This window comes from Anastrepha ludens, chromosome 2 (genome assembly GCF_028408465.1).
Source record: "Anastrepha ludens isolate Willacy chromosome 2, idAnaLude1.1, whole genome shotgun sequence".
Classification (NCBI taxonomy): Eukaryota; Metazoa; Arthropoda; class Insecta; order Diptera; family Tephritidae; genus Anastrepha; species Anastrepha ludens.
In genome coordinates, this window is record NC_071498.1 from 179179295 (window position 1) to 179251383 (window position 72089).

Consider the following 72089-nt stretch of genomic DNA (forward strand, 5'->3'; position numbering starts at 1 on the left):
CAGCAACAACGCGCTGTGGAGAACAACGGATGAGGAACTCATCCTATGGCAACTCAAACGCAGAAAGTAGTGATGGATAGTTCACACGATTAGAAAACCACCAGATAGCATCACGAGAATGGCACTGGACTGGATCCTGCAAGGGAGCAGAGATCGCGGTCAGATGCCGAGATCACATGGGACGGCGCAAAACCGTGAACCCAACAACAGCCCTGAACCGTGTACGATGGAAGAGTCTTGTTGGAACCCTATGGTCTCGAATGAAAGGTGAACAAGGAAAAATAATTAATAATAAAAAGTTATGGGAGTTTAATTGACAAGAACAGAAAGCCACTGCGAGTTTAATGGAATGTTAGAAAGCTGCTCGTAGAGTTTCCCTGAAAAATAAGTTGGGTGCTAAAGTAATTGGTTTTAAGTAATTATTAAAATAAGCCTCTACTTTTTTTATACAAATTGTATAATATAAAAAATTTAAATTGACTGGTTCTGACGAATTTCCTTGATGTTGGAGAGATTTGCGCAAAGTGATAGGCTATATACGATTACTGTTTTAATTACGGTACTTTGGTGACCTGCCATTGATGTGTATGGGTACAGGTATAGAATACGGGTTAGAGAAGCGTTTGCCTGATGATGCCAGGTCATTAACTTTTCAGTCAAAAAAACAGCGGAGTTTTTTAAACCTTTGAAAAATAATGAAATTAGAAGAAAAAACGCAAAGAACGTAAGAAGCACGCTGGTCTCGACAGCATCAAAATGAAGCTCCTGAATTTTTAAAAAATGTTTTGGGTGAATAACCCAGTTCCGAGTACGAAACGAGTGTGCCAATAACAGGCACTTGAAGAACTTATTAAAATACGAAATTCAAAGCTAACTGAAATACCAAATTCAAAGCTAACAGGAGCCTGTGCAACGAAAAGCGGCTCTCAGAGTTGCCTCGTGATCAGCGCGCTGATATCCCTCGACCTCATGGTCCGGGAGCGAATGGATGTGTGGGACTTCAAGAAGAAACACGTCATCACTAGCTTTTCAGAACGGAGATTCCAAACCATGCTGCGGTGGCAAAGCCGATGGGACACTGAACCGAGTGGCAGATGGACGGCGAAACTTATTCCATTAATTGACAAATGGGTCCAAAGGAACTTCGGAGAAGTGAACTACTTCTGAACTCAGTTCCTCTCGGGCCACGGATACTTCCGGAGATACCCATACCGCATGGGCAAGGTAAAGAAAGAAATGCTCTGAGGCAGCAGTTTGGCGACATCGCACCGAACAACATAATCAGCAAAATGCTCGAACGCGAGGACAGCTGGATCGCGGTAAAGAAATACATCGAGAACGTACTAAGGGAAAAAACGATTGGCCTGGACACAGTGCAACAAAACGAAGCCGCACAGATAGAGACAGAAGAAGAGGAGCCTATAGCATGAAAGCTGGCTACAAATATGGTGGACCAAGTGGGTGAATAGAATTGGTCCTTTATGGATACCGTTCTAGGTCCTTCTGAAGTAATATAAAAAGTAGTTTCGGGAAGGGTGTCTCCCCAGAATTAAAGGAGGGGTCACGACGCAGTAGGCGACGGTAAAGCTAAACCCATACTTCTTTAAAAGTATGCCTAATAAAGTTCTCGAGATTTCAAAGCCAACACATTGCTGAGAAAGTTAGTTTTTATATAATATATTGTTATATAATATATTTATATAATAATTTTAAATGTGGTTATAAGAATTTAAAAAAAAAAATTTTAATATGTCTTTGTAGTCAAATTAATAAACAGCATAGAAAAATGAGTTCAATAAAAAAACTAGCCCATTAAAAGAATATTTTACCTCACTTTTGATTGAAATCATTTGTGATGATGATATTTTTATGAAACGGAGTGTATGTAGATGTAATAAACATGTATCTGTGTGTATGTGTGTAGTTGGTAAGTAAAATCATTAAGATAAACAATTTAATTAGGACAAACGGTGGTCGGCAAGCGGTGGGTGGCAATTCAGCGATGGCGGCCGTTGGCGATGATGCTGCTGATGGCCGCCGCGTGTGGGTGGCTCGATCGCTGCGGTCAGACTCACAAGCAATTATGGAGTTTTATGGAGAAAACATCATCAAAAAGTGTATGCAATTGAGGGTAATAGAGTAATAAAGGTAATAGAGTAAATGCGATAAGTCTTGCCACAGCTACACAGATTTTAGTCGTAAAACAATGCGAATTTGTATACAGTTGCGCACAAAAGTGTTATAAAAAACTTTTAATTATTTTTAACTAACTGAAATTCATTTAATTTTTATAAAAATTTAACCAAAACAAAAAACGTCAAAAAAAATTCGAAAAACGGATTTCATTTCGACGATGAAATTAAAAACCCGGGCATGTGCTGGAAACCGAAATTACAAATCTCTCGTCTTAGTTTGTGGCGAGATGAAATTCACGCGATTTCAATGTGAATCGAAGTTCAATTGGAAACAGCTGATTGTCAGACAACAGAAATTTCTATTCAATTTGGAATTGAAGATTTGTGTTAAAATGAGAGTTTTTATTATTTTTGATTATTAAATACGTAAAAGCAACTTTAAATGGCATGAGAAGTTTGAGCAACGTTTGCAAAGAGACTAATCCAATCCTTTGGATATTCCAAATAATAAATAAGTGCGAAAAAATAAATACAAAAACAGAAAAAATTTTAAACAAAAAAAAAAAAAAAAAAGAGATAAATATTATAAAAAAATACAAAAACACCAAAGAACATAATAAATAAATACAAAACAAAACATAAAAAATAAGTCATCATTTTTTTTAATTAAAATAAAATAGAAAAAATTTACAAAATAATAAAAATAAATTAAACAAGCATTAAAAAAGAAGTACTGAAAATCTTAAAATATAAAAAAATCATCAAAATTAAAAAATAATAATAAAAAAAAGATTAAAAAAAAATAAAATGTTATAAAAAATATAAAAGATTTAAAAAACCATAAAGAAACCATCCATCACTCAAACTCTATCTGTATGTAAGTTATCAATCTCTGACACAAATAAGAACTAGCGAATACTCCCCATTTCCCTCCCTTTTGCTGACTCCCACAAGCTCCATTCTCATAATATCATTTGCAAGTTGGAGTTTAAGCTTCCACAATATCCAGACCGTAATTGAGCCAAAGTTACGCGAGGCAGCTGAAGCTCTGCAATAGGTGGTGGTTAGACACCGAGTTCAGGAAGATGATGAGAGTCTTCCGACGAATGCTCAGCAGTTGCAGTCGTGTTTGATCCTGGATCTCGTCGATGTAGTCGAAAGAATCTGTCCTGGCTCGCCTGGGTGGTGGCTCAGACTTCACCAAATGTCTGCAGAGGTGATTCCTACTATAGACCTTAGCAGAGATTGCTTGATGAGCATTTTGCAGTGTTCCTTGACCGGGAGCATGGAAGCTTCGTTGTGAAGATGATGTAGAGGAAACATCAGAAGGCATGTGCTGATAGCAGTATTTTAACAGGTCTGGAGCTTTGTCCATGGCGAATCACTAGTGCTAGGCCGCCAGAAGGGTGCAGCGTAATTTATTACTGGTCAGCCAGCCAATTGATTTAAATGTCACCAGCAACATTTCTGAATTTTTGACCGGGGTGCTACCGGCTAGCGATTTGAGGATGATGCTGGTTTTCCGGTTAAATCGAGGTTCATAGACTTTAGGTGTACTAATTAATCTTTGAAACTTCGGAGTCGTACCTGTTAAAACTGAACAATGGTTACATTTCCCAGCTGCGAATGTATTCTTCTTCCATTCAGAGTATAATTGGCCGAGTCGTAGCATTGGGAGCCAAGATAAAGTAAACCAATCACAGATGGTTCAAAGTGAGATGGAGGAGTTTTCTATGGGTACTTGTTTACAGCGGTATTGCGGGAAATTTTAGGCCGTTTGAACTCGTTGAAAATCATATGATCGAAAAAAAGTGTCGTGGTTCCACTGGTATTACAATGAAGAGCTGCCCTCGACCACTCTAATGCGTGTGCCTCTTAGAATGTAGCCACACCAACTTAACCTAATTTAGTTCAATTTTTGCCCAACGCATAGCTAGTACGATCGCTTTTGTGTACAACTGTTTATGTATGAGCGACTCTAACATTTGGCACGAGTGGCAAATTAAATATTTAAAAGACATTGAAGCTGATTTGCATCTACAAGTGCCAACATTCATATGAAAGGCACTCAACAAATTTTAGCTTTTAGCTACACAGCAGCATGCAATAATCAGGTTGTAATTAAAACTAGTACTTATGTGCATAAATACATACATACATACATCATACATACATACATACACTTGATGACTTTATAATGAACAATTACGAGTGTTTTTTCCACATATTTTAGAAAGTAAATGAGTCATTAAGTTCCTTTAATTTGTTAATAAAAAAGTAGCTAAGTTGCTTATGTGTTTTTTTACTTATTTTGGACGCCAGCTAGCATTGCCTCTACTACTAAAAAATTGGGTGTATAATTAAGTGAAAGCGTATTGTAGCTAAGGTTGTTGTTGTTGGTAAGATTATTCCATTGGTGCTGATTAACTGTGTCCGGTAAGTTGGTGTGTAGATCACCGACATCCGCCAGCCGGCAGCCGAGTCAAGTCGCGGTAATTAGTTTACCTTTTATTAGGCATCTTAAATATACTTTTTTTTTTTTCGGATCAATACAAAAGCAATTTATTTATTTTTGTTTTTTTTTTTCTTAAAATCGCCCAGAGTGGTTGTTTGTGCAAAATATAATTATGTGATATTTATTTAAGTTGGACAGATTAATTTAACCGATTAAATTTAGATTAATCGTTTAATTTGTTTGTTCGTTAACTTAATGAAATTTCCATTTACCAGCTTCCTTATGCTCTGTTCACACATACCCAATAATAAATATATAAGGCTCGAAATTTGCCTTTTTACTGTGGTTTACCGAGAATTCGGAGCTCCTGGCTGTACTTAGATTATCATAAATTTTAAATCTGGAAAGTTTTTAGCTTACGAGGGAGACTCGTAATACTATCGTACCAACGGCAGTTGGTTCTACGTTACCGTAGCGACCCGCATTTATATCCGGCCAAGGGCTCCAGCAACATTCCCCGTACATGTATGTTTACAATGCTACAACAAGAACAACAACAAACTAATAATAATACTGCGATCTAAGGGGGTGCTTAGCGATGTCTCATCACCTCACCACTGACAACACTATTTGTGTCACTAATTTTTAGTACAAATAACACCCCCGGCCCACAATTGGTGCATTCAAAATTTTCTTGGAAACAAGTAACACCACTATGTCCGCGTAATCTGAAAATTCTTGCAAATTTCTAGTACCGCACTGGGATTAAATTCTTTCTTGCTAATCGTGCACATATAAATTCAGCGTCGTAAGTGGAGATCGATCGAGCATACGTTGAGTAAACTCCAAGATGGCATCACAAGAACTGCTCTAGACTGAAAACCCCAAGGGAGTCGCAGGAGCGGAAGACCAACCAACACGTGGAGGCGACAAGTTGAAGCTGAAGCGAAAAAAAAGCCCATTTCTGGAGTCCCATTAAATACATAGCTCTAAATAAATCTAATTACAATTTGTTTATTGAGGTCCTATGTTCTAGGAACTATGGGAAAATATATACATATATATATACTGGGATTAAATACCTTGTTAAAAAAAAAGAACTGCGTCGAAATAAATTTTTAAAGAACGGTCATCGGACCTTGAGGAGTATGCACCTTCATACCTATAAAATGGTAAAAAATTGACTTGTCTATTTCCGCAATGAAAAGACATCCGCCCATAATGAACAGGTTGTGAGGGATGCATTCAAAGCTGCGGGATTCACAGAAATAGACAGCGCAGCTTACATGTCCGGACTGAGCTCCCAGTGGATTTCATCTTTTTTTTTTAAATTAATGAAACAATGAAAGCGGTTCGTCAATAAGCTTCAAATATATACATAGTTTTCTATAGACCCGCTTAAAAAAGTATCGCAGCTATAGCTAAGGCTTTAGGAATTAACATCGGGTATTTTATCACAGAAAGTGGCGAATTTGACAGCCAACTAGCAAATTTTCTTGTGGTTCTTACTTTGTTGTGGTTTTGTTTTATTTATTAAGCCAAAGAATGTAATAGATTCTTATAGGCTTAGTGGACATATTTTAAGGTTAATAAATATAATAATAAAAATTTGAAAGGGCGATCTTTTGGAAATGTTATTATTATTTTATTAAACTCAATTAAGCTTCTAGTAATAGGAGCATTTCGAGCACAAAGAGGTTTTAAGAAACCAACATAGAAAAACTCCGAACTACGAAAAGCTCTTGGCGGAATATTAAAGAAAATCCTTTCAAGAAGCACCGGACCGTCAACAGCACAACGGTTCAAATCAAAAATGAAAGACAAAGATAAGATTATTCTCCTGTTCTGCAATGATTTTAAGTTAATCTTTAATAAATCAAATATATCAAAAATAAGCGTTTTACAGTGTATGATTCCGGTTATTATTTTATCCTTTTGGTTTTGTTTTGTTTTTGTGGAAGATTATAAAAACTTATAGCCAACAAGCTTTATTTTGTCACAGCATAGTTTTTAGTATAGGAATGTAGGTAGTATCGTTCTTGTTGTAGTAGTTCACTAGGCCTTGCCAGTGCGATGTAGTCACCGTCTAACTAATCTACCCAAGTAGACCCAGCAAACGTGCTTTTTCTACAGGTTGGGTCCAGGGGGAGTGAAGTGTTAAATCAGTGGGTTTGAGAGGGCATGCGAATAAGTGGTTAGTATCGTGCGGGGTACCTTCACATGCCGGCCAAATGTTGAGTATGTTGCGGTCGATTCTGGATAAATACGAATTCCACCTGCTAAAATATCTATAGCAGGTTGGGTTACGTGGATCTCACGAGACAGCTGCAGCTCTTTGTCTGCAATGGAGGGAGGCGGGACTCCGATGACAACATTCGAGATCGGGAACTTAGAAAAGTTGTAAGCGACTCCCGATATATGTTGTTTAGTGTCTGTCTGTTTACTGCCCGATCCAGTAGTTCAGTCCTGTCTGATCTTGGATCTCGTCATTGTAGTCTCCTGACTCGCCTGAGAGGTGGCTCAGCTTCTAGCAAGTACCCGCAGGGATAACTCCTGCGGTAGTGTCCCAGCAGGAATTGCTTGCTGAGCATCTTACTATACTCTTTGACCTGAAGCATACTATAGAGGCAGCCGGAACACACGAGAATGACTCGGGTTTCTTGACGCTAATATCTAGAATTTTTGATTTTCATCATGCAAAAGCCGACAACAAGTATGTGTGACACGAAGCAAGTACGAGTGTCACCCGACACGCACACATATAAGCCTGCTGGACATGCATGCTTGAGCGTCATCAGGGGCTAAAAACCCCGCATTGTTTACAATAGTACTCTTGAGAGAATAGAGAAGGCTTGAGTATATCGCGATATCATTACTGGCTTTCAATGAATTTAACAGAATACGATTTTTGCTGATATAATTGTAGATTTTTGTTTACAAACAACTTTTTCTTTCTATTTTCTTTTCTACTATCTTCTTGTTTAGATGAATCTAATCTAAAGTTGTACTTTTGTTTACAAAAGCCGATTATTTTGACACTTTGTGCATTTTTTGTCATTCTTCTGAAGGCATTCTCCATGGCTGCTTCTACTCTATGTAGGCGATAGCTAGCGAAAACAACAATTTATCAATCACCAAAACCTAATGAATACATTTTTGTCATTGTGTTGGTAATTTCTAATGGAAAGTGGAACCGAAACTGCTACAGAACATACAAAAACAAATCGGGTAAGATTAAGACGAATAATAGGGTAAGATACAGATTTCAGATTGCAGGCAGTTTCGTCAACACAACAACCGTTCGTGTGGCTCTTTGTATGTCACATAGAATTAGGTTATCACTAAAAAATTTATCACAATTTTCATATCTATTTATTCGTGTGTATTACTGGCTATGTTGATACTTTAAGTGAATAATTCGGTGTTTATTTTTTGATGCAATTTCTTTTAGTTATATTTTGTTTTCTATTTTTCACAGTTTTTGAAATTATTATCGTTGTCATTGTCAAAGTAGTATCGTAGTCTCGCTAATAAACTTTAAAGTGCATTCAGAATTTCTTTTAAAACTTTTAAAAGAAAATTATGTCTTAGTTATTATTTTAATTGCATTAGTGACTATTAATCAGATTTTTAGTAACTACTGATTGCTGATCTGACTATTAGTAACTACGAGGGTGACTATCCGTGACTGCTAATCTGACTCTTGTTGGCTATTAATCAAACTTTAAGCTGACTACAAATATGAACATTTAAATTTCCAGGCAAAAAATGAATTTGCAATAGATTTTAATGTTCCTTCTTTTTTTGTTTTTGTTAAATCCTCTTATCGGCCCACGGAAAATTTTCACCTACCGTCATCTCAAAAACCGGAACCAATCTGACAAAAAAGGGGACGTCATTGAATTTAGAAGGCCTGAATTACGTTTAATCAACTATCGAAACCCTTGCGCAAAAACAAGTTGAAAACCTGAGCACAGTGTAATTAGTCGCGACATTCCGTATCTACAGCCACTAATAGTGACTGGTAACTAGTGGACTGCTTTCTGAAAGCCGCCACTCACTATCAATAAGTCACAGGAAGTGGCAAAACCCTAATTGATCCTATGAATTTCCGCTCTCTTAGTTTTAAATTTCAAAATTGCATTAATAGAGCAGCGAAGTGCTTTTGTAAGCGCAATAAATCTTTATGACAATTGCAGCTCTTGTGGGAAAAACTTGCACTTTCATAGGGAAACCCCCACTGGAGTAGTCAGTCATCTCATCATGCAGCAGCAAAATAATTTGCAATTATTCACACAAAACCGCAAAGCGTTGTCGTTTTAGCCGCCGCGTTCGTCACTTAATTTCAATAAGAGCTGCGTTGGCTATCTGGCAGCTTGAAGTGCAATGCAATTTCTGCACTTTACGCAACACTTTGCCCCTTAACTGATTTTTCCCATGTCTAGTTTTGGCCTTCGGACATTAAGCGAACTCGTAATTTAAACACTGCAGTGAATATCGAACACCGTTTGATTGATACAAAGATCGTCCGTCGTGTACGCAGACTCATTGAACGCATTGCGCACCATCGAGCATTCGATCTTCATATCAGCACTACAGCATCACTCTCAAACACACAAGCAATCGCAGCTGCTGTTGGCGTTGCTGCCAGTCAACACCACCAGACCCATCAGGTATGGCGGTTAGGTGTCGAAACGGAAAAAGAGAAATGCGCGCCGAAGCGAGCAAAAACATCAAAGTTGATTAGTGGCCTGCTGCATGGAGTGTACGTGGATGTTTGCAGCTTGTCCGGCTGCTCTTTGTATTGACGGTCAATAGACATCGTCGCCACATTTGTTTACTAGTTTTATGCGATAAATGATTTAGCTATTTGCTTTTTATGTCGTCTTTCTTTCAACTTTTTTTTCTTATCTTTTCCCTTTTTTTCTAATTCGACGACTTTTTCTCTACAATTGAAAATGAAACTGAATTTTTGCTTCACCTGATCGCTTCAGCGCATTTGACAGTTGCCGAGCGATTGTAAATAAAATGTTGTGTGACAGACCAACTGGTCGTTAGCCCGTACTGAAACCAAACGCCGCTGACCTTTTGTCTTGTAGTGCCTGTGGCGTATGCGACCAAACTTTGGGAAGCAGCTGAAGCGTAGTTGAGACAATGGCGACAGCATCTAATGCGACTATAAATAAAATATTGTTGGAGCTCATTTATGGTTGATCTGCTCTTTGTTGTTTAAATTTGTAAATAAATACATCTGTACTTTTGTGTTTATGGGATCCAACAATACCTATTTGCATACATACCTACATAAATATCACGTCACAAAGCACGTTTGTTTGGGCCAATAAAATAAACACATTACCGGTGGTGCCGCCAACGCTGATAATTCAGTCCTCAGCAGCGCGGCCGCTCTGCATGCATTAATTGACAGTGCAACACACAGAGGCGCCCAGTTGGGCCTTCAAGTGGTTTTTCAAACAATAACAAAAACAACAAGTAAGCAAGTGCATTGGTTAAGAAATATCGAATTGTATTCAAAAGTGATTATAAAAAATAATAATGTATCAGGTGTTTCTTTAGCTGCATGAAAACTATCGATATCGATAACTATGGTTTGACGGCTGAGAATGGCAAGCTGTGTTGACATTCCTGTTCAGTAAGGTTTGGAACGTCATCACGGATTGTTAAACAAAAAAACAAAAATCTGTTCGCGAAGTTCATAGAGCACTTTGTTCATTTTGCGTGGGGTTTATACGTTGGCGGTATCTTCGGTCCTTATTTCTTTCGATATGAGGAAGGAGCTGCCGTTAGGATGAATGGTGAGTAAAATCGAGCCTAATTGACTGAATTTTTGTTTCCAAGCATTTTTTTGTTTTCAAAAATTAGTCAGCTAAACATCGACGTTATTTAGGTCGTAGAGCGCGCTTAACAATCGATGTATTGCAATATTCAAAGCCACCATTAAACCCATATGGCCAGATTTATTGGGAAAATTCATAAAAAATTGGACTGATCGAATGGACCATGTAAACTTGTAGCCGCGGTAGACATACGCCAGATGTCATATTCGCAAAATAAATGCCATGAAATTATAATAAAAAACATTCACTCGAATAATATTTCTTTTTTGTATTATCAATTTAAATTGTCGTGCTTCTAAAAAAACACCCGATGCTGCATACATATGTACGCACACATGTAACTTAAAGGAAAATGTGACTTTCATTTAGTTGTTGTTTTCCTCTGTCTTCTCCTCATTTGCTTTGATAAGAAACCATTTTTTTTATTCGTGCCGTGGTCATACGCAAATGTGAGCGTACAGTTTATAATTTTTTTTAGTTTAATATTTATGAAAAAGTGTGAAAAATACAACATTTACAAAGAAACTTTTAATAGCTGCTTCGTAAATAGCTACATTTAATTAAAATATTTGTAAGTTTCAACGACAGCTCATATTTTTGATTAGCAGCTAATTTTACTTAAAATATTAACTGAAAGTGTGAAAATGAAAAATGAAATGTGAAAAAAATATTTTAATTAAAATATATTTACTCGTATTGATAATTCGTAATTTCAATTAGAAACTATTAAAAAAATTAGCTGACATAAAATCGGATCGCAGCCTATTCTTTCAGAACCCATCACATCACACCGCATCATATCACTTCGCACGATATCCCTCCAAATCACATATCACTTCCATCCCATCACATCACAACTCTTCATGTCAAATCGCATCATGTGCGGAGTATTTACAAGGTAGGACTCCTTGTGTGTGTTGGATGTTTGTATGTTGTAAACTTTAAACGGCCAAAAATATATTTAAGGGGTTCGCAACGTACCATACAAGTCATATTATGAATTTTCACACAGTCAAAAAATAGCTGGTTGTGGTTTCATGTCCTTTAAACATTTACTTAACCGTTGAAAACTTTACGACATAAGAAATAAGAGAAACTTGTAAGAGACTTACGACACCTTGTGAACCACTTAATTGTTTCACATATCACATCACTTTCAATAGCATCACATCGCTTCGCATCACATCACACTGCAACCCTCACGTCACATCACACTGTATTCACCACACCACATTACTTCACATCACATCATATCAATGCACAACACATTACATCAGTCATCACTCTTCTCACCATGTATGATACATCACTCTTTATCACATCACATCACTTTATATTACACAATATCCCTCACATCACATGGTACTCTAACATTAAACGTCACATCAAATCAAATCAAATGAGATCAAAGAGGGACTAATAGAATGCGTATACTGAACACTTTTAGCTTCATTTAGTGAACTCTAAGGTGTAAGAAAAACAGACTTTCAGAAGCGAATTAGGTGACTGCCAGAGAGAAATATAAAATCAATGTTAATTTTTGTAATTACTAACTCCGTATGGCCGTTGGTCACATAAGATCAGTTCTTAAGATTCTATCAGAATAATTATACTGTACAACCGCATATTTGGGGGCGCAATAATTCCAACGCAGGGACAAGGATCGTGGTGATCATGAAGAATTTGAAAATGGAGCATTAGGGTCAGCATTGGAACCACAAGTGGACATCATGTGTGACTCAAATTCTGATAACAGAGATGATTCCGATGCTGATTTTACACTCCCCGAAACGAGAGACTCCTAGTGAAATCTTATGGCAAATAATTTACTAGAACATTTTAACCCTCTAGCGACCTTCAAATTGGCATTTTAATCTTAATTCCTAACAAAGGGTCCTAAATGCCTCTTTCGTGGGAGAGCTAATGGATTAAATGTACTGCAGAATTATTCCACGTATAATTTTGCTATATGAACCTTAACAACATATTTCTCTCCGATGTGAATTTTAACTCTTTTTTTCATTTATTCTAAAAACACTTAGGCAAAATATTGAAAATTTAAAATTGCCATTGCCATGAAATTTGACCAAATAACACAAGATGATTGCAAGGTTTTGTTATGTGGGTCTAGGTCTTTCAACCAGAGTTGGAATAATGGCGCCCCCAGACAATGACCCTCAAAGAGTTATAAGCAAAACCTACTGAAACTGAAACAAAATTAAAAATTATATTTCAATATTGTTACATAAATTGAAGTATTATTGCGGACGTTAATTCCGAACCAGGCATCGGTTTGAATTAATGCCTTACACTGTTATCTATAGTATCTATAGTATCTTCTATAGTATTATTTTAAAACATGGCGCTTATTCTGACTAAACTACAATATGTACAGATATGAAATATATATCAAAAGAAAGGTTTTGATGAGCATATTTCCGGAAAATTGTAAAAATTAAAATTGGTTAATTTGTTCATGAAATATTTGCGTGTAAAGTTATCAAAATTTTTATATTGATAACAGCGATGTCTATGCAAAGCGGGTTGACACACAAATATACGCATATATATGAGTACGTTTGCTTTGTTTAGCTCTCTTTCTAATGAGCACAGCATTGTATGGGTAAAGAACTCTTTAATTGTTTTGTTTTGTTCTCTTTACTAATAAATATGTATTCATGAACATAGTCCCAACGGGTGCTGCGAATTTTTTTCAAAATTTTGTTGTGATGGCAATACATAATTGATATGAATTGACAATTGACTTGAAATTTGTCAATTCTCTTAAAACAACGGTAACAGTGCAAATTAGAAAGAGTTTTGGACAGACGCAAAATATAATTTATTTTAAGAAAAAAGTACATTCATATTTAATTTTAAAATATGCCTAGAGGACGACCAAGAAGAGTTCGTAGAAGAGTTCCTACTTTAAGTGATAAATGTTTGAAACGTCACATATTGGATATGATTGGTAGAAGCATCCATTTTTGTTTTCGTTCATATATGGTACAATTGAACTACAATATACAAATAAACGTACCTATGTATGTATTTAAAAATTGTGTGTGCGTTTGATCCTTTTTGCAAAACTCAAAATTTTAAATAGTTTTAAAAAATAAGGAGAGAGACAAATTAGTTAGTTATTTGATACTATTTCAAAGGTAAACTGTATTTGGGCTATTCTCAGACAAATTTTATAGTAATAGACGATGCTCAACGCCATTTAAAAGAACACTATTACACATCAAATCAACGAACTTTTTGACACAGATATACATTTTAAAGTGTTTGTTTTATTTGTATTGTATTCTATGTGTGTACATGTATATTTTTATGTATGCAGCCATTATCAAATCATATATGAATATGAACTATGAACATTTTTTTCCCCATTCTTCTTAAAATTTTTTAAAACGTCAAGATCTGTGAAAAAAAAGTGTCACATATGCTGTTTACTTTCCGTGGGGAAAAAGCCCACCCGATTTTTGGGGGTTACATACTAGTTTTATTTATAATTTAAGAAGTTTTGCGGTCGTCGCAACTACTTTTTTACTTCGAAAACATTCATATCATCGCTTCGTTTTTAATCTGACTAGAAAGTTTTGCAACAAAAACCTCTTGACAGAGCCTCTTGTCATCATGCTCCAGGAAGTAATTTTGCTCCTTCACTCTCCACAAGACACTCACGAAATTGATAGTGTAAAACTAGGATTTTTATAAGTCAGTCTGTCCTATTTTTCACTACATTGCTCACGTATAAAGAGAAAGAACGGCGTTGCCTCTACATGTACACCCGCATAGTATACATTCATACATACATACATGCATATGTATGTACACATAATTCCGTACTTGGAAAACCCACACATTGCACTTCACTAACATGCGCTAAATACTCTCAGGATGCTTTGCATTGGATTCCTGCAGGCGCTAGGAAGCCTCATCGACACAATGGAGTCACTGCTTGGCCACACATACATAGATATTTGTGTGCTGAAAAGCATATCCTGTAAGTGGTGATGATGTGCGGCATCAGCGTCATCGCCAACGACAACTAACATACTAAACTATGCACATACAAATTGTTGGTGGTGTGGCACAAGTGTTGCGCACATTTGCGATTTGACCTTAATTCCTGATATTGAATTGATTTTTCTTTTTCACCTAAGCGATATTTCGACGAGCAACTGCGCTACAATACTAAGTGCTTCCTCGTAAAATGGCTATGAGTGTTAGTAAAAAGCAGCAGTTTAGCAGGTGGAGGCAGGTGGATCGCGCAGAAAGAAACAAGAGTAAGAGGCATGTGGAAAAGATAGCGGTAAGGTTGGGTATCAGAGAATGCGCTTCACTTTACTGTCTGTTTTCCGACATTCCAGCTTATCCACATTGCAACTGCAGGTTATTTCTCTTTTTTTGTACTATTTTTAAGCGACTGCTGCACAAGTATCATTCTTTCTTATTGTTGTTGTGGTGTTTGTTTTTTGCCAACTTCCTGTAATGCAAGTGCAACCCTCAACGAATGTGTGTACACTCGTTTCAATTCTTATTGTAACTATGCACTTCTAAAAAAGCACGTCCTTTCTTTCGGCACTCTTCAATTTCGTGTCGTCCGCTTCCCTCCCATACGAGGGGGGCATTGTGCGCCAAAAGGCAGCAAACTTGTTTCCGTTCTGAGTCTGTTTACTTGCGTGTGGCTTTGTGGTTGCTCTGCTCGCTGGTTGCACTCGACTCGACAGACACGCGTGTGAAGGATGGCTTGTTGCAACAACAACAGCAGCAAAAAACGCACGCTTCCGAGGCGCCGAACAGCTAAAGAACGCAACCGAGTGAACGTGACTGGTGTGAAGTGTGATTTGTCCCGACGTCTCTTCTTTTGTGTAACTGCTCGTTGTTGGCAGGTCATTGATCTCCCAGCGAGCAGCGAGAGCTTCTTCTCCTTTCACCATTTCCTGGGTTCGTTGTTTTTATTGTTTTACTTTGCTTTGTTGATCCTAAAATTTAGCCTAATTTTTCTTTCCGTCCGAAATGATTAATGATCTGATACAAACTTGACAGCAGCATTTCCCTCGACTGTTCACGCTAAATTTTCTATATTTTTTAAACGCGTTTTCTTCAATGGCTTTGGTTATGTTGCATTTGGTATAAATTGGAGAAGTTTTGTTTCTGACACCACATCACTAAGGTGCCTCTGTAAGGTACATAGCTGAAGTAATATTTTGATTGATTATTCAAAAACAAAACCTACGTTATTGCTTTGTAAATAAGGACGTAATTGTATAGGAATTAGGTGTATAGAGGCAGGTATCGGGAAATTTGCAATTATTGTTTTCCGTGCCTATATGTGGATTAGTATTTAATTAGTGAAGACGTTCATTAGAGGTAAAAGGTTTTTTTTTGTTTTTGGTTTTCGTGGTTTCGGTTTACTTCTTGCGAACGCCGAGCTCTCTAAATCGTCTGCGGCTCCAAATCTTTTTCAATCCAACTCGCAACCTCTTCCTCTAGGTCTAACCACTTTGACATGCCCGAGTAGTTTCATATCTCGTCAGATTATCACAATAGCAGTGCTCGGTCTTAACTCAATCCTAAATCTCGGCCTAAGTCTAAACATTGTGCAAGTTTTACTTACGGTACCAATATGCAGGGTAAATATACAAATATACATATTTTCAAGCCGACTTTTAGTCACCTATAGATGTACCCTCAAACTTTCTAAGTATCTGATTTCTTGTGGCATTGCTCACTTATAATTGTTCACTGTTCAGACACTTGAAAAATTGAATCGCCTTAAAATGTGTAGTTCTATTTTCAAGTCATGTTATGTTGTCTTATGTTATGTTTTGTTATATTAAGTTTTCCTTTGGTATGGGACGTTTTGCTATGTTACATTATGTTCTGTTTATTAATTTTTTTTTTTTTAATTCAATTTTATCTACTTTAATTTATTTCATCTATTTAAATTTATTCTATTTTATTAATTTTTTTTTTTCTTTCGTTTCCGTTTTCGTTTTGGCTTTTTCATTCTTAAATCATGTTATGTTGTCTTATGCTATGTTGTGTTATGTTATGTAAAAAAAAATGTTTGATAAGTGTCATTATGTTGTATTTTTGTATTTGGATGTGCTATATTATGGTACGTTGTGTTATGTTATGCAATTTTATTTCATTTTTAATTTAATTTGATCTCTAATTTAATTTATAGAATTTATCTATTATTTTTATGTTTTACTTTTAATTTTTTTCCGTTTTCATTTTCGTTTTGGTTTTATTTTATTTTAATTTTGTTGCATTATGTTATGTTTTGTTATGTTATATCATGTTATATTTTCTTATGCGTTGTGTTACGTTATTTTATTTCATTTTCAATTTTAGCTAGTTTAATTTATCTCATCTATTTAGATCTATTCCACTTGAGTCTATTATTTTATTCTCTTATTTTTTTATTATTTTGTTTTCCTTCTTTTTTTCTTTTTTTCCTTTTTCTTTTTTTCCTTTTTTCTTTTTTCCTTTTTTCTTTTTTCCTTTTTTCTTTTTTTCCTTTTTTCTTTTTTCCTTTTTTCTTTTTTTTCCTTTTTTCTTTTTTTTCCTTTTTTCTTTTTTTTCTTTTTTTCTTTTTTTCTTTTTTTTTCTTTTTTTTTCTTTTTTTTCTTTTTTTTTCTTTTTTTTCTTTTTTTTCTTTTTTTTCTTTTTTTTCTTTTTTTTCTTTTTTTTCTTTTTTTTCTTTTTTTTCTTTTTTTTCCTTTTTTCTTTTTTTTCCTTTTTTCCATGTTTTCTCCCCTGTTTTTATTTTTTCTTTCATTTTCGTTTTGGCTTTATTCTATTCTGCTATGTTTTATTAAGTTGTCTTATGTAATGTTCAGTTGTGTTCTGTTGCTTTACTTCATTTTATTTCCATATTCCATTTTTACATGTTTATCAATTCAATTTACTTCCTCAATTTTATATAACTCAGCTATGTGTAATTTAATTTGGTTCAGCCCAGTTTGATTTTAATTTCAACTATAATTTGCTTTATTTCATTTTATTCTCCTAAATTGATATCATTTTTTCGCTCCTCATTGTTAGTCGCTGTTCTGAACCCCTGCAGCTGGCAGCCCTCATCGTCATTCTGGCATCAGAGTGCTCTATCAGATGACACAAAACCAGAAACAGGATATACCGCCGTGAGTATGAAAACAAAAGACTAACGCCTGCCTAACGCCTACCATCTATCACTACCATTGCTATTGTCAACGAATTACCCAAACCCCTTACTTTTCATTCAAACCACTTTTTCAAATCACTTTTTCTTTTGCTACTTTGCTTGTTTTCGATCATCGCACACTTTTCCATGTACTTAAACTCTTAAATTCCCTTTGCTTATTTCAGGAAAAAGCAGAAGTGTGAACATCCTTTTTTGAATAACTTACATATGCATGGATACTTATTCATATGTATGTACATATCTACGTCCACATACAAATATGTAAAAAAAAATCGCAAGCAGAGAAAAGTGTTTTTTGGCGCACAAAGAACTGGTTGGTCTGAGTCTTCGTGAGTTTCTTTGTCTTCACGATTTTTTGCCGACAAGTTGATACGTCGCGTGGGACAGGTTGAATGAATTGTAGTGAGTTCGGTTATTTCTTTGTTGTTCTCCTGTCGTTGAGCAAAAAATCGAGTACGAGTGTTTGTATTTAGAAAGTGTGTATGTTAACGCAGACCCTTATCAAGATTAAATTATAAATTTCCAGTTGCCCAGAAACCTGGGATTATTGAAATCGATTCCCAGACAGAGAATCAATTCTAAACTAAGTCTACATTTGCTAATAATGGTTTCAGACTTTTTAAAGCTTCATGGGAAAGTATTCATAAAAAGTTTGAATACCGGAATGCAATACGATGTATTGCAATAAGCTGGAAGAGTCATCAACACATAAGTCAGAAGCTGTATCCAGCTTTTATTGATCAAGAGAAGTCTGGGAAAAAGAAGGATCACTCAGTTTCAATGGACAATAACCTGTCAATATGTACCATATTGACCCCGCCACGTTTGTATTGGTATTATACCATACCAAGGGTACAAAAGCAAAAGCAACAGTAGACTCAAAGGGTATTCTGTGGTTGTTGATGTTGTAGCAGCATAAATAATCCCCATATATATACTGGGATTGCTGCTGAAGTGACAGTCTTTGGCCGGATATAAATCCGGGTCGTTCCGGTTACGTAGAACCGACTGTCGTGGGAACGACTTGAATATTTGCAATCTGCTTTTTACGACAATGACCCAAAGAGAGGAATGTGATGAACTAGTATATTAAATTGTTTAATTAAATTTTTTCCCCCAAATTTTCTTTTATGGAAAAAACCACATTGAGTAGAATATGTTTCTTCAGATAAATTTCTTATAAAGCATAGTACTAAGTTCGCGTTACACGTGCAATGGCTGTCAAAATCTATACAAATTGTATTGCCGTATGTACCTCACGGCAATGTAGTATGCAATTTAAGCAGTAGAAACACCGCGCACAGTCACCAGGAACATGATGCTAGCAACATTTTTTCACCAAATTTAAATACTCATGTCATATGAGCGAAAACTGACAGATCGTTTACGAGTGAAGCGCCTTTGAATACTCCGAAGACATAGCCTTTTTAAGAAACCCGTCTTCGCAAAGAGTGTAAGTAAATTTTCTTTATATTTTTTGTGTAAATATATATATGTGCATGTGTGTGATAGCTCGTGTAAAACCACTTTATTACAAAAATTGGGCAATTTCTTCTGGGGCGACACTCATAAATTTAGCGTGTCCTCTCCTTTGCCAATCAATGTTGCTAGCAACATTTCACCCCAAATGAAGTGCGTGTTGCTGGCGAAATTTCACAGCTGTGAAGTTAAGGACTAAATATAAATGAGGCCTTGAGGATTAAATATACTTATTTCAAGTGATTGCATTTTTTTCTCAAAAATTTAATACTGCTTGTGTGTTACTATTGGAGAGGCTGCAGTGTAGTTCCAGATTATTTTGGATTGAAACTCAGCACAACATGCGAATCATAAATTTATTCCACTTTCTGCAAACTTGTTAACTTATAAAAACTTATAAGAACTTATAAAAAGCAATCAAGAAATATTTATGAAACATTCAACTAACTTTCACGCTGTACTCAATTCCATTCTATAAATTTTATTGTATTCAAATGTTTGACACTTTCTCTTCTCTAATCAGCCTTGACATATTGGCATTCTCCCAACTATAAAATCAACTGTAACTCACCACTTGTTTCTTCTTCGAAATGGATTAATAATTATTACCATGAAACTTTAAACCTTTAATTTCAATATTTTATAATCACTTTGTTTGTGACAACAGCAACATTTACAGAACTCAATTATTGTCTTAATGATTTAAAATTTCAAAAACAATTTCGATTTACCAAAGTGTCAACTTGCACCAGATATGTCTGACAAACACATACGAGTAACATACAAACTATAAACAGCATAAGCAATTCACAACAAAACTATGTGGAAACAAAAACGGAAAACTAAATCAAAAAAAGGTAGCGTTGAGCATAAATACAGGGTTATTCAATAAGAGAGTTATGTAAACTTTTTAGATATGTAACGCCTTTATGTTGCTGACACTCTAAAGCTATAAAGAGCGGCCAAATTTTGTGGTTGTTAGTACTAACTTCACATGAAATTTCGCCAGCAACATGCATTTTAATAGCCGTGAAAAGTTACTAGCAACACTGATTGTCAACTGAGAAGAAAATAATTGAATTGTCCAAATTAAAAATTGAATAAATGTAAACAAAGAAATGTATGAAAAATTTTGGCAAAAAACGTATTTTTAAACAAATTAACACACATTCATATATATTGACAAAAGAAAAAATATGTAGTATAAAGTAGATTTATGATACCTACACTCTTTGTAAAGACGTTTCGCTTTAAAATGCCAGGTCTGCGGAGTATTCAAACTCAGGCACTTCACTTGCAAACGAACTGACACTTCTTGCTCAAGTTTAAGTGATGCGCATTTGAAATAGGGTGAAAAAATGTTGCTGGCATGTTGCGTGGTGTTTTCACGGTGTGAACTGAGTACTACTCTACCGTGAGGTGCATATGAAATTTCATGCATATTTCACGGCAATGCAATTTGTATGGATTTACACTTATTGATATTCGTTTTCGATATCTGATAATATGAAAATTGCCCTAAGAAATTATTTAGAATACAAGGCAATCACGTTAGATATCATTCAGGAACGAATAATTGCTGCAAATAAAACATGCTCTGGACTAGGAATTGCAAGCTGAGTATATATAACAATAATATTGGGACCCATTGCTACATATGGCTCGGAAATGTGGTTTATGACAACACCCGAAGAAGAACCCGTCCGAGTCTTTGAGAGAAAGATACTCTGGAGGATATATAGCCCCAGACTAAACAAAAGAAGTGATTATATAATACGAACCAACAAAGAGTTACTCTAATTTATGCATGGCGAGGACGGGCATTGTCAAATTCATCATCGAAGAGCAAAAGCTAAGGTTAATTGGACATTTTCTAAGAATGGAAGAAAACTAATAATGCAGCACAAACCTATGACAAAGAGAAATAAAATTCGCCCGCGTAAACGACTAATAAACTACATAGAAGAAGACCTACGAACGCACGAAGCAACCAACTGGAAATATCTAGCAAGAGACAGAGAGACCTGGAGGAATATCGTAGAGAAAGCTAACAAGCCCCCCTCGGCTTGTAACGCCAAATGATGAAGATGATGCTAACTTATGTGAAAAGCTTCATAAATATTCTTCTAAACTAAACTAAAGATCACACGAAGCCCATATTCGACGGACCCGACGGATATCGATGACGCTTTGGGCCCATTCCAATCGACGAGGCTTGTCCGCAGGCAACAATCTTTGCGTCAATTGAATCTTATACGGGAATAAATGCAAATCAATGCGCATAATTTGTTATAAAGTGGTCCGAGCAATGCCCATCTGCTGAGAACGGCGATTTTGGGATGTCCTTGGCGACACCTTGGTCGGTTTTGATTTGGCCTCTTTGGATTAGAAAGAGCATCACCAGTCGAAAACCTTTCGTACAAACGTTTAATGGTGTTCTTAGAAGGCGCACTTTTAACATTATTTAATTTTTTTACGCTGAGTTGACGTTGAGTTTTCACAATTGACTTCTTTTGTTGAATGTAAATTTCAACAATTTAGGAGAGCTCGCGTGGCGTGTACTGTTCCATGGTAAAAATCTGCTTAGATTGACGCTTCCAACGCGGTATGTCATTAAGCGATGTGACATCTCTGTCAAAAGATACAGGGTTGCCAGATGGGTCCGTCGAATATTGGCAACCCTGTACATATAAGCCACTGCATTTATCAGTTATATCGAACCCATTTGGTAAGCAGTCACATCGTTGAAAATTATGTCTCTACGATAGCGGTTCTAGATCAGATCTGGATATACTCTATGGGTAAGGTAATGTAATGGAATACTATTTAGTTTTCATTTAATGGCTAGCGCCTCTGAGAAAACCCTTTATCGCACATAGAAACTGACGTAATATATCTAAGTAAGTAAGTTTCTATGTGTGTATGCATTTGTAGGTATTTAGCAGCACTGACTCCTTTTTTTTTGTCGTTGACTCATATTTAGGTCAGCAGCATCGATTTATTTCAGCAGCAACAGAGCAATAAAACCATGAAAGGCAATAACCACACAAATGGTGCTAACGAAAACAACCACAGTTAGATGAAAACCGACAACAGCAGCGCTACAATTTCAATACTATACTTGTAAGTACCAAAATGCATGCCACTGAGTGCTGCTGGGGTCTGCTTGCTGCTGATTTTTTAGAGACACAACTGATTACAAAAAATAAAAATAAAAATAAAAATAGAAATAAAAATGGAAAAAAGATAAAATTAAAGTTTTTAAGGCGCCTTAATTTTATAGAGCAACTGTGAAGCTTAAAGTTTTCATTGCATTTGGGGGTATAGAAAAAGGAATGTATTACTTTTTTATGAAAAAGGACTTATCATAACTTCTTGGGTCAATGTGCACATTCTTGAACATCGTAAATAAAACGAATAAAAGTAAAACAATAAGCGACAAAGAGCAACAGTAAAGCGCTGGGATTACACACCGAAAACTCAATTCAAAGCAGCCAGACTAGAAATCACCGCATTGGCTTAGCGTAAATTGTCTTGGATTTGGTTGAGTGCAACTGCTGTCTCATCTCGCACAATCCGAAACCAATTTCAACAAAATTTTCCAACAAACCAACGACACCATTAACTGTCAAACAGATCCTAGACAAACACAGACGCAAATACAAACGCATACACAAAATGGCAGTGAATTGTGAATAAAGTAAATTTATGTTTCAATAGTTGTTTTTGTGTTGATTAGATTTGTTCGACTGCGAAGGTTTGTGGCCTTTGTTGTCGTCCTTACGCTGATTGTCAGGCAACAGGAGGTCCATCCTCCCTTCGGATCAAAGAGAGACGATATTTGTTGAATATGTACGTGACTGCCTAGTAATTTTGTTGTTATACACAAAATTTTATACACATATACATACGTACGAGTACAATAGATGATAGCTAAACCACCGCATTGACACACAGACAACTTTTAGAGATTAAGCCAGAGCAGAGAAGCAGCAGCAAGCGCAGAGTGGCACGAAAATATCGAGATTTGCAACAAGTTTGATAAGATTTTGGGGGAAGGACAAAAATCTCCAAGATAAGAAATCAAAAACAATATTTGCTAGCTTATTTGTGTAAACAAACACAAAAACATTTTATGTGGGTTTTGGGTGAAAATTCGAGGAATTTTTGGAAACAAAAAAAAATATTTTCACATGCGCTTTCGTGTTTGATAAAAGGCTTTCAATGCGCTTAAGGGGGTCTTCTGGTCTCGAGGCCCTGAAATGAAGGGTTTTTTTGGGGATTGATTGTGACAAATCCTGTGAATATTTTAAAAAAAAATTTTTTTTATTTTAAAGGTACATGTCTTGGCTTTTAAAAAATGGTTTTGACTTTGAAAAAAATTAACACCCGCGACCTTGAAATGGCGCTGAAGGCGTCCACCTCCAAACGAAACAGGTCTCCATTTTGGTCACGGTTTTTCCACCTGGGTAATCAGAAAGCAAAAATTAGATATGCGTTGTCTTCAGAGTTACCCTGGTTAAGTTTTCCCGTGACAGATTTTTTTTTTTTAAATTTTTTTCAAAAGTTATGCAACAATTTGCAAAAAAAATTTTTTTTTGCTCATTTTTTGAACTTAAAAGGTTATAAAAATGGAATGAAAAAAAATTTCAAAAATCGTACACGGGGAAACTTAGCGGTAAGTTTTCCGAACTTTTAAGACCAAAACCATTGAAATCGGAGTATAACTACTATGAAAAGTGTGACCAAAATGCTTAAAAAACACGATTTTCGGGGAAACGCGTTTAAAGATAAAGTTTATGATAAAACGGCCGGAGGAGGGTACACTTCGGTGCCCAGAAAAATGTGAAAAAATGCGATTTTCAAAAAATCCTTTCTGTGGCGTATTCTCGCATACACATACAACAAAATTATGCAAAAAAAAAAATCGATTTTTTTTTCGCTGGAGACCAGAAGACCCCCTTAACACTTTTCTAAAGCTACGGCGACACGCTCATGCATTTGCTGTCCAGCAGCTCTTACATATGTATGTGTGCGTGTCGGGTGCATGACGCTTGCCCGCGAAAAAATCTAAAATTTTTGATTTTCATCATGCAAAAGCCGACAACAAGTATGTGTGACACGAAACAAGTACGGGTGGCACCCGACACGCACACATATAAGCCGCTGGAGCTGCTGGACAGCAAATGCATGAGCGTGTCGCGATAGCTTAAAGCAGATTATAACTACCGAAAGATAAGAGTATTTTGAAAGCAAACCGCATCTTGCATTTGTTGTAATTGATAAATCTCGGCTGCATGGGACCGCAGTTGTAATCTAGGAAAATATGGTCGGTTGATAAGAAAAAAACAGTTTCAAATTCGGTTTGTCACATTGGAAATATGTATGTAACGACCCTTGTAGTTTGAAAAGTCGGTGCAAAAATAAAAACTAATTAATTGTTTGCGGCAAAGCTTTTTTATTTTTCACCAGTCTCCTTTTAGGCTTATACAGGGTTGCCCATATTCCCCGGACCAATCTGGAAACCCTGTATCTTTTGATAGAGACGTCAGATCGCCTAATGACGTGCCGCGTCGGAAGCGTCAGCCCAGGCAGATTTTTACCATGGAACAGTACACGCCACACAAGCGCTCTCAAATTGTTGAAATTTACATTCAACAAAAGAAGTCAATTGAGAAAACTCAACGTGCGTATAAAAAATTAAATATTGTGAAAAGTGGGCCTTCTAAGAACACCATTAAACCTTTGTACGAAAGGTTTTCGACTGGCCAGTGTTGAGACGTTGCCAAGGACATCCCAAAATCGCCGTTCTTAGCAGTTGGGCATTGCTCGGACCACTTTACAACGAATTATCCGCATTGATTTGCATTTATTCCCGTATAAGATTCAATTGACGCAAAGATTGGTGCCTGCGGACAAGCCTCGTCGATTGGAATGGGCCAAAAGAGTCATCGAAATCCGTCGGGTCCGTCGAATATGGGCAACCCTGTACACTTCGTCCAACGCTATTCCATTTTGTTCATTCCTCCCGAATATTTGGATTTGTCCAAATCTGAAAAATAGCCATTCGTTTCTGCAATCGCTTCCCCGTTTGAACAAAATTCTATTCCCGCCAGCCAATTCTTCAAATTCTTCAAAGGTTTTTTAACATATTTCAAAACGAATTTCATAGATTTGTTGAAAACTAGAAGGTTAAAACTAGCTCGTTTTGTAATGGGACATTTTTGATACTGGTGCAATAATGAGGTCGAAGGCACCCACTTTGAGAGGTAATCGTGAACTGCAGCAACAACAACAAAAAGAAGAAAGACAACTGACATAATACCAACATAAACGCAATACCAACAACAAGAGACACTACCACCATTACCAACAACAACAACCACAGACAAAAAATAGCAACAGGGATAACACCTCCACCAACAAGAACAAATAACGACCAAAACAACAACAACAATCATGACTTCGTTCCCACGGCAGTCGGTTCCACGTTGCCGGAGCGACCCGGATTTATATGCGGTCAAGGACTGTCACTCTAGCAGCACTCCACGTACATATGTAGGTACATGGGCAATGTTTATGCTACTAAAACAACAACAATTATAAGCTCAAATGTCCAACGAGCTCCTCTTGCTATTTATGATGTGCCTCTTATTGTTGTTCCACGAATGAAAAGACCTACACTTTTATACTGCCTCCATACAGCAGATAGTTTTTATGGGGGACCTTTTTCGTGGCAGATATACACCCAGAGGTTTGCCACTGCCCGCAGAGGTGCGACCGCTATTAATTTTTTAACATCTTGTGTTACATGCCCGGAGATTCGAACCTTGGCACTACCGAATAGTAGACACGCACCAATCTATTCGACTAAAGCGATCGCTCTATGTAGACATAAGCCCTTAAAAAATCCCTAAGCACTTCTAAAAACAACGGAGCCAGACTTAGTGGCAGGATACGTCAACAATTCGTTGGATAGATGGCGACAGACGAGGCCATTAATGAATTTCTTTTCGAAAAATAATAGAAATTTGATCTTTCTAACAAAGCAAAGCAAAGGAAAAGCTCAATCCTTTTATTTTGATTTTAAAAATGAATGTTGCATTTCGTCCACTCTCTAACCATTTGCTAGTTTTCTGCGGTTTCTTATGCGCTTCTCTTCGTTATTATTTTGTTCTCGTTTATAAGTTTATACCATTGTGCCATTTTTTGGCGTTGTAACCATTTATTTTAAGAAAAATGTTTATTATTTTTATCTTAAAGACCCACTTGGGTTTAAATTATTTTATTTACGCAGCAAATATCCCTCGCCAAGTGTTCCAAAGGCAAACGAAAATTGTATATTCCGTTTTAGATTTACGATTTTCAGCCATAAGCGAAAAATTAACCCATTATAAACTCGCTGCCCCACCAACCGCAAGCAATCAGAAAACTGTGAGTGAAGCGTGTGTGCAAAAATGAGTGCTTGGTTGTGTATGTGTGTGTGTACGTAATACAAATCTAATTGCCAAGTAAACAAAAACAACGAGAGTGGAGAGCATGTGATTATAGCAAACAATTTAATCAGCAAATCATCTTGAAAATTTGTAAAGATTAAACTGCTTCAGAAAAATGAGTGAAAATCATGCCACGCACACTTATTCACAATAATTGGACTGACAACAGCAACAGCTATGTATGGGGAGATGAAAATGATTGCAGTGCAGCAACAGCACTGAGGAAAGCAGACAGACAACTCCCCAAAAGCTCCCCGAATCGGGCTGACGGTCCACTGCGACTAGGTGTGTTGCTGCTTCGCACCGGTCGCGTCTCTTCCATCTAAGTTTCGTGCTAGACTCAATTATCAATCAACATGCCACAAATGAGACGCAACCAACGAGCGCTTGTGCAGCAGAGCTGAGATTAAATGCGCGACCGCTTGAATATTCGTTCAAAATTAATGCCGACCATGCCCGAGATTTGATTAACCGCAGGTCATTGCCGCCACAACAATTGCCTTCGTTTTAACTGTTGCTGTGGTGCTTCTTTTTGTTGCCTTTGCGCCGCCAATAGCGGTGGCGGCGATGGCGACTGCATCACCACCTAAGCAGGCAGTGAGCGCGCAGGTCAATGGTCGGCCAGAGCAAATAACATTTGGTCGGTTACTCGGGCAATAAATGATGCGAGTTAACCACTTTGCAGCGAAGTGTGAAGTAAAAAAAATGTCGAAATGAAAAAAGACACCAAAGAGGACACCAAACAGACGGAGTAGTTTGTTATTTTCACAGGCAGATGTCAAGAGCTGTTATGTACTACATGGCTTAGTGAAAAAAACATTAGACTTTTGACGCAATGTTGACTTTTGATGCAACAAGGAAATGCGAGAGCGAGAAATTTTCGAAGGAATTATGTAAAAAGAGGTGGGATTCCCAAAGGTAGTATTACACAAGAGTTTACTGTACACACCAAGGTTGTAAGGCTTTTAGAAAGTAGTGGTTTTTGCGGAAGTTTTACTTAAACATTTTTTATATAATCCGTGTAGATATTTTGCGACAAGTTTTCCTGTAGATTAAAGTGTATAGTAGTGAGTGTAAAATCTATAAAAATGCTGAAAGTAGGTGCGATATTGTTTTTTGAGATTGAGAAGACATTTTGTTGTTGTTGTTGTAGCAGCATAAACATTCGCCATACATGTACGGGGAATGCTGCTCGACTAACAGTCCTTAGCCGGATATAAATCCGGGTCGCTCCTATAACGTGCAATCGACTCCTGTGGGAACATTAATATAAAAACAACATAAAAACAAAAAAAAACATATGGCAATAATGCGAGAGAATCCATCGCTGCACTTTTGAAAATAATGCTCGATATATATTTTTTTTTATGTGGAAGAAAGTACCCAACACCATCGGCAAAAAACTTGCCAAAAATAAACGAGATTTTTGAGCCACTTCAAGGTGACATTTTTATTGACTAAGATTCAATGGGCTATAATCTTGCATACTCGAAATTTTCCGACAAATTCTAATAAAAAAAAATGAAATTTTAATTTTTCAATTTTCGAGATATTCGGTTTTTTCGATTATTTAAGAAATAGTTTCTTTTGCGTATGCCCACTTTTGGTCAGGCCAGTCTATTATTGTGACAAACTCGGTACACCTTGTGAAGAACTGATTACATCGTCCCAACGGTGACTTTCCAAAGGAATTTCGTCACTCTCTTTCTGTCTATGGAAATTTGATATTCGAGTTCAGCGTAATCTATCCCACTATCTATCCTTTTACCCTGTATAGGAGCGAAGCCATCGTTGGTGACCTTTATAACTCGACACGATGATTTGCCTAACCTCTTATTTTCATACTTCTTACTTTATAAAAAAGAGATAAACGACATATTTGAGTTGAAATTGGGTGTCAGTATTGGCAAAATCATATTTTTCGAGATTGTGGTCCTATGTTATTAATATTTATTAATATCTTATTGACAAGTTCCGACAATTTATTTTTATCTTAGTTCACTTCAATATTATTTTTTACAAAAATATAGTTCATTCTGCTACAAAAACCATGTACAGGTAGAGTTGGGTTTCGGGAATTTCCCGACGGGAATTCTCGAGAAATTCTCGATATTTTTCCATCCCGAATCTCGAGAATTGAAATTTTTAGCATTTCGGGAAATCCCGAATCTCGAGAATGTTTCAAGATTTCTCGAGAAATCCATTTTTTTTTTAATTTTTGTTGTCAAATATTAAGAGAAAAAACAGTTCTTTCAAAAGTAAAAGAATACACATACATATGATTAATACCTGGAAACACCAAACTGTAACGGCCATTATGTTACAAGGAACATACTGTTTCGCAGAATCACATACAATTCACACCATAGTTTCAATTGCTATGCGAAAAGCCACAACAGTATAACTGTTCCATTTGTTTGTTTTTTTTTTGTTTTAGGGTGACTACAGAGTAAATGCTAGATGCGTTGCTATGCTATGTCGAGGGAAAGCACTGTAACATCAAGCTAATGAAGTTTAGTTGTATGTGTTTCTTATATGTAGCAGCAGTTAAGCAATTAGGAATGCTTTGAAAATAGTTAAGCACTTTCAATTTGTTCGCAGACTGCACAGACGACGTTTGTAAATTTATTTTTTGTAGTGAGCGGGTGCATTTCATTTTGTGGTACCTGATTAAGTATAAATTATACACCGTATAATAAAATATTTTGTGGTCCAAATATTACTTATTTTTAAGTTTTGAATCGACGTATCGTTGACTGTGAGTACCGGTTAGTTACTTCCTTTAAAAAACAAAATTTAAAACAAATTTTGAATTTTTAGCATTAAAAATCATGAGTTCAGAATACGAATACGACCAAGTGTGGCAGCTTTTCAAGCGATTTGACGACGAAGCAACATGTTTGAAATGCAATAAAATCATTAAATGCAAGTCATCGTCAACATCTGGACTTCACCGTCACATGGAGAGGATACACAACATGAAGCGAAGGGAACATGAGGCTCCAAAAGAACAGCCACCAGCCAAGAAGACCCGAACTCTTCACAACTTTTTCAATACTTCTTCCTCGCCTGAATCGCTTGAACAAATTGTTGCAAAATTGGCAGCAAAAAATGGAGTTCCAATAAACGCGATAACAAAAACTGAGTTCATTCGTAATAGTATCAGCCGCTTAGGATTTCATCTTCCAAAGTGTCACAAAGCTGTTCTGGGTTTGGTTATGAAGTACTGCACAAAAATAAAAAGCGATTTGAAGATCAAAATTGAAAATTTTAAATCTGTACAGCGTAAGTTCAGCTTGAGCATCGACGAGTGGACAAGCGTGCGAAACCGACGTTACATGAACATCCATATATATTATGACGATGGACAATCTGACAACCTTGGCCTGGTTCGCATTCAGGAATCATGTCCCGCTGAAAAAGTATATGAGCTCGTAAATGCAAAGCTTTCAGCTGGCAACCAACAACGTCGATGAAGAAGATATGGCGAAACAGCTTGAAAAATACGTTCAGCAATGCTCAAAACCGAAAGCAGACATTGCGCAACATGCGGCGAACCAGATGTTTTCGTCGCTTAGAAACGAGCTAAAACTATATGAAAAAACTGGAGAGAAAACACAAAATGTTGAAAGACTGATCGGGGCTTTTAACACTGTTAAGCCAACATCGACTCAAAATGAGAGGAATTTTTCTACAGCGGGTCCAAAAAGCGTACGCGATTGTCAGACGAAGCCATTAACAGTCTGTGTTTTTTAAAACACCATTTGGGAAATAATGTTTACAATCACTTTTTCCCCCTATTTTAATAAGTATTATCTTGAATTATTTTTGTTTTGAATTTTTTTGTAATTATTTTTGTTTCACTTTTTTGTTTGCAATAATTGAAATAGTAATATTTTCAAATATTTTTTTATGTAGTTTATACTTTAATAAAAATAAATAAAAATAATATTTTATGAAATTCATTGCTCTTACACTGGTTTTAGATTTTTTTTTTAATTTTTTGGAATTTTTCCCGAATTTTCGAGAATTCTCGAGAAATCTCAAAAATTATTTTCGGGAAATCCCGCATCTCGAGAATTGAAATTTTCGTTATTTCGGGAAATCCCGATTCTCGAGATTGGGATTTTCTCGGGAAATACCCAACTCTATGTACAGGTATATCCAGGTTTCAAACTTTATGCAAATATTTATTTATTTTATTTTAAGCATAATTTTTAGAACCATTCCGAGTAAGCATTTTTATAGCCCGTTAAATTCTGGTACAATAAATTACAAGTTTGAAGTGGCTCAAAAACCGCATTGATTTTTAACATTTTTTTTATTTGTCCATTTTCATTTTTTTGTCCATCCAACACCAAAGAAGTTATCTGTGCATAAATTACTTTAATTGTTATTGTTATGATTATTATCGGTATTAGTTTCTTTTATGATCTCGCCTAGACTTTTATAAAATAAATTAAAGGAAACCGTTGGCGATTAAAATGGTAAATGCTGCGTATCGAATTATCGTTTAAGGCAATATGAAATCTCAGTATGAACGCAAAGAAAAATATTAATGCAACAACAACTGCAATAAAATAACATGCCTCGGACGAGGTAGTCGTTAAATTCATTATTTCATTGCTTTTACGCAGGCAGTCAGCAGTGGCAGAGGTCAGATTTATATACAGTCTGTGGCCACTGTATTATGATCGATGCATTTTTAACGTGTTTGCAAAATATAAGAAAAAAAACATTATTTTGAACTTTCGGTAATAATGCAAGGTAAAAATTGATTCATTTTTTTTTTTGAGATTTTTCAGAAATTCGAAAACAACAAGTGAGACATGCAGAAGTGAGGCGTATCATGTGAAATAATTCTGAAGGAAATGAAGGATTCTGGGCACAAAATATTGCAGGTTTTATGGTAGTCCAACAAGAGTCAAAATAAACTGGAAAAATGCCCAGGGCAAACAACAGAAACTAACAGTTCCCACAAGGACTGTCACCTCAGCAGTATTCCCCGTATATGTATGGGGCATTTTTATACTGCTACAACAATAACAACAATCAGACATATCGTTCCCACGACAGTCAGTTCTGCATTACTGGAACGACCCGGATTTATATTCGGACCGCCACAGCAGCAACGTTCTTATAAAAATCTATGGATATAAGTATAAGTTGCAACAACAATAGGTTGGGAAAATCTCGTTATGAGGCTTTATTTGCATGATCTTGCTCGTGCAACTTCTATCTGGTTCTTATGGTAATAACTGGATTAAAACGGGAAAGATTTGAATCCGTTCGAACAATGAAATATTGGCATGGAGTGTTCGAAAGGTTAAAAGAGGGATGTATATCAAACCGCACCGAAAAAAGGGTTCGTCATACTGATTCTGACGTATTTTTGAAAAGTAATTTCGAAAAAAAATTTTTTGGTTAAACGTAGAGGTCGCTTTTTCACATTTTTCGTTATATCCGAAGCCTATAAACGGATCATAGTGTACGATATATTGAGGTGATCGAATATATAGAGGTGATGATGATATTGGAGTGGTACGTTACGGTGGTAGGAACTGGGACTTAATGGGAACGGAGTTATGAATGCCAATGCATTTTCGAACAAACAAAAAATTGGCTCTCGAGGTGACCGATATATCATACGAAGCATCGACAATCATACGAAGCATGTACAATTTTGTTTCTGAATAACTGTTTTACTACATAAAAACCGAGTTTGAGTGATGGAAATCTTTATTTTAACCTTTACGCGCTCCATTGCCTGTCGTTAATTTACTGCAGCAGTGTAGTTGAAATATGGTTTACGTATGTACGAAATTTATAAATATTTTTGTAGGGTGATTAATTTTGCGTTATAGTCTGTACCATACAAACAAGTCAATGTTCCTTTTTCAAGTTTTAGCACAACTTCTAGTTTAATTTTTATCAAAAGCTGAAATTCGAGTTCTTCAGTTTATAGCATCGTTCATAATTCAATAGCCAGCGACTGTAAGCATTGCCTTACCTGATTTTCTACCCATGCCACTGAATGAATGAATGAATGAATAGCGCGCGGCGAAAGATGCGTTGCTCACAGCCAACAAGAAGTGCAGACAGGCAACCACAGTTGTTGCACTGAGAACCTGGTAGTTAGAAGCAACAATTCCCGAATGAAATGAAAGCAAACTGACGGCCAGGCAGCATATGTGGATATGTGTGCATAAGTGTGTGCTTGTGCACGAAGAAGCAACAAAAACGAAATTAGTGTTTTGGGATAACAAAAACAAAAAAGAAAAAACAAAAAAGAAAAAACAAAAAACAAAAAATGAGATACATTTTCGAGGAAAATAAACTGAAACTCAACACAACTCAGGAATTAGCTTTTGAGGCAGGTTGAGGTTGAGGAGGAATAAAGCAAAACACAACAACACCAACCGCAGTAAGAACTCCGAAAATTGTACAGCAACAGCAGCTGCAACAAAGCAAAACAAGAACAACCGCATATATGCAATATAAATCTCAAGGATTGTACAAAAACAGAAACAAAGCAAGAGAAATATAAACAACAACACCAACGCCGACATCAGCTATTTATATTCCACCTTTTGGGGCATCACTTGGACACTCATTTTATCGTCACTTTAGCGTTCACAGCTGCAACTCGCTTGGATTGCCGCCGAAGCAATCGCATCCAAAAATGTATAAAATTTTATCTAAAAACAAAGCGTACGCGTTGATGTACAAAAATATGTTAGCACACGCATACAAATGTGCGCACTTACATACATATGAACACACTCGCATACTAGACATTTTCGAGTTCTCGCACAGAATTGCATTTTAGATTGAGTTGGATTGGATTGCAATTGTGGCAGAGCAGCGCATGCGTTAATTTTTCCGCAGACGCATCGCATGAAAAGCAGATTTATTTTGGATGTTGGAAGAGATGCGGTGGTGTTAGCGTTCTAATGGCGGCGCGATGCTGCTGCCTTCACTTGTGCCAATGCACGGGAATCGTATTTTTAAGGGGTTGGGTGGGTGAGTTGGTGTACGAAAAGTAGAAAGTAGGAGCAAGGAAATTGGCGGTGGGCATTTTTGTAATACAATATCAAAGAAAAAAAAGCTCTGTTGAAGTAAAATTGCCGAGTAAGAGCACTCAAATTAGAAACACATAATTTATGATATCAATTTCGTGATATTTTTTCTACGACGAATGAAAACGAACGGGAAATATTTGTGGGGAAAATATTAAAGCTTATGTCGAGGAAAATTATCTAGTTTTTAGCACCTTGACGCTCGGGTTTTTCACAAATATGCATGTTACCAAAAAACAGCAGGTTTTTTTATTTTGTTTTTATAAGTTTATGTATATTGTTTAAAAATATTAAGAACAAATGACAAGTTGCGATTGGCAAGCACGATTCGTTCATGTGTCATATGTAAGACAAACATGTCGAAACATGTTAGCAGCACTCGGCCTGGTGGGTAAGAGTATGTTCACCGCAAGCGCGAGCGCGATTCGTTTAAAACGGTTATCGGTTAAGCGATTAAGAAAATTATCAAAATATGTGAACGTAAATTTATGAATTTACAATGGTTATTGTTTAAAAAATTTTTTTTAAATTTTGTATAGCTTTTCAGAACACAAAAAATATAATATACATAGGTACATTAAATTAAAATTAATACATTTCTTTTTTCAGGAGTTTCATTCAAAACACAGGTAGGTATTTGTTTAAAAAACAAAGATTTCATATCAAAGGCGTCAAACAAAGTTTGTAGTAGCTTAAACTGAACAAAAAATGGATAAAACCGAAGCTTATCAGTTAGTATTCCCTAATTCGGACTGAATTTGCCAATTTCTTGGCGAGATATCAACGTACTGATGATCTCCGAACAGATCCCGAAGTTTTTTTTTTGAAGCGCCCTATCGGCTTTAAATTCGAGGACTGTGATGGCCAATTGAGCTATTCGATGTAGTTGGTTTTCTGCAAAAAATTGAGTTGCATGGTGAGATGAGCGCTTGGGATCTTTATCTTGATCGAATATAAACGGCGCGAAATTCTTTTTTTTCCACGTGAGAAAGTGCACTCATGCAACCAATGCTTTTCACCACGTTCCCACAAAAGTCGTTTCTACATTACCGCAATGACCGAGATCTATATATCAGTTCAAAGGCTGTCACTCCAGTAGCATTCCCCGTACACGTATTGAGAACGAATATGCTGATGCAACAACAACAACCAAGGATTGTTTTCGCGCAAATAAAATTGAAGTTATGGAATGGCAAGCTCATTGCCCCGACCTAAAACCTATAGAAAATCTGTGGGGGGACTTAAAAAGAGCTGTACACAAAGCCAAACCGAGTAAAAATCAACAACAAAAAAAATTAGGAAAATTGTTAAAGATGCGTGACTGAAGATTCCGAAGCAGCGATTTGAGCAATTGGTAGATTCAATGAATTGCTATTTTTTTGTTATACAAATTTTTGTTTTTCGTTATAGAATTTATTTAAACATGTGTTTAGTTAAACAATGGAATAATTATTCAAAACAATTATGAAAGTTTTCTAATCGCATCGTAGATTACAAATTTTGTAAGAAAAACCTAATCTTTTTTGGTACTGCTATTTTCGTGTTCGCAACTGTATGTTTGTGCATACATATATGAACGCATTTTGGAATACATATTTCTCTTTAACAACCATAGCACTACAAACAACCACTTGAATTACATTGAATAGTAACTAAGAAAATATAAGCGAAAGTTTAATATTTACTTTTTAGTGAGATCATCAAAAACACTACCAGGTGTTGAAAGAATATTAGTAGCTGAGTTGTCTTAAACAAAAAAGCCCGTGTTCTGAACACGTGCCGCACTGCGCTCATGTCAGGTAGCCCCTATGCCTGTTGGACTTACTCGTATTCGTAAAGAAACAAAAAACATTTTTTTTTAATGTATTTCGCTGACAAATAAGCAGTCGCAATTCACAGATATATTTATAGTAAGAATTCAAATTCGTACGCTTTTTTGTTCAGTAAATAAAAATTGAAAGACGCAGTTTCTCAAATCGCTCATAGACCTCAGCTGTTACACAATCGGACAATGGCACGAATGACAAGAAGCAGAATCAGACACTCGAATTGCTTTATTGCACACAGTACTCCATCACAAGGCTGATAAGGGACAGGATTGCTTTATAAATTTGTGCGCAATGGCAATCCAATTGGTTTTTGCATCTATGATAATTTACTATGTGCATGCATACATATTTACATATGTACACATTTATGATGTGACTGAACCGAACTGCAATTTGTTTAATCGCATTGACACGTAATTCGATAAAAATCAATTTGGCGCACTTAGCAAGTGGTTATCCACACACATCCACACATCTTTATAAGCGCCGAGAATAGACTGAGGTTTATGGCGTGCTTTAAACATGGTTTTGTTTTTGTCGTATTTCAAATAATGACTTGTGACAATTTGCTTTAATATGATTGATTGGGGCACCACTTTTAGCTCGGTATTAACTCTACAATTTGCATTGGAAATTAATTAGATATTAAAAAATATTCTTTCAAAGTAAGACTTACCGTTTCACCATTTTGTTGGTCACTCCAGAATTGTTTTCCTGTAGAGATCCAATATCGTCGGATTTATTATAATCCAGCTTTGAAAAAATTTTTATGCGCCGGAAATTAATTTTGAATTATTTTTCGTTTTTTGTATATGCACGGAATTGCTTCAATAAATTCTGTAAGCAGTGAACGGACGGGAATGTGCAACAAAGACTATAAAAATTTGCAATAAAAATATACAAAAGAAATCATCAATCTGAGTAAAAAAAATTGATAAATTTAAGTTTGAAAAATTTGAATTAAAATTAAAGAATTGTCAACCGTCTAATTGAGCTTGAATTTTCGTTTATTGGATAGACAAGTATAGATACTATAAAGGCGAAATAAACCGATTTGTACGATTTAAGGCAAAGAGCTGGCATTCCAGCAGCATCACTCAATTTTATATGGATTATATTTTATATTTTTTACTTTATAAAAAAAAACGACAAAACAGTGCATTAACACGGTGCAATAAGCACATAAGTGGAGGGAAAAATTTGAATTCAGTTGTTTTTTTTTTGTTTTTAATTTTATTTTATTTAATTATTTATTTTTGTTTTTCCTTTTTTTGGAATTAAATTTAATTGTTTTTTTTTTTTATTCTTTTTTAGCTTTCCTGATTTTTATTAATGGATTGGTGGTAGGTTGGTGATGGTTGAAGAACTCAATGATGATAGAAATCTTTTCACCATGTTCAAGAACTAGTTGTTGTTGTTTTTTTTTTTGTTGTGGCAGCGTAAACATTTCCCAAGCATGTTTTGAGAATTCTACTGGACTGACAGTCTTTTATCGGACATAAATGCGGGTCGTGCCAGCAACGTAGAACCCAAAAATAGTAGACAACCAACTCTCGTGGGAACGTTGAAGAATTTATCACCCAATTCGCTTTAAGTACATGCAAGTCAATATATTTTACTAGGTAGCCAATATAGTTCACGCATTTTACATACTTCAATTTGTATATTTTTGTACAATTTTTAAAAGAAAATCTCACATTAGCTTATTTGTTCATGTCACTCTCAGATATTTTGCTGCCGCCTAAACTACCACTTTATTGCCGCTACCTCCACCGCTACCAGCAACAATACAAATACAAACATCAATGCCCTCTTTCCATTCTGTTCTTCCAATCCACCACCACACCACACCTTCGCCGACGCCAACAATTGCGGGAGGCAGCCCCCATAGCAGACGAAAATGTTCCAATGGCGCTTGTGTTTTTCTTCTCCTTTGGCTGTTCTTCAATACAACCCCCCACTCCAAAACAGTTTTATTATGCTTATATACAATTTTCTGCTGATATGTTTGTTTGCATTGCATTGCCTTGTTCTATGCTTCGGTTTCGTTGTGCTTTCTTAGTGCTACGCCTGCATTTTTCTTTTACATTAAATTTAATTAGCACTTTTAAACCTTAATACACCGAATCTTTCTTCTACTTAATACGATCGAGTCTCCGGTGTAGATTCTTTGATTATCTTAAAATTTCCAAACAATTTAATTTCCATAAAAGTTTTATAATTTCAATGCCAACCGGAAGAAAATCGTTATTAAATTGCACCAAACCTTTCATTTCTCAACTCAACAATAAAATATCATGAATAACTCACAAAAAATGCAATAAGAATGCAAATGCACTTTTTTCTTTCAGCTTCTAATTTGCTGCTTCACACTTTTTATTTGATTCGCTTTTTTTTATTTTATTTTCACTTCATCTCCAATTGGTTTGCACTACGTTTTAAACCCTCTTTCTTGCAGTTAGCTTCGATTTTTTCTGCGTCTTTAATTCTTTCGTCAGGAACACTTTGAATTCGAATTGCAATCCTTATGCCTGCTCCACCCATGCAGCGCGTAATCCACATGCGTCGTTTGTTTGAATTTATAATAAACTTTACAAAAAATTGGCTTTTTAATTGAAAATATCTTCAACTATTTGTTTATTTTTTATTATTTCTCGACAAGCGTAATTTATAGAAATACACGTTAATTTCTCTCCGAAGAAAATTAATGACTGAACGCTAACTTCACCACATAACTTTATTGTTGTTGCAATAAACTGTCAAATTCCAAATTCGATTTGTTTTACCACACGTCTTGTATATTTTTCGTTGACAGTTCAGAGCAATGGCAGTGTTCATTGGGACTGGCGCGCAGGGTTGCATTAAAAATGAAATATTTTAATAATTCTTTTTCTTTGAGAGAAAGGTTGCTGCGGAGATATTTAGAGGAAAGAAAGTGAATTTATCTGTACTGTTTTCATTAAAAAAAAAAGTCGAGGTATTTTAACCATTCCGCTAACACAATCTGGTTGAAAAATTATTAATATATCCAATATTAACTCACACTATAATTCTAATAAGTTCCAATTGGTTTTTGATTGGTTAAATATTCTTGGCTTATCAGGCCCCGATTTCCATGTATTCTCTTTATACATTCCTTTTATATAATTAAATGAATCATTGCAAGAAATCCAGCTATGCTATGTCTTTTTTCGACTTTCATAATAGGTTAACTGTGTTACATTTCTCTCTATCACTTAATTTGGCCTACTTGAAGAATATGTGTAATCAATTTATATTTCAGGCGCACGCTTACAATTACACATATTGCGTGGACATACTTAATATCTCGGCACTCATTTATTCTTTTTATAACAACAGTTAAACTTGATTGAATGCGATGGTAATATTTTAAGGGTGAGCATTGCCATGTTATGTTATAGTTATTTTGAAAATATCGTCAAGTAAGCTAGTACGTTGTGCCCGCAGACTTTATTGGTTGAAGGCATTGTTTGATTTATACGACGAAGAGGAAAAAAGGACGCTGAGATTCTCAAAGAAAGCAAAAGCAAATGCAAATGTCAAACCTGTAAAATAGCAGCTTATTACTTCAGAGATTTTGGCAATATATGACTTAGATTAAATTACATGTATTAGACGTTTGCACTTCGTCTTTATAGTATTTTGTTCCCTCCATTCAACACAGTAACTAATTCATACCCAGTTGCTTTAATAAACTTTAGATGGGAGCTGTGATGTACTGAGCGTATGTGCCTTTCTTCTGGCCGCAAATGGTCGAGATGTATTTTAAAATATTGCATTATATGAATTGCCAACTTCATTCCATTTCCTACCTCGATTGGCAATTTCACTGAAATTGACCAATGAAAGTCACTAAAATATTGTGTCGAGGCGCTAAGTTAAGAATGATAGAGTAGAAGATTCTCCCATGTGGCGTAACGCCAATGCAGAAAATAAACAAACAAACAGAAAAAGGGGTTAGCGAAAGTGAGTTAAAAACCAAGAATATCTGCACGTGCATACTGACGTCACTTAATAGTCAAATGGGCTCAAAATAAAGTACTGGTTTTTTACATCGTGTACGTGACGTTCAGGTGAAAACTTATCCATTACATTTCATTAAAAATTTACCTCTAGAAGATGCATTTGTCGGAACGTTGTTTTCACTCATTATTCTTTTTATTAGTTTCATGCAAGCATGTTCTCATAGGTTCTAGTCTAGTGCTAGGTGCAATCTCAACTGCCCGACCGCCTGACGGACTTAAGAAACGGAGCCTGTATAATTTCATCATCTCATTATTCTATTGCCCTCTTCGTTTCACTTATGTGTTCCGCGCCTTACGACCAGACCTTACTCGACATCAGAGTCCATCTCTTTTCGTATGTCGTCGTGCACAAAGTTATACATGCAGATATATGGCGCCACCGAAAAATATACACAGACGTACAATGGACGTACTTAGCTCTTATTTAGCTGGAATTGGTACAATGGGTAAATAAGCCTATTCTGCGACATATTTATCTCCATTAGTCTGTATAGCAACTCTGTATCGGTAGGGTTGCTCACAATTTTATTAACATTTTTTGTTTTTTACATGTGTCAAAAGTTTCAATGATTAAACGTTAGATGGCGCGTTCATTTTCCCCCCACCTATGTTTAATTTCCGTTCGTTCAATTTCGGCTGTTTGTTTACATGAGGAAATGAAAATCAAAGGTAGGAGATGTTCGATAAATGAATATTATTGCAGTTCAGTTTGTTTATAAAAGCAAATGATTTATTATAAACACTTGAATTCATATACACACAAACGTGCACACATATGCACATCCATCCATACACACATATTTGGTATTTATTCACTTTTGTATGCACATACAAATTTCTCATCACGCTTAATTCGAGGAAGCTTTGCTTACTCAATTCTGTAAACATTTCTAGCATAAATACAATTTTACATTTTTAAGGTAGTGCAAAAAGTGCAATTGAATCAAGCATATGGACATGCATGACATGCAGATGTACATACAATCATATTTTCTTTGGAAAAATTATTTAACAATAAATAAGTACGTATAAACACATGCAGTGAACGAATTGCGGTTCAGGTACAAAGGGATTTATATAAAATTCTTTCAGCGCTAAAAAATATTAATAAACAAACAAAATCAATGAAAACAAAATAAATTCAGATCACAATGGAAAGAAACTGAACACATTTGGTTACATGGAAATAAAAAAAGAAAAACTATACATGATTTGATTTTTACTTGTCAATTATTTTCAGCAAATTATTCTAAAGCTCTTTTGTGCTGCCCCATTAAACCGCTCTTTCGTACTCTTAAATACATTCCGTCTCACCTAATTGAGTTCAAATATTCTTCTGTGGTTTTTGTGTCAAATTTCTCTTCAGAGTCGTCAATTGTCAATAGTTTAATTATGTTTTAAGTCTTATTGTGATAGAATATTCTAAGTTTTTTATAGTATCGAGCGGTATATTTTCCCATACTTGGACGAAAATTCGACTTATAACAATTCTCACTGTAGGATTTGTGCAATTTCAATTGAATTATACAATGTAACTATAGACCTCTTCTATTCGCTATTTCCCCGCTCTCTATCTCTATGCTCGATTAACTTAACAAAAAATTTGCATGCGAAAGCAACAACAAAGTTATCGAGTAAGATTCGCCGCTAGCGAGTATGGCTTTAGCTCATTAGGCCGCACTGCCTTACCAACACTTGTAATTTAAGGCAGCTCTCTTCCCGCGTTGCCGACATATGTTGATTTGTACCAGTTGCTTTATCTATTCACCACTTGCTAACTCTTGTCGAAAAGAAGAGGGCTCATACATATCTATCTATCTTTTCCAATACCTACCACTTTTCACCATAACTACGGTATTTCTAATTTATGCATTTATGCTAAGTTTCAGTTGCCCACATTGATTGATTTTAGAGATATAGTGGTTTTCACATTTTGGTCTATATGACCCTACATATTATAAGGGGTTACTGCACTAAAGAAAGTATTTTCTTCAAATCGGTGCATGTTTTATTGAAATCGTTCGAACGGTTTGCTTAAAAAAGGGGTTTATATGTATGTAAAAATGAACAATAAGTAATTGTCAAATTTGTAGTTTATAGTATTTGTATTTAGGTAAAAATGAAGAATCAGTAATTATAAAATTTATAGTTTACAGTATTTGTATTTATGTCAAAATGAACGCCTTCGCTTTACGGCTGCTTCACAACTACTGCCTACTCGCTTGTTCACTCCTGTGACTTCTGCTCCTTGTCGCAGGGTTGCCATTTGTCACATGTATGTATATTTTAGTATAGCATTGATATCCAGAAGAGTCACGAAATTTTTACTATTTACCTGACGCTCACGTAACTTGGTCTATTCTGCAGAAATATTAAGCAAATTGCAAGGAGTAAGTGAGAAATGTGATCAAAAATGTTCATAACTCTTTCTCGGTTAGCTAACGAATAATTACTGATAATGGCAATTAATGCCTTCGGCTCTAGACGCATTTTATGGTTCTTTTACGAATCTGTAATATCAGGTCAGTCCATAAGTTGGTGAGTTTTTAAAGGTGGCTTTAAAATTAATAAGAAAGATGTTTAAAGTATTTATTAATCAATAATATATTTTCCTTCATTATTTAAAATGTCTTCCCAACATTTAGACAAATTTTTTATTCCCTGCTCAAAAAATTGCTTGTCCTTGGAGCCAGAATAGGCTTCGATATCCCTTTTTCTAGCTTCTTTTAAGGAGTAGTTCTTGTTACTCATATGGGATTGAAGTCCACGGAAAAGGTGATAATCACAAGGTGCAATATCCGGAGAACATGGTGAATGCGGCATTAGCTCCCATCCGAGCTTGTTCTGCTTACCTAATGTTTGCCTTGCGGTATGAGCTCTTGCGTTGTCGTGGTGAAACAAAACTTTGCGGCTCTTCACTAAAGACTGTCGATTTTTTCGATTTTTCGGGTTTGATAGCTGATGGAAATAATAATCAGCAGTTATCGTCTGGTTTGGTTCCAGAAGTTCATAATAAACAATACCGGCCATATCCCACCAAATAGACAGGAAAATCTTCTTGGGGTGAAGGCCATCTCTAGGGGTCGGTACTGGTGTTTCATCTTTATCTAACCATTGGCGTTTGCGAACAGGATTATTGTAAAGTACCCATTTTGTCCAGCAGCTTATATGTGTGCATGCTTATATGTATTGAGCGTCATATATCAGGAGCTATTATAGCGAATCTAATCCGAATATGGTATACGAGTTTTTAAAAGGCTATTGAATTTTTATAAAACTTAGTGTCTGGGGTGATCTGTCGCTGATTACGAATTTGGATTTGTACATGTCTATTACTTGGCATGGTTTCAAAGCCCTTTATGAGCATGCAACACCAAATGATATAGTTGTAGTTCTCTGGTTGTAGCCCCTCACCAGGTGATTATATTTTTAGCATGAAAAAGCTCCTCATAAAAATCCGCTCGGAGACGACACAAAACTGAGTCCTTTTATTTATAGGGCAACATTAGATTCGAGGGATTAGCAGCTCGGCCAAACACCTTACACGATAATCTTATTAATATATGAAGATAGAATAAAAACTTATTTGCCGTATAATTCAGAATATTTAGACTACACAAATGGAAGGGCCTACAGTTTTAAGCCGACACCGAACAGCAGATGGTTTTTTTCGCAGATGGAGATTCGCATTTCCGAGTGGTAGTTAAGCACCAACCCAATTGGCTGCATATACGAAAAAACAATAATAATACGGTTTCGACAATGGATTCTGGATTCCTATCTAAGAAACAAAAACAAAACATTTTTTGTGTGGAAAAGTTTAACCCTCTAACTGCTCAATAGATGAGTATTTTTTGTCTCTCTTCTTTATACCAGAGAAATATGGGGGTGGAAATGTGTGACAGAAGGATTGGTCACAAAATTCTATTGATTCAAAGCGGAAAATTTAACTTAAACCCGAGATATAAATATGGAGAAAATTTGCAACACCCTTAGGGAATATTCTTCTTCTTAATTGGCGCATTAACCGCTTACGCGATTTTGCCCGAGTTTAACAAAGCGCGCCAGTCGTTCCTTTCTCGTGCTAACTGGCGCCAATTGGACACACCAAGTGAAGCCAAGTCCTTCTCCACCTGATCTTTCCAACGCAGATGAGGTCTTCCACTTCCTTTGCTACCACCAGCTGGTACCGCATCGAAAACTTTCAGAGCCGGAGCGTTGTATCCATTCGGACGATATGACCCAGCCAATGTAGCCGCTGGATCTTTATTCGCTGCGCTATGTCTATGTCGTCGTAAAGCTCATACGGCTCTATGTTCCATCGTCTGCGATATTCGCCGTTGCCAATGTCAAAGGTCCAAAAATCTTGCGCAGAATCTTTCTCTCTCAAACACTCCAAGAGTCGCTTCATCAGATGTTGTCATCGTCCACGCTTCTGCGCCATACGTTAGGACGGGCATGATGAGAGCCTTGTAGAGTGTTAATTTTGTTCGTCGAGAGAGGACTTTACAACACAATTGGCTACTTAGTCCTAATAGCATTTGTTGGCAAGAGAGATTCTACGTTGGATTTCAAGGCTGACATTGTTATCGGTGTTAATGCTGGTTCCTAAATATACGAAGTCTTTTACAACCTCGAAATCATAGCTGTCAACCGTGACGTGGAGCCGATACGCGAGTGCGGCGACTGTTTCTTTGACGACAGGAGGTACTTCGTTTTATCCTCGATCACCACCAGACCCATTCGCTTTGCCTCTTTATCCAGTTTAGTGAAGGCAGCACTAACAGCGCGGTTGTTAAGGCCGATGATGTTAATATCAACAATTGTACGCTCTTATAAAAAATTGTGCCTGAGCGATTGAATTCTGCGGCTCGTACGATCCTCTCCAACATCAGGTTAAAGAAGTCACACGGCAGCGAGACACCCTGTCTGAAACCTCGTTTGGTATCAAACGGCTCGGAGAGGTCCTTCCCAATTCTGACGGCGCTGCTGGTGTTGAGCAACGTCACCAACGTATTAGTTTTGCGGGGATACCAAATCCAGACATCGCGGCATACAAATAACTCTTTTTCGTACTGTCGAATGCTGCTTTGAAGTCGACAAAAAGATGGTGTGTGTCGATTCTGCTTTCTTGGGTCTTTTCCAAGATTTGGCGTATTGTGAATATTTGGTCGAGGGTAGACTTTCCAGTTCTTAAGACACACTGATAAGGTCCAATCACTTGGTTGACGGTGGACTTCACCCTTTTACACAATACGCTGGCTAGAACCTTATAGGCGATATTTAGAAGACTAATCCCGCGGTAATTGGCACAGATTGCAGGATCGCCCTTCTTGTGGATTGGGCAGAGCACACTTAAGTTCCAATCGGCAGGCATGCTTTCATCCGACCATATTTTGCATAGGAGCTGATGCATGCACCTTACCAGCTCCTCGACGCCATGATTGAATAGCTCAGCCGGCAGTCCGTCGGCGTCCGCAGCTTTGTTGTTCTTTAGCCACGTTATCGCTATTCTCGCCTCGTCATGGTCGGGTAGCGGAGCGACAATTCCGTCGTCAACGATTGGGGTATCGGGATCTTCACATTCTCTCTGACATGCGCAGCTATCTCTATTTAACAGGTTCGAGAAGTGTTCCCTCCATAATTTAAGTATGCTCTGGATGTCAGTCACCAGATTGCCGTCTTTGTTCTTACAGGAATAAAATGATCAAAAATCAACGAGAATTTTGAGTCACGTTAACTTTGCATTTAAGTGCACTAAAATTGAATGAAACCTTTGTGGAACAACATCAAAACGCGAGCCACAAATAGGAGGATGAACTCGCCCAAACACCTAACAGAAGTGTACGCGCCAATTGTTAATTATTTATTTATTTTATTTAAAATTGAATGGGGTAAAAAATTGTGCATCCAAATTTTTCGAATTTTTATAAATCTTGTGCAAAGAATTTTATATTGACATGAGAGAAGTCATTTTAGAACGATTTCGAAACGTTTAAATATTTTGAAAATTGCATTTTATTTGGTATTAAATAATTAAAGTATCTTAAATATTTTTTTTAGCTGGAATGATTTACTAATGAACAAAATTAAAACAAATTGAACGCCCGCTTTACACGGAGTATTGACTGATACAACTGAATGTCTCAAAAACAATAGTTTTTAGTCGAAACCGGATCCTAGGAAAAGTTTTCCTGATAAACATCACAAATTTTCTTTCACCTTGAAAAGTCTATAAGGAAAAGAACTGTTGCATATCCATAGCCAGTGGCTGGACTTCACGATCATATATGTAGGTAATAAAAACTTCAACATCTCAAAGGCATCGTCAAATGGAATTGTTTAAAAAGTACGTCTCATGGACACATTGACTTAGATAAAATTTATTCAGCGTTGAAGCAAATATAAATATAGTATGGGAAGGTAGGAAGTGCATACGCCGACAAAATTGAGCAGCATTCGATTCTAAGTTTGTCTCACCAACAGTAAAACACGGAACGGTGCTGGGCCAAAGTATCTTGAAATACTTCAAAATGTATTACTTCCATGTGTTGGACAAATCGTATACGTAATATAGAAGCCTTAAGAGTATAATATCCAAAGACAACTTCTCATTTCCCAACAAAATTTTTTGAGGACGTTCGAGCGCCTGTGGAATGGCGTGAAAAATACTCTTAGTAGTGATAAAGCAAAAAAGCTACGCTTGTGAATTTTTACTATTTTTGCAAGTGCTAATTCTAAAGTATTGCCTCATGTTTCAAATTTGTTTCCAAAAAGTCGTGGTCAATGAGATTCCGGCATTGTTGTTAAGAATTTTTCTAAGGCTTAGCAGTTCGAAATTCTTGTATTAGAGCGCTATGAAAAAAGATGTAAATGCATGCATTTCGACTCTGTTGGTTTAAAGGATGTTTTCGAAAATAGGCAAACGGAAAATATATCCTCTAAATTATATTTATTCCAATAAAATGTTTAAAAGGAACAAGTTTTGAGTTCTATGAAGCAGTGAAGCAGCTGCCAAAAAAAGACTTCCAGCGCTAATTCCTGCTTTGGATTATTCAGATGGAGCTTTGAAGAGTAATAATGTCAGTCGTGAAATCCAAAGTAAAATCTCTCTTGCCAACAACTGCTACTTTGAGTTAAGTAGGCGATTGAGTAGTAAAGTGTTCTCCCGACGAACAAACTTTATAAGGCTCTCATCATGCGCATCTTATCGTATGGCGCAGAAGCTTGCACGATGACAATATCCGATGAGGCTTCCCTTGGAGTGTCTGAGAAAAAGATTCTGCGGAAGATTTTTGGACCTTTGCACTTTGGCAGTGGAAAGTATCGTAGACGATGGAAGGATGAGCTGTTTGAGCTTTACGCCGACATAGACAGCGCAGCGACATAAAGATCCAACGGCTACGTTGAATGGGTCAAGTCATCCGAATGGATACAAACGCTCCGGCGCTGAAAGTATTCGATTGGGTACCAGCTGGTGGTGGCAGAAGAAGAGGAAGCCCTCCTATGCGTTGTAAAATTGAGTTAGAGAAGGATTTGGCCTAACTTGGTGCCGTTTAGTACAAGAAAGAAACGACTGGCGCCCTTTGTTGAACTCAGCCAAAATCGCGGAAATCAAGAAGAAGGGAAATAAGCTTGGAAGGGTTAGATGAGAAATATAATTGAAGATGTTAATAAATAAATACTTTTAAGGTGCCACAAAATTAATCACCCCATCGGAAGATTTATTATTTTGGCAAAAGGCGTCGTACGTCAGTCATATTTGATACTTGTGAACTGGACATCTGCGGTACACAAATAGACAAGCAATAAAAAGGGCGAAAAACTCAAAATAAAGATTTCCATCAGACAAAATCATTTATTTGATTTAATTAAAAAGTTATTTAGAAGCAAAATTGTTGTTTAATTCGAAATTAAGTGTTTCAACAGCCACTGCTACTATGTGATTCTGAATTTTTCAACATTAAAAATCTCGAAAATATTAAAGTGGAACAAACCCTTAAAAAAATTATTCGATTGTGCGCCAAACTAAACCAAATAATTTATGATCATTTTATGTGGCATTTTATGTTTCACTTTTTTTTCTTTTCAATATTAATTTATCAATTTTCCAATGGTATGAAACGCGCGACAAAAACAAGTTTAAAAAACATGCGAATGATTATGAAAAATTAAGAAATGAAATCAATAAAAACGCGAAAACAGAACCAATTAAACAATGAGTGGGTCATAAACAAGCTAAAACACCAGCGATCCCCAAGGAAGAGGAAGAGCATGAGACACAGGGAGAAAACAAGTCCATTACCACATTTTTGGTGTGTCAAACACCGGCGTAACCGAACTTCAACAGCACTTTCCATCAATCAGAGCGTAGCAAAACAAATACGAGGCATTTTCATTTTCATTTTCCTTTTCATTGATTTAATCTCATGCGTGCAGATGGACGCACACGTATCTATGTATGTATGTATGTTTGTATGAATGCATGAATGTGAGTAAGTGTGTATGCACGTAGTCTATGCAATAGTTTTTAAATGAGGAAACATTATTTATTTTTATCTCCCACCGAGTGTCTATAATTTAGCGAAACGCTTTGAGCGAATTGGAAATGCCAAGAAATGGACAAGAGATGCTTACCAAATTCACCGTACCCCAAACACTTCAGCAGGCGGCACCACATCTCTTGACATACACACACACACACCCATACATGTGTGTTTCTAAAGGTATGTGAAATAGCGCTGCTTGAGGGATCGCCACTGAGCGCAGCACTTCGGCTCCTAACCGTTACTGAGAGCTTTTTCTGTAGCCAAATTATTCTGTTACAGTTTCAGAGTGTGAAAACATTCGTTTCGATCTGCAAAAATCAGAAAAGTTTTGGACGACGAGAAGAACACACGACGTTGTTCTATAGGACGGCATTTATCGGTTGTTGGTGTTTTTGAAACGGTAAAGCGGGTCTATACTTAAACGGTGAATATGTAGCGACGGGTGTTGGAACGGATATTGACTGGCTACAGTGAGCAACGCAAGGCGAGGCGGTGTAATTAAAGAAAAAAAAAGTGAAGAAGAGTGAAAGAAGTCAAGAAAAAGTGAAATTAAAAAGTGAATAAATGAAAATTTGCTTAACAGTAAAAAACGTTTACACAACACTTTTGCAGTGCAATTTGGGGGAAATTCAATGAAAACGATTTTGAAGAGGTTATTTTTAAAAACCCATTACATTTTTAAGGACTTGCAGTGTTCGAAAAAAAACAGATATAGTTCAAAACTGGAAAATTGTATAGTAGAAGTCGGTTATAGTACATACATATATACATACATGCACACACATATCTATTCATGGATTTAAGTATACCTACAAATAGATATGTGTGCGTGCGTGTGTTTGTGCGCTGAAAGTGCACACAATTTTGAAATTATTCAGCTATTTCTGCTGCTTCTTTGTATTTTTTGTATTTTCGTTTTTATTTTTTTGATTTGATTTTAGATTTTTTTTCGGGTTTTTGTTGTATTAAAAGGAGAGAATTTATGGTTTGTTCTAAAAGTGGAAACAAAAAGTGTGCGTTTATGGTAGACATACATACATACATACAAACATGCCTGCTTACATACACACTTAAGCACATACACACATACACACAAACACACGTCTGTACGCTGGTGTATACACGAATGTGGCAAGCAGTTGGAAAACGTTTTCAAAAATTCGCGAATAAACCAGCCGAGCAAAAAAACAAAATGCGTGCGAATAGACTCAAAAAAGATTTATCACATAGTTAAATGAAGAAAAAACCGGAAAATAAAAGTAAAAATAAAAAAAATTAAAAACAGAGGTGAAAATTTGGCTTCAAGCAGTGCTGTAACAGCGCATAAGTTTTTCGTTTTTTCGTATTGGAAAACTAAACATTTTCGCAAATTATTTAACTACACAACTACACCCATCCATGCATGCGCACATACATACACACGAGTATGTGATACGGCTAAGTGGGCTCTAACGATTAGCCTTAACGATTTAACCTCACCGCTCGCCCCCTCCCTTGGCCGCATGCGGAATGGCTGGCGCATGTTTTCAAAATCGCCAATAAGTGAACGTAAAAAGTTCATTGTGCTCGAAATGGGCGTGTGTGCCCCCGTCATGGTCCATTTTAGCAACACACACATACATACATGCATACAGTATGTACTATGTGAGTATGTTGATGCTCATGCACACGCATTAAATTGATTAAACCGTTATACGATACACGTTTTCGAAAACACGAAATGCACGCGCGCCGCCCTTTTCCGGTGAGAATCTACACCGTTTGCGTGCAGATTTTCGTGTTTAGAAACGTTTCGTTCATAATGCATTTCAAAACATTTCAAAATACTCACGATCGGTAGCGTGACAGCTTGATTTGGAAATCGCATTGCCCAACAGGCTAACGCGCAGTGAAAAATTTCTAATTCTTTCTTTCATATTTTTTTCGTCGCTCTCTTCTTCTTGTTGCTGCTGGCTGTGTGATTCAATCGGAAAATTCATAGCCCAAATACTTATGTGTGTGTATGTATGTATGTATGCAGCTACGTTTTCTGCATATTGTTTCGCATATTTTGATCTGGACGGAACGTGTTTATTTTTGTTTTTTCTTTCTGCGCTATAATTTGTTAGCGCATTAAATAACGGCAATTCGCGCCGTCGATGTTTAATATAAACAGGCACACATTACATACATACATACGTACGTACTTGCACAACGCATTTTCCGCAACACTTCTCCAGCTCTGAACGCGCCTTTTCCACTTCACTTCATTTTCCTAAGAATACACGAATGTGCGTATGTGTGTGAATGTGCATAAGATTCCCTGCAGGAAAAGTTTTTTGTAAATTGTGTAGTTGATTGATAGTTTTCTCTGGATTTTTGGGCTTGGGCAAATGAAGCGCGAAACCGACGTATATCTAAGGTTTAAATTGCACGTAGATTATCGCTTGAGAAAAAAGTAAGTATGTATCTCTCTTAGCCTCCTAACGGGCTTACCAAATTTAACTCGCAAAATTCCAATTGCTTAATAGGCTCTGTAGCATGGCAATGGTTGTATGGATTAATCAGAGGCTTTTACACACTGCGACTAGATTTATCTATTCTGCCACAGAGTAATCTAAGGGCCTTTTTTTCTAAGCTTAGGGCAGATTTTGCTGATTAAGGCCATTTGTGTTGTTCCAGTATTCAATGGTTTTTGGATCCATTTTTTGGGTCCCTGTTTTAGGTCGTTTTCGTTAGAGCCGAATAATAGAATTGGACCAATAAATGGCCCTTCCGCCCCTTTTTTGGCATAGAAGTCTGCCTAAAACTAGTTTGGATGAAATGGAGTTGGAGTCTAAGGCCTTGATAGCTACTCTTGCACCAACTTCCTTGCAGAGTTTTAATGATTTGCATGCTTCTCTGATAGTTCTGCCTAGAACACGTTGGCATAGTCAGGAAGTCGAATTGACTGAGATAGGTTGAGCGGCTCAGAATGGAAGCCAGCTCCCACACCACAGTTCATCATAGAACCTTCCCTTTGCCCCATTCGGTGCTCGGTGGAAAACGTACCGTGAAGTCTTTCTGTTTTTGAGCAGCGATGGTCCCTGTAGGAGGATCTTGCTGTGACCGTACGACCTTGTTGTCCAGCTTCCTATCTCTGAGTCTCACCGCGCTGCAAGTAGCGATTGCTTTTATGTGTAAGTCTAACTGTAATAGATGAGTTAGTACATTGAGCGCTTCAATAGGACTGGTGCTAAGCGCTCTTCTAGTTAAGATACACGCTGTTCTTTGTATCTTGTTCAGCTTGGTTTGGTTGTATTTCTTTTCTATTGCAGGCCTCCAGACTAGTGCCGCATATGTTAGTATTGGTATCTGTACTCAGTGTCTCATGATTTGTGTGCTCCAGACTCCACTATTCTTGCTCCTACTCCCTTTTTTGCGATTCATCATGTAGCCATGTTGGGCTCTTCCCTAGATGGAAAAATAGCCTTGTATCTCTTAGTAAAATTAAGTACAAGTTCCGTGTGATCATTCACCTAGGTCACGCATGCTACATGTTCAACCCTGTTTAGGATATAGAGCTGTCCAGTAAGATCTCCAGGTTTAAATGATAGGAGGGTACTTGCATAGCAGCTTTCTCTTGTATTGCTAAGAGTAGCGGTGGTAGATTTAAAAGCTCTTCCCCGCAAGGACTTGGGGAAATTCTCATAGCCCCGGTTATGCTTACGCATGCCAGTCTTTGTAGTTTACACAGTCTGGATCTAGCTGTAACCTGATTCGCTTTTGTCCACCATACCAATGCCCCATATAGTAGGATGGGTCTTACCATTTGGATGTACATCCAGAAGGTCATTTTAGAGCTCAGACCCCAAGATTTACACAATCCCCTGTACCATAATTTTCCCTACACCATTCCCAAGTTGTATTTAAGGCGTCTTGCAACAAGTTTTTTATGGGCCTTTCGTGGTATCCTTAAATATTACAGAAATGTCATGACTCTGAGTTCCCACTTCCAATAGAATTTTTGGAATAAATGAGTCAATGATGCCTCTTACTGCAAAATCCGCCACTAAATATCACTCCCTGCCGATGCATTGGCTTCTCGACAATCATGTGCTGGTTTTGCGATATCAAAATGCAGTAATTTGTTTTCTAACATAGCCGCCATAGTGAAAATCCGCCACGTCAATAAAGATGATTTTTCGACCAAAATAGTCACCGTTGGTTGATTCGATCTTGATGAAGTCTCAACTGGTGCCAAACATTCTGATCATACAATTGGTCGCTCTCGAGACCAATTTTGTACCATCAAGCAAACTTTGTCAAAGGTGATAATTTCTGACAGGTTTGTGATATACGCCAGATTGGAAGTTCTCGGAACTTCTGACGCATCATTAAAGATATGTTTGCTTTCTGTGTGATGGAACATCACACAACTTTTTTATCAATCTGGGCAGTCAATTCCAACTAACGGGCGCAAATTGGGTATTTTTCCCAACGAGAGCAGCTCAAAGTGAATTGTGCCGACTTGAACCTCTATCAGCTGTAGCACTTATTCTCTTAAGTGACCCACTTTTCATAGCTATTTACCATACATTGTAAAGCCCTATTCCCCACAAGAGTGCCTTGCCTAGCCTCCACATCAACATATAAGTACAAAACTGAAACTTTCAGTGAGATTCTAAACAACAGTGAAGAATCATCACCTTATCTAGTATCATACTTACAAGAAACATTGCGCTGCAATGGCTAGAATTTCCTACAAGGTATGTTCCTGCATATGCACAGATACAACGTGAATTTGTATAGCGAACTTTGTATACTGCACGTAAATATTCTGATTTAAAAGTTTCTCTTGAAGTATCGCACCCATTCTGATTCCTTTCGTCTGGTGGTGTTTTGTATATTAAATATTTTCGCATTGTGGCACTAAAATGACGACGGACGTTATAGACATCGTTGTTCCACTTTACAAAGTGTGAAAATAATTTGTGATCCAATGGTCATAAATGCAAGTGTATACTTTTTTGTATATATGTAATATACGTCACTTAATTATGGTGCCAAATAGGTACTCTCGGCGCAGGCTGCAGCTATAAGAGTCCAGAGGAATTAATAAGCAATTATTGCCGAAATTTGGAGCAGGAAATTTTTAAATGAATGAACGGAAAATTCGATTGTGAATAAAAATGCTGGTGATTCCATCGAAATATGTATGTAAATATGACTACACCCCGTTGCATAATTATAAACGCACAATCATCTCACTTATAATTTTTATTGTGTTTTAGAGAAAATATTTTAGCATGCACTGTTTGGACAAGTGTGTTAAAAGAAACAAGCTCCCATAAGAAGCAACAAAAACAACATAATTTCTAAAGGGTTTTCCAATAAGAGGTGTTATTTTGATAAAAGATCAATGGTTTCGTTGTTTGTGTGGCACGCAGCGCCGTGTTGTTGAAAATAAACGTGGTCCAGATTAATATCATCCAATTCCGGCTATAAAAAAAAGTTAATCATCTCTTGATAGCGCAATCCATTCACCGTAGCTGTTGCTCCAGCTTCATTTTCGAAAAAGTAAAGTCCAATCACTTCACCGTACCATAAGCCGCACCAAACAGTTAGCCGTTTTCGAGTAATGTTGGTCACCGACTTTGAAAACACCATTTTGAGAAAAACACGTTTAAAGTTTGCAAAGCACTTTACATAGGACAAAAGCACTCTGAAACACCTTTTCAAGTTTACGTGTAACTTCGAAAATATTCACCGGAATGATATTACACTTTCTGTGTGCGCTCTTAAATATATGTACATACATTAAGAAAATAAAATTTAAAAAATCGATTTTTTGTAATACATAACTGTATAGAACCCCTAAAAAAAATTCGGAAAATTTGGAAAACTTATACATTTTTGAAAAGTTGTTTTAAAAATAAAATAAATAAATAATTGGAGCAAACACTTCCGTTTGCCCGAGTTCTTCTTCTTATTTTGTGGTGAGCATCTTGATGTTGTTCTAAAGGGTGGTTAGGTTTCAAGGGCCGGTGTTGATTTTGAACAAAATACAATTAGGTTTCATTTTAGAGAACTTAATACTCCCCGAACGCTTTAAAACTGGGCTTAACGTAGCCCGAGAAAATAGAGAGAACCACATAATTTAATCACTGTATCCAGTACTAATCTATGGTACAATCCTCATAGACTCGTTTTTTTTTTAGACACCTCGCGAGAATGTTTAGCGAGGTGTCATCAACAGTCGTGTGATTTCAGGTGCGGTGATATTAGGAAACCAGGTTCATGCCACGGAAGAGCAGTCTTGTAAGAGATTCACAGTAACAGACTATGGGCTGTGCTATCCTGCTTTTCGTCACACAATCTCCACTGAACGAAACCGTCTATCACTGAATTTGGCATGTCCTTCAGTACCCTCCAGTGACTTGTAAGGACAGCCTATGGCTATTGTAAAATCGTACATCGTAGGATACTACTGCTCTGATATTACCAGAATGAAGACTGCCATATCTGTCACCTTACTTATCTTTTAATATAAGGAAGACATCTTAATTCAGCCAAAACTTGTATCTATTGTATTTCACGAAATGGAGCTTCAAGGCAGTATAAACTCTTCAACTTTTCTAAGCAATTTATTGCCCAGTTACCTACAAGCTACCTACCTACCATATCTGAGGTATAAACTGTTAATAGGTGTAATGTTCATCAACAGTTCGAGGGATTATTAAAGCAGCTTGGGGGCTACTTCAGGTACTTTTAACGACAGGGCCTGTCTACAATTTTAAATTATATCGATGTATTTGCTGGTTTCCTCCCCTATCGCGGACATACTAGGTTGTTCAGTAAGTTTTGCGGTTCGATAAGAAAAACACAATTTTATGGTTTGAAATAAACTTGTTCCAATTTATGACTTCCATCCCTGAAGTGAGTGTCTGGAAGGGCTGCAAAATACGCTGCCACAGTTGTTATGACCTCATCATTTGATGAAAAACGCTTTCAACGCATGAATTTTTGAGGTCTGGAAACAGATGGAAGTCGCCAGATGCCAGATCTTGTGAATACGGTGGATGTTTCAACAATTCGAACTTTAATTCATTGATTCTTGCCATTGTCAAAATGCCCTTGTGTCCTCATGAAAAAGAATTTTTTCATTTTGCAAGATTGGTCTTTCTCACGAATTTTCACCTTCAGCTGGTCGGAAAGGTTAGAATAATACTCAGAACTCATTGCTTTACCAGTTTGCAACTAATCCACAAACAAAATTCCTTTCGCATCCCAAAAGTCTGATGCTAACACCTTCTTGGCCGATTTCTGGACACGAACTCGTTTCGGAGCCGACGAACCAGGTTTACACCACTCTTTAGCTTCTTGTTTTCATTTAGGATCACCGAAGTATGGTATCACCCAAGTCTCATCTAAAGAGATGAAACGACGCATAAATTTCCCTTTTTCCTTTCGAAAACCCTTTAAATGTTGCTGAGAAAGTTGCATTCTTACGTGGTTTTGTTCTATTGTTAGCGAATGCGGCCCCAATTGTGCACGGCACAGCTTTGTAAAATCCAATACTGTGGTCGAAATATTGCTTACAATGAGTCACTCCAGTATTTTTCTACTTTTTCTGGTATTGTTGCTGGACGTTCTTGACGTGAGTCGTCTTCAAGGCTTCTACGACCACGTTTAAATTCAGCAACCCATCTTCCTACTGAACTAATGGATGCCGAAAAGTCCTGATACACTTTCAAGATTCGTTCATAGATTTTCTTTGCTTTTAAACCTTCCAAAAGTAAAAACTCAATCACTGCATGATACTTGATTTTTTCCTTGTAGAAAATACTGTGGCACGATAATGAATGAATTGACAGATTGAACTGAAACTTCACATACGTTCATACAGAGAGTGTACCAACTTAAAAAAAAAATAGATTAGTATCAACGCCTTCTCTTATCGAACCGCAAAACTTATTGAACAACTTAGTACTTTGAGGGCGATAATATCACTTTTGAGAAACAAACTTTTATTTTGAATTTTTTAAATATATTCCGGGAACTTTTTGATCGAGGTGGTGTTCTGTTCAAAAAGTAGCTTTAACAAATATCATTGAAGAATATCGGCTGAAGTTTTTTCTTTTTCCAAAATTCAAGGGGCGGCCGTTTCGTGTCGATAGAAAACAAAAACAATTGTGACGAGAATTAAAGTCGATTTCAGAAAACGCGTTTGAAGAATACTTCATTATCAAAAAAATCATAAAACAAATTCAATAATAGACTCCTGTCGTTATTATATCATTTGAATTGATTCAAACGATCCAGCCGTGAAAACATGCGATAATTCATAAAAACGTTTCACAGTGGGGTTGACTATCACAAAGAAGAAGAAGACTTTGTTGTAAGAGTCAAAATCGCGCTGATGCATATAACAGAAGAAGCATGGCCCAATATAGGGAATAAAGTAAAATTTAAGAAAAAATAGAAAGATAACTAAACAACTTAGGTCAAGCACACCGGGGCGTATGCGTGATTTTATTAGCAGTTTGCTCACCTTTTGTGGTTGAAGCTACATAAACGAATTGAAAATTTCTATGATTCATAACACAAACAAATCACTCCAGTTATTACGGAGATGAAAGAAATACGCGCAAACGTAAATATATATAAAAATTCGCATTCGCATTTGTACAGTTAGCGCTTCCATAGACTTGCCGCTACTTATTACAATGACTGCGTATGCCAATTAAGTAAACAACACTCGTACACATCTCTCGAAATACGCGCCACGGCATACAAATATATAAACTGGTGCGGCAATGTTTATACTTTTAATGAATATTAGAAAAAATATTGCGAAAATTTACTTGGCATAATTTTGTGCGATTAATATTGAAGGATGCCGAATGAAGTATTGAACAGATGCTTAGCGTATTAGAGAAAATTATGAAACGCATAATGGCGTATAAGATCCGAAAATAAAAAAGTTTGCTTAGCCAATGCTATGACGTAGAATGTCTGATTATATTTCCCAACTCATTGGAAAAAACAAACAACTGCGGCGAAGTGAATTTGATTATTTTCATAAAAATTCAAACATAACATTTTTGTGTTTTTTTTCTGAATTCCAGTGAACATTGCACACATTAACTTACATGTGTATATACATAGATACATACATGCCAGCATATCTAAAAATCCCTAGTTATGGAAAAATTGCCTGAACGTCCACTATCTGCGCGTTCACTGCCGCTCACGCCCGGCAGCGCGCACAACGCACCAACACAATCACAAACAACTTCATCGAAATCCTCATCGCGCCGCACTTCAGGCACATACGCATACGAAACGTTGCCATCACCACCACCAGATCCGCGTCACACCGATAACATTTTTCAATTTCCACCTAAACCAAAAGAAGAGCTGCCAGTTGGCTACCACACACTCTTCAATTATGTCGAAAACGAAGAGGAATTTTATAAAACACTCTACAAAATTATAGCGAGCGATTGCAAGGTGGCGCAAGAAGTAAACAAGCAACAACAACAGCAAACGCAACAACATCAACATCAATATCAACCACAATTGCAACACGAGCGCCATGAAGTGGAGCAGCCGCGTTGCGCCTACTGTCATCACATGCAGCAGGAATGCATGCAATTCATCGATCCGCTGCAGAGTCGCTTGGGCAGCAGTTTGTCTGCGTTGTTGGCAGCACACGGCGCTGTGGAGCAATTATCGCGCCTCTACGCATTGTGGGATAAGTACCTCGACGAGGCGGCGAAGTGGCGACGCCAACGGGAATGCCTGAATTACGTGAATCTACTTAACGAAAAGGTGAGATCGAGTGAAACAAAAATCATAAAAAATGGGAAACCATCAACAAAATTAAACAAAATTGGGTGAAATTAAATAAACACACAAAATAAAGAACATAAATAAATAGACATTCTACTTATGCGCTCGCTTTTCTTACTCTTTCACCCCTTTTCCCATTTGTCATGTATGTATGTGTATGTGACTTTCCCATACATATGTGTGTATGTGTGCAGATGGAAAGCACAAAAGAGGCGCGCAGTGAGCGACTACAACAAGTGCGCCAACAACAACATCAACAACAACATCATCATCAGCCCCAGCACGAGCACGAGCAAGATCTCTATTCAGACACTGAGGCGGACGTGGAAGAATCGATTGCGCTCATCGAGTCAATATTGGGCGAGTCGGCAACGACGCCCGCCGCCGCAGCCGCAGCACCAGCCACTACGTCGCTTAGTTTCAGCAGTTTTGGCGGTTTCGGCGGCGGTGGCAGCAATCCCGCATCAATTAAACGTGGCGCTCTCAAACAGTGAGTATCAGTGAGTAGCAAACACCTGTTGTGAGCTGATCGAGCGACACCGCATCAACGTGAGTGTCACTGAGAAGAGCGCGCTCACGCTTGTCACCGGCTGTCGACAGGTGTTCGTAAGAAAACAAACTGTTGCTCATTTGTTCGGTTTCCATTGTAGGCAACGCGAGCGCAGCAAATCGATGATGATGGACGATGTGGCAGCTACATCTGCATCGACGTTATACGCGCGAGCAGATAATGAGCGCGAATCGAAAAGTTCCAGTGCATTACCGCATATGCTGCGGCGTCAAAGTACGTACAGTGAGGGCAAATCGAAGGTATCCAAGTGGACGAAGGTCAAGGCTGCATTCAAGTGGGAGCGCGCCAATGTGCCAGCGTTGGCTGAAGGCGTTGGCACAAGTAGCGTTGTTGTATACAATGCTGTGCCCAAGGAGCAGGCGTCCAATAGTGTGGGTCTGACGCCCGTGAATAATGAAGTCGCAAGGTGAGTGTAGTTGCAAGGCGAAGGCACTTTATTTGTTTTAGCATTGCAAGCAAATTAACTGTATTTTTTTTCTTAGATATTTGCGTGTGCCGTCAATGCCTTGCGGAGGCGCAGGCAGTTCGGCTGATAGCATTTTGAGCTCATCATCGGGGCATCTGCTAAGCGAAGCTGGCACGCCGGGCACTATCAGCTCGGCGAGTTCAATGGACGATATTGATAGCAACTGTCGCAGCACACTGAGTAATTTGTTTACCATAAATACAATCAAATATTGATTTATTTCACTTATTTTTATTTTTATTATGCACAAAGCAGTGAAAGAATTAAATTTAATAATAATAATATTTTAAATTCATTCATGCTCCTACAGGAAGAGACTCCACAAAAAGTGATAGCCGCGTCGTTGATGACATTGACTCGTCATTTTTGGAACGCTCAAAAACCGATGATGCCGAAGCACTGTACCGTTCATCGAAGAGCGACAGCAGCATGAGAGCTCTTGCAGCCAAAAAATCCTCCTCAATTAAATCTTTGCGTAAAAGTAAGAATCATAGCGATTTTGAGGTACTGCCAGAGGAGGTTGTGGCTGATTTGAAAACCACAGCTACACGACGCACGAAGCCACCACCAAGCCCACTAAATCTTAACCTCAAACAGGTACTTGGTTTGTCTTACCACCGAAGAGCTTGCTATCATGCTGATTTTTGATTTCAATTTCAGGACCTTACCGACTCCGATTTCTCTTACTCACCCTACTCTCTCAAAAGTCCCAAAGATGGCACGCAGTCGTTAAATCGCTCGAAGAAAATAGGCTCACCGGGTAATTCGTCGGTACCGAGTAGTCCTTCTCGTCACTCGGATTACTTTTGTGAGTTCGGTGAGTAAGGAAAAATATTCACCACATTTCACACAAATAGATGTATTCTCTATTCTCTTGCAGAAAGTGAAGATTTATCAAGTGGTGATTTTTCGGAACCCACCACACCTAATCACCTGACATCAACCAAGTCATTTCTGAACGAGAAAAATGAAATCAATCAACGCTATCAGATGCTGCGCGCCAAATTTGATATGGAATTCGAGGCGAAACGGCGCGAATGGGAAAAAATGAAAGCAAACACAAATGCCTGTAGAGGTGAGCTGTAGTTGTATTCATAAAGAAATAAATAATTGGCGGGAGCTCCTCCTCATATTTGTGATGTACGTTCTGATGTTGTACCACAAATGGAGTGACCTATAATTTTAAGTTGTCTCCGAAGGGCAAAGGGTTTTTATGAGGTGCTTTTTCATGGCAGAAATATACTCGGAGGTTTGCCATTGCTTTGCGAGGGGCGACCGCTATTAGAAAAACACTTTTTCTATTATTTGATGTTCATGCACGGAGATTCGAACCTACGTACTCCCGAATTGTAGTCACGCACACAACCATTCGGCTACGGAGACCGTTATACTCATAAACTGATGTTGGAGGAGGTCTTGTTACCTAAAAATTTTACCTGACCTCATCTTCATTCTTCCTCAGCCTATTTATATTCGCTGTAAGGATTTATGTAACAGATTTATGTGTAGCTGCTACTCATGTTATATATCTCAAAGTCTTTCGATCACATGACAAAATTCACTGACTACACGGTCCAGCAAGTTAGCATTTTCAAGCTGCTCGTTCAGTGTTCGATCACTTATTTAAACTTGTACCGAATGCGTTGTGGTGTGCCCATGCACTTAATCAGCTGACGACCCTGGTTTGTTTTCTTTTGACCCATGCCAACATAAGTTAGGTTAGGTTGATTTAAGAAAGGTTTATTAGATGCCACATAAGTCTTATTTGATGACAAAAAAATAATTTTCTCAGTCTTATCTCAATAACTCCTTAATTCATTGCGATTTCTTGGTAAATTCAATCAGCCTTTTCAAACAGGCTGCGCCTAAGCTGTTCAGATACTCGGTGAAAGGGTTCTCCAGAAATTTTAAACGCACTATTCGCAGTGAGGGGCATGCGCACAAAGACTGCTGAATGAACTCCACCTCTTCCTCGGCTTCAGAGCTCTTACGGAAATCGTGATGCGATGATCCGAGCCTGGCGGTCATATGGCCAATAGCTAAACCTGTAGACTCTTAAAGTCAGCAGAATTCCATTCGCTGATCGTGGATTTCATCGATTTTATATCTGCCAATTAGGCTGGTACGATCGCCCCAAATAGAGAAAAGCAGTAGTGGATAGTTCCAATTAACGGCAAACGGCAAAGGATCTCCGTAGTGCTTTTCAAGACTTAGCTTGAGTTACGTCATGGGGTTTTCGATCAAAAAACAGTCAGATATTAGACTGCATTCGTTCAAAAGACGCTTCTTGTAACTTACATTTAATGAATACTTTTCCAACTTTGGGTAGCTAACACTGCACACTAACCTTTTGTTCTTTGGGAAAAAACAGCAATAGCCTTAATCACACCACCCAAACCCGAAGAGCATCCGCAACATCCGGTCTTCAATAAGAATCTCTCAGCTAAACTTTTGGAGGAAAATCTCACACCGGACTTCAAAAAGAAACTACGCAAATGGCGCGTAAAGAAACAAATATCAATTGGCGGTGCGCATCTATCACAAATCTCACCTACATCACCGGGTCGTGAGAGTTCTGCAGATTCAAAACCGAAAATTGATTGGAATCTATGGAAAACTGGTCAATTGAAATTGGAGGGTCAAGGATTGACGCCATTGCCCGACCAGAAAGACTTACCAGAAGATTTTCAAAAGAAGTTGGGTATGAAGGGAATGTTAAGACATAAAAGAAACCACTTAAAACACATTACTTTACAGAGCAATGGAATAAACTGAAACAGAGCGGCGGCACCAGCAATATTCCAAGCGGTCAGGATTCCATAAAGCGCTCCAGCAAATTCACTGACAGCATCAGGAAAAATATTGATAACAAGCCACACGATAAGGACAAACTAGAAAAGTAAGTGCGTTTAGTGTATTCTTCTTCTCATTTGCATAATCTATTTCCACCCACATAGGCTAGCCAAACTCAAAGCGATCGTAACTGATCATCCCGCCAAGGAGATCGAAGTGAAGACCTCTGAAGGCGTTATGAAGTTTGAAGGCATATCGCGTAAATTCACACGCAAACTGTATGAATGGGAGAAAGCACGCGGCATAGGACCCGAATCGTCAACATTTGCGCTATTGCATCCCGGCTATCGACCCATTGTGGTGGATCGCATCACAAAGGAAAATAACACAAGTAAGAAAAATTATGTAATTGCCTTAACATTTTTTAATATCTGTGATTTTCTATGCAGCTGACACCTCACCCACGCTCAGTCGTTCATTTTCATTGGATAGCATTGCACAAAATAACGTCACACTACCCGCCATCTCACAACAAGCTTCCAGCTTGTCGCTGAACGATGTGAATGAACTCAAAGAGATAGATAACCATGGCAGTTCCGATGTGATTGATGAGCATGATTACAAGAAATATGAAGAACCCGAAGCGGTTATGGTGGAAGTAGAGGATCACATTGAGGAGACTGCATCACCGTTGATTACCGCGCACACACTGGTGGAGCAGCAGACGCCAATCTACAAGTATGAAGAAGGCGCTTGCAGTGATTATTGGTGATTGAAGAATTGCGCGAGAAAATGTCTACACTCAAATACTAATATTATTTTTCATCGTCTCTTTCCTTACAGCAATACACGAAGAGTACAAAGTTTTGAGTCGCACACCAATTTGGCACCTCTGCTCTCTGTGCTGCAACGTACCGAAGACATTTTCACGAAACTTAAACGTTCCTCCACGGATTTGTGTCAAAATGCGGAGTTGCACCAATGTGAGACGATGCTCACATACATACGCAATATATATCCCTACTATTCGGACAATCTGATGAAGCCGAACGTTTTGAACGCCATATCGGATGTACAAAGCGAATTGAGCAGAATGAGCGATCTGGTGAGTTCAAAAGTAGTTTAAAGCAGTCTTCAGTCTTTATAAAGAATGTTTGATAAACTTAGAGCATTGGATGTTTCAAAAGTGCTGGTGAGGTATATAGGGGAAAGCTAGACACTAACACAAAGCTGGAAGACTGTAATATTCCTCTGTAACTGTTGTGGATTGCAATAAGATGTCGATTAACTGAGGAAAGATATAGGTGTAGTCTGTGCGGGGATAAGAAGACTACTAAAGTCAGATTGTTCTTGTTGTAGCAGCATAAGCAGTCGCCATTCATATACGGGCAATGCTGCTGAAGTGGCAGTCCTTGGCCGAATATAAATTCGGGTCGTTTCGGTTACTTAGAACCGACAGTTGTGGGAACGACTTTTTTTCTCCTTGTTCACTCCTCTCGAGAGCACAGGGCCTCGACAAGATTCTTCCATCGTACACGGTTCTGTGCTGTTGCTTTTGCACCGTTCCGTGAGATGTCGGCATCTGCTGGTTCGCGCAGCATCGACCTTCTCCAACTGTTTTTTGGTTGACCGCGACCTCTGCTCCCTTGCGGGTTCCAGTCCAATGCCATCCTCGTGATGCTATCTGGTGGTTTTGTCAGTGTGTGACCTATCCACCGCCACTTTCTGCGTTTGATTTGCCTAAGAATGGGTTCCTCGTTCGTTAATCTCCACAGTGCGTCGTTACTGATGGTGTTTGGCCAGAATATTTTGCAGATGATGCGAAGGCATTTGTTAACGAAGGATTGTAGCCTCTGTGTGATGGCGTTAGAGAGCAGCCATGTTTCGCTTCTGTACAACAAGACAGACTTCACGCATGAACCGAGTATTCGTAGTTTAGCGTGGCTGGAGATTTGCGAACTCCCCCATACTGTATGCATTCGCCCGAATGCTGCCCTTGCTTGGTTAAGACTGCATATGCCGTGATGATGCAGCCGAGGTAGTAGAAGCGACGAATTCCACCGGGCATCCCTCAACCAATATCTGCCTTATTGTGGTTAACTCTCATGGCCTTGGTCTTGGCGATGTTAATCTTCAGTCCGACAGTACGTGCCAGCGCGGCTAGTTTGTCTGCCTTCGCTTGCATGTCAGAGAGTTTGTGAGAGAGGAGGCAGATGTCATCGGCGAAGTCCAGCTCTTCAAGGTGTCTAGTAAAACTCCATACGAAGCTTTTTTTGTATCGCTGATAACGGCTTTGTGAAGCACTGTCAGTTCTGAGTTCTCGTAGAGGGCTTTGATTAGGCGGATTATCTTGGCGGGAACTCCCTTTCTACTCAGTGGGAACGACTAAAAGCAGATTAATTTTATCCGCTTAACTTTGATAAGGCAAAGGTAGTTAGGATTAAGGAGCGTGAGACCTTCCGATCTTAGAAGAGTTTCAGTTTCCGATAAAGAGGGATGAAAGCCCGAAAAAAATGGGCTGTGGGTAGGTGTTTTTCTGAAGATTTCATTGGTGCTCAATCACTATGGTTAAGAAAGTAAGCTAACTTTCTGTCTACAATCTCGGTTCCGATGCAGACAACATTGCTGGGCCGGATATTTTGATTTTTTGTTTTGCAGAGTTAGTTGACAATCAATCTCTGCGGGGAGAAGCTATATTTGAATGTAACGAATTTATGTACAAGCAGAGAAGGTAAATAATCCCATTCGGCTGGCTTGGTTGTAGCTCGCCTGAATCTTTCCTTTTCTGGTTTGCATATTAAATTGGTCACCTCGGAGTGGCGGTTTGACACTGTTAACCTTTTTTGGTGGATTGCCGTGAAGAAGCGATGTTATACGAATAATCCATTAACCCTTCAGCTCCTTAAGGCGAATATCGAGCAAGCTATTCGTGAGATATCGCCAAACTCTTACCAAGGAATTGGAACTGGGTTAACAAATGTGATACTGCGAAACCAGCTAATGGGAATGTTTTTTTTTTCGAAAAAACTTATTGTTATTGGTTTGTTATAATACTGAAAAAATAGATTTTGGTTTAAAAAAAAAAGTTTCGCAAAAAATCTTCTCTTTTCTGGGTTCCATAGAAAAGGTGAAAAAACACGATTATCGATCCTATGTGGCCAGGCGGGCTATCCTGCTGTAAGGAAAGATCGTTTAAATAAACTTCTTCAATTCCATATTTTTGGCAGATGAAACTTTTCCAGCAGAATTTGTGAAAGCTATGAACCAATGATACTCATCATCATCATCAAGTAGCGATTACAGCTCAGGGTGAGCTTTACCTGCCAGCTCCTAACTCGTAGCTTTTGAGGTCAGCTATTACTTGGTCAAGCCAGGTTAACCTCGGACGTCCTCGGGTCCGGGTGGTGAGAGAGATTGTTGTTAAAAACGATTTTTGAGCACGGCTGTCCCCCATGCACACAGTCCGTCCTAACTATCGATACTACCATTCCACTACTATCATGCCATGGTTTCCTGAAGCTCAGATTCAGTAAGCACCGAAATTCAAATACGACTTGTCAGATTATATTTCAAAAAAGGTGATTTTTAATACGATTATTCCATCAATTGCATAATTTAACCGAAAAATCTGAGATCTCTGTATACCATTTTCAGATATTTGAGTGAAATTAGAAGTTTTTGATCGAATCTCAGGATAGAATTGTACACTTTCGGCAACTTCCCTCTCATCTCTACACCTACGGCAATAATCGTTTGATGGGAAGCCTATCCTCATTAGACAGTGTCCGGTTATTATTCCAAAGATATATGATCAAGATAACCCATGTTTGAATCTCTTTTCCAATGATAGAGGGCCTAAGCTAGTATTCGTACGATGAATGTGAGATAGGCGCAGTTTGAGCAGGCTGTACGGAGATGCCTATAGTCCAGTGATGCCTTCAAATACTAGATTTTGAAGACTCTCTAACGCCTAAAAAAGTTAAATGAGACTGCTTTAAAGTGAAAGAATATTTGAACTAAATAGGCCCCTTTCACACACCATAGAATTTCGTCACGGCAAAGCTACGCTCATTTTCCCAGTTTCAATCTCATATTCAATTGCTCGGTACTAAGGTCTTCTGTATTTCTGTCACACTAAAAAATTGAGGCTAGAGATTTTATTCAATTGCATTTATTGCATTTCCATACTTTGCCTTAATCTTAAATTTATTATTGTATTTTTATAAATTCTTTCCTAATTTCAATATTTCCCCGCGCTCAGTGCGAAAAATGCCCGCTCGATGAAGCTTGCTGTCAGGAAACCATCGAGGAGCGTAGTAATGAATACAATGAAGAGTTGAGCGGCCTACACGAATCTCTGACATTACTAAGGCGAAGTATACGTAAGCATACTAAAGTTGTTGGGAATCCCTTGTTAGATAAAATCTAATTTCATATGCTTCCTTTCAGATGGTGGATCAACTCCATATCCCCGCGACATGGTACCGGACATCAATATCACCACAGCTGATGTACAAAATAGTGCTGCCGATACATCGAAAGATCAGACTTTAACCACACTCGAGGCAACGGATGAATGGAGCGCTTCGCACCCAGAATACGATGAAGGCGAGACGCCGAAAATATCACAACGCACCCAATATGCGAACAATAATGGCGCGAATGGTGCTGCTGCTGGCAAAAAGAAACTACGCCTACGTAAAACTGGCTCACGACAGAACAGCAAAACCGAAAGCGATAGCAGCGATGTAGACAACCACAGCGTTTTAGAAACCCCGCGACGCATAAAGCGTAAGAATTTTCGCCTAAAACAGCGATCTTTCGATGACGACTTTCGCAGAGGCGAAGAAGTACCTGGAGATGATGTTGTCTACGTGTTGAAAGTGAAACCAGGGCATCCGATTGAACAATGCGAGAGTGTGGTTAACATGGAGCATTCTTTCTCCGAAACCAACAATTACCGACCGAGAAGTGGCAGCGATAAATGTCTCGTTACAGCAACAGTTCAGCCGAGACGGCCACTACTCGATGATCTTGAATTAAAGGAAAATTTAAATTTTAACCAAAATGAAAATGTATTTGTAAAAACTAAACGAAAAGTATTCACTGCAATCGCTGAGCCGAGTGCCAGCGGTGGCATAGCAGTTATTGAACGCGAACTGGCGCAATCACCAACTGAGGTGGCAGCTCCCGTTGAAACGGCAATTGCAGGTGCAGCAAACACAGTGCAGGAAGTTGTTGAGCAAGATGACTCCGAAACTCCAACGGAAGTTGGCAGTCTAACGCCGAAACGCTCCAATTCAACATGCAAGTCTCTAAGTCAGGGCGATATGCGAATTAATGAGTACGAATACGAGGACGAACGCAAGTGCCAAAGTGCCGAAAAGCTCGCCACTCCATCCTCGAAACAGGTGACGGCTACACGTCCGCCACTTGCATCCGACAGCTTTCGCGTTATCAACAAAAGCTGTACCAGTCTCATGCGCGACTCAGCAAGTCCAATGAAAGTCAGCATAACTGTGCCAAATCCAGTTGGCAATAGCCCGTCAGAGGTTCGCAAAGAACATCGTTTCAGAAAGAATACCGAAAAGTCACATTATTATATACCCTTCTCGAAATCACAGAGTGCCACAATTAAGAAAATAGAAACCAAAATTGCGAAAACACATTCAGGTGCCTCTATCGGTGACAGCTCACCACAAACACCCGACAGATTCGACAATACTCTACCACGCATTTCTCGCAAACTCGAACGAAAATCCCTAACTCCCACCAGCATGCAGCCACTGCATTTCGATTTCCCCACACCGAACAACTCCGAGCCAACGACGCCACTGCATGCCGCAGCACAAGAGGCACCACATACACCACTTTCAGAACGCGCATTACGTTTGCAAAGAGCCAAAGAGGAGTTTCTGCAAGGCAATAATGCATTGACGCAGTTGCCGGTGAAACGACGCGATGACGCGGCACGTGAGGAAAAGTGGGAGCAACATCGTCGTAGCGATTACAGCATGAGCTCGGCAGCGGGTGAAGAAACCGATTTGCCAAAAAGTTTCAGCGTCGGTACGATAACAGCAGATTCCTACACCGAAACGCCCACACACTCGGACACCGGCACCGATTTAGATAGCAGCCTCTACGATTCGCTGCCACGTTCAGTCAGCCGTTCGGGTAAAATATCCAGCAAACTGGGTTTTGCAACACTCGCGTCAAAGTTTCGACGTGGCAAGGGTAGTAAAAAGGGAAAAGACGCACCAAAGGACACGGAAACACCAAAGAATAGTAACAGAGCACTGTCGGCTTTGTGTCGCCAGACCTTGATGGCCGATGTTATAGCCGTTCCACAATTGGCCACCGAAAATCCACATGAAAGTGTTCAGAAGTCACAGTCTTCACCGCAAGCAGGCCGAGGTTTTGCAGGCGGTCAAAGTTCTGCGAGCTACGGCGGACTGGATCGCCGCACACTGGAGCCTCTAAATAAGTCACAAAGCGAACAATATGTACGCCGTCATAAAGAAAGCATTGTCTAGTCAACGTGCAACAAATGTGCCATAAAAATGCCCAAGAATTTTTTTTAACCAACAAATTACTATATTTTAAAATGAAGTTATTTATTACTTTACGAATTTACTTTATTCTTGTGTGTAAGCAACGATTGTATTGAGATTATTTAGAGATTTTTATGGGCGTTATTTTAATCTGAGTACACGACGAGTGTACGACGACTAAACGCAAATGTGTAGAAAAGCTGTAATATAGATTTTTATATGAATGTACATATGTGTGTATGTGTTAAACAAAAACTGCGTATTTTTTCTCAATATTCTGGAACTATCAATTTTTTTAGATTTTTTTATCAACTCAATCGGTCAAGCATAACGTCCATGTGGTCGCTGAAGTCGCGAACTTGTGCGAGTATTCAGGGTTTGATTGAAAAGTAATGAGCCTTATTTTTTTTACAACTAATATTCTTCAAAATAGGACCCTTGAGCGTCAATACACCGCTGGTAGCGATCCTTCCACTGCAGGAAACATTTTTTAAACTCATCCGCCGGAATCGCGTTCAATTCGACTGTCACAGTTTTTTGGATCGCCTCGATGGAGTCGAAACGCCTCCCCTTCGGGTTTCTTTTCAGGCGCGGGAACAAGAAGAAGTCCGGAGGGGGCAGGTCTGGGATATAGGGAGGGTGTGGAAGCACCGGAACCCCATCTTGGCCAATGCAGAGGTGCAGAGGAAGGCGGTGTGCGCCGGCGCATTGTCGTGATGAAGAGTCCAATTGTTGACGAGGTCGGGACGAACCCGGGCGACGCGGTTTTCAGCCGAAGGAGCACTTCTTTGTAAAATGCCGCGTTTACGGTGTTTCCTGGAGGTACAAACTCCTTGTGGACGATGCCTCGAGAGTCGAAAAAGATGATCAGCATGGTTTTGACCTTGGATTTCGACATGCGCGCCTTCTTGGGTCGTGTAGACTGGCTCGTGTGCCACTCCGCACGCTCTCTCTTGCCCTCAGAATCGTACTCAAAGCACCAGGTTTCATCTCCTGTGATACAATTGTCTAAAGTATTATCCTGTTCGTCACTTTCCAATACTTCACGACGCTTTTCCACACGCAATTGCTTTTGTTCATCAGTCAAAACCATTTTCGCCACAGCTTTCACGCGCGGAGCGATGTTGACTGCACTGCTATTGCCAGCGAACTGGGACCGGTTTTTAGTGGGAGGGGATGATCCAACGATCATTTCCCTCCCCTTCAGCCGATTCGGTTGACCGCTGGGCAGACGCTCCGCGCGGGAAGGCTCATTACTTTTCAATCAAACCCTGTAGTAAAAGGCAGTGCCTTTATATTCTAGGGCGTGCGCTGTTTGAGGGATCAGGTTACGCGAAGAAATTAATATATTTTATATATATATAAAACGAAATTCGGTAAATGCAAAATATTTGCGCGCTCCTTAGTCGATTTTAATAATTCATAGTTCGTTAAAAATATAATTGAAAGCAATTTTTTTCATAGAATCTTTCTTATACACTGGTAAACAAAATAGTAATTTAAAACGCTATTCAAAATGGGAAGATGTACGAAAATTTTAAATTTTTCTTACGTTTTACCTTCTCTCATCCCGGGGTTAGAGCTTCAGAATTTACTTAGATTCGCAGAAAATGCAGACTTAATGCAAAAGAAACGTTAAAGTCTAGCTCCATCTAACATCTCTAAGGACCAATAGGTCTATGTGATGGCTTTTAGCCAGCCAGGGCAACCTAATCTAACCTATGTTTTACCTTCGTACTCCGGCCTGATAAAATTTTCGCGGACTAAATAAATGTAAAGCTACGGATAAGTATGTATTTGCTCTAACTATTATTTACTGTTTGTTTAATTTTTTTTTTTCGCTGCTAGGGTTCTTCTGCCATTAAAAAAAATTGGATCATGTATGTGCTTTGTTTTGAAGAAAACGAGTGACACCTCAGCGAAAAAAAAAAAGGAAAATTTAACTTGCAACTTGCACTAAAATTCAATGGGCTATAAAACTGCAAGCAAGCAAGTGCAAGACGAACTAGCTGGTTTTCGCCCTCACCAAGCCAACACACTTCGGATTATATGTAGTAGAACAATCAGCGCTCTCCGCTCTACATGCTGTTCGTAAACTTTAAGAAGGCGTTCGACACCATCCAACGAGACGATATATGGCTGGCACTGAGAAGGTAGGGATGTCTCGCCAAGATAATCCTCCTCATCAAAGCCCTCTACGAGAACTCCGAACTAGCAGTGCTTCACAAAGGCGTTATCAGCGATCCATTCACTACCAACGCAGGCGTAAGGCAAGGCCATCGTCCTTGATGACGTCAAGAGCCAGCTGACTCTGCACAAAAGAGGCATCGCATGGAGTTTCACCAGACATCTTAAGGACCTGGACTTCGCCGATGACATCTGCCTCCTCTCTCACAAACTCTCTGACATGCACGCGAAGGCGGATAAACTAGACGCGCTGACATGTACTGTCGGACTGAAGATCAACTTCGTCAAGACCAAGGCCATGAGAGTTAACCACAATAACGCAAGGCAGATATTGGTTGACTGATGCCCAGTGGACTGTGAACGCGAGACAACAAATCGCAGTTCGGTTTTCATTAATTCCACTCATTTTTAAAATACTACTAAAAAGTTTTTTTTTGTTGAGACAGACTAGGAAGTACAGCACTCAGACACAATTAAGTCGGATTCCCTTTTTAATTTTCTTTAGATTTACTCGACCTCCAAAGAAATCTGAGTAGATCTTGTGGTGCCAAGGGGCCAAGCTGGTCGCTTCTTAACACATCAGTTCCAAAGACCTCAATCTTGATTCGAGCGATGGCCGGGCAGACTCACATGCTGGGCAGAGTGCACCGTCTGAGAAGCCTACCTTTTCCTTGTACTTTGCCCATAGAAAGTGGCTCGTCAGAAGTCCAACCAGCCTCCTACAGTCCCCTCTGCTTAGTTACAGGAGGAACTGCGACAGTCGGTCGGACATGACAGGTAACTCAGTTTAGTTCATCTGCATTCTCTCTCAGCCTGCCAAGCTCGCTTCCGGGTTAGAGTAACCCGTTTGCTAACCGTGGCGTTGATGGCTGCAGAAGGAAGTGGCATAACGGGCTCTGAGGCCAACTTCAGGCTTAAGAATCAGAGATCTCGTTGCCCGCGATACCCATGTGTCCCGGGACCCATGATAGCATCAGGCTATTATGTCTACCAACATAGTTTAGTCTGGATTTACAGGACTAGACTACCCTTGAAGTGGTTGGCTGGCTGTCTAAGGCCATGAACGCAGCTTGGATGTCACTGCAGATACATATAAATCTGCCTCTTCATCTGTTTTCCGCAACAAAGTTCATCGCTTCTTGAACAGCAAACACCTCCGCTAGAAACACAGATGCATGCATTCCAAGAGCAAAATGCAGTTGTGTGCCGCTGTATTCCACGTATACCCCAGAACCGGAGCCGTGTTCGGTCCTGGAGCCGTCCGTTAAAATGCGAGTTTGAGCAAGAACTGAGCTTCTGGCAGCACTACACTGTATCTCTTTTCAACTCTTGATGGCATGGAGTCAAGGGGCATGGCGAAGATCGTTGGATCGAAGTCCAAACTTACTCTATTTTCCAATGCCAATTCCCATTGTGTTTCAGCCTGCAGATGGCCTTCAAGGCCTCTCCTTGGAGACCTCAAGTGGTGGTAGACCAATTAGAGCATCTAATGTCGGGCCTGAAGTACCCGCATACATACTAAAAAATAACTTTGGAAAGAGACGTATAAAATAAAATGTACTATCGACTTAAAATTTC

General features: G+C 38.1%; 1 protein-coding gene and 1 long non-coding RNA gene across 4 annotated transcripts; one reads left to right on the forward strand and one right to left on the reverse strand.

The window, feature by feature from the left end:
• Positions 1 to 17162: 17162 nt before the first annotated feature.
• Positions 17163 to 38275, reverse strand: LOC128855949 (uncharacterized). Its single transcript, XR_008453774.1, has 3 exons — positions 37843 to 38275; positions 36209 to 36406; positions 17163 to 36147 (listed from the first exon to the last, which is right to left on the reverse strand). It is a non-coding gene; the product is annotated as an uncharacterized LOC128855949 (long non-coding RNA).
• Positions 38276 to 48460: 10185 nt separating this feature from the next.
• Positions 48461 to 68350, forward strand: LOC128855950 (uncharacterized). 3 transcript variants are annotated; one of them, XM_054091215.1, is made up of 15 exons: positions 48461 to 48527; positions 57217 to 57922; positions 58138 to 58433; positions 58594 to 58920; positions 58997 to 59160; positions 59291 to 59577; positions 59641 to 59797; positions 59861 to 60055; positions 61352 to 61681; positions 61738 to 61879; positions 61938 to 62164; positions 62223 to 62541; positions 62617 to 62878; positions 66035 to 66155; positions 66223 to 68350. In XM_054091215.1, exons 2-15 carry the CDS (start codon positions 57293 to 57295, stop codon positions 68304 to 68306), a joined length of 5541 nt encoding a protein of 1846 aa, XP_053947190.1. In that variant the 5' UTR covers positions 48461 to 48527; positions 57217 to 57292; the 3' UTR covers positions 68307 to 68350. The 3 variants fall into 3 exon arrangements, with proteins under 3 accessions (XP_053947190.1, XP_053947188.1, XP_053947189.1); XM_054091213.1 differs by having other exon boundaries at positions 48467 to 48779; XM_054091214.1 differs by having other exon boundaries at positions 48467 to 48683.
• The last annotated feature ends 3739 nt before the right edge of the window (positions 68351 to 72089 follow it).

Excerpts from the sequence above, each read along its gene's own strand:
- LOC128855950 (XM_054091215.1), top strand. The coding sequence starts at position 57,293 with ATGGAAAAATTGCCTGAACGTCCACTATCTGCGCGTTCACTGCCGCTC. Across the intron at positions 60,056-61,351 it reads AAACACAAATGCCTGTAGAG|CAATAGCCTTAATCACACCA; the intron begins GTGAGCTGTAGT and ends GGGAAAAAACAG. Across the intron at positions 62,879-66,034 it reads TGAGCAGAATGAGCGATCTG|TGCGAAAAATGCCCGCTCGA; the intron begins GTGAGTTCAAAA and ends CCCCGCGCTCAG.